The sequence below is a fragment of the Nelumbo nucifera genome, chromosome 2 (genome assembly GCF_055504915.1).
Source record: "Nelumbo nucifera cultivar China Antique chromosome 2, China Antique-T2T, whole genome shotgun sequence".
Taxonomy (NCBI): Eukaryota; Viridiplantae; Streptophyta; class Magnoliopsida; order Proteales; family Nelumbonaceae; genus Nelumbo; species Nelumbo nucifera.
The window spans coordinates 92,495,446-92,567,534 of NC_142650.1; the positions used below are offsets into that span (position 1 = coordinate 92,495,446).

Sequence of the window (72,089 nt, forward strand, 5' to 3'; positions counted from 1 at the left end):
AAGACTAGGAGGAAGATAGAGGGAAGCGAGAGAGGTCAGAGGAGAAAGGTGATCTGGTGTTGATGGATACTATGGGAGGAAGATTGAGGGAAGAGAGAGAGAGGTCGGAGGAGGAAGGGTGTGCTGGGTCAAGAGGGAGGGGATAAGGGTAGCATTGGATTTTAAAAAAAAAATTAAACGTCACGTGGTGTCATGTGTTTATGGGTTTTGACGGAAAATTAATGGATGTTAATGGTAAGGGTAGAGTTAGTCAATTGTCAAAAACAGTAAGGGTAGCATTAGTCAATTTTCAAATAGTAAGGGTACACTTAGTCAATTAGCTAAACCATAAGGGTAGTTTAAGAAATTTACCCTATTTCTAATAATGTAAAAGCTATGTTCAAATGCAACATGGAAAATAATAAAGCAATCCACCTTTTTGTTTTGAGTGGCAAGTAAATAATTCAACCATCTACATCAAATGAGTTAATCAATGTTCTTATATTTAAATAATAAAAATTTAAATATATATAAATATAAATATTACAAAAATTATAAAAAATTAGGCACATCTCTAATATTATCTATTTATCATATCAAACAACAATAAGCATACTAAATAAAAGTGTTTTTTATTCTATGGAAATGAAATACAAGATTTAAAATTGACCCAAAAATGAAACCAATTTTCTATTCAAGTGGTTGGTCACTGGTTCAACCTATTAGGTCAAATGGATAGGCCCATGATATAATAAATAAATAATAAAAATTTAAAAAAGATTGAGACAAAAAAGTTGTTGAAAACATAATAATTTTGTAAAGAAACATTTGGGTGCATCTTTATTATTATGTATTTATCATATTAAACAAAAATAAGTGTGATAGGTAAGAGTTATTTTTATTAATGGTAGAAATAGAATTAAAAAGTAAACTAACATAAAAAGGAAACTATTTTTTGCATCTAATTGATGGTCAATGGTTCATAGGGAGGCAAATTAGGTGCACTGAACTCAAGCTCGAATTGACCCCCTTAGGTAGCTAAATTCATGCCTGATTATATACAATCATATATATATCCATAAATGCATGTACATACAATTATACATATATTTTATGTAAAATTTAGTCATGGGGCTAACTGACAGAACCAAATCCAAGACTAAGTCAGGTACAATAAATTTCAATGCAAGTTGGGCCCAAGTTTGACAAATCGGGCTTGACTTTGGTCTAAAGCCTTAGGTCCAATGCATAGGGTTGGGTTTAGGTTAAGATTAAATTCATCCCAACCTACTTGATTGACACCATAATGGTCCAATCACTTAAGTAAATTGGTTAACCAATTCTATCATAATTAAATAATAAAAATTTAAAAAATACATAAAAACAACATAAATTTTATAGAAAAATTTGACACATCTTAGATATTATAAACTTATTATATCAAACAAAAATAAGTATGATAAACAATAATTACTTTTTAAATTAAGTATGTAAATGGAATAAAAAATTTGAAGTTACCCAAAAATTCAAAAAATAAATAGAAATAAAATATAAAAAACACAAAAATTATTTATAAAATTTATGCACATCTCTAATATTGTATATTTCTCGTATTACAATAATAAATATGATAAATAAGAAGCATTTTTGTTAATAATGAAAATGAATATAAAATCTAAATCTACCAATACACCATGCTTTGATTATTTATCCTTTTTAAATGGTTCTAATAAGGATACTAAATTATTAATGTTATTTGAAATTGTCATGTGCAATGCATGTGCATATTTAGTAGTATTAATGCCAAAGCAAGTATTGCTATTATATATTGAGTAGCATGTGGAAAAGCACATGTTAGAAACCAGAGAAGAAGACAAAGAGGGAGAGGTGAATAGATTATAGAGAGATTTAGAGAGAGAGAGAGAGAGAGAGAAAGAGAGAGTGGAAAATAAATAGGGACTTAGTGAATATGGATGCATGGAGTCAAACCCTTTTCATGGTAAGGCCAGTGGACCTCATGTGCTTATTACTATCCACCAGCCCTTAATCCCTTATTTGTAATGTGTAATTGGGTTGATCCAATCATCATTGACAAACCCTACTACCAATACTATGTATTTGCCTTGCTAAATTGAACCCAAACTATATTACTTTGATGAGATCAAGGTTAATTGTGTTTGGTGTAATTGCTTTTTCTACCAAAAGTTTTAGTGCTTGGATCTATTATATACAAGAATGCTACCCACAAAATATTGTAATTGTGCATGGGGAACATCTTCCCATGAAGTATCAAGAATGTTTCCATATGTGTAGGAGATGCTCATGATATACAACTGCAATATTTTGTGTATAGATTAAGGTTGTGTCTTGCTAAATTGGATCCAAACTATACTACTTTGGTGAGGATCAAGGTTGTGTTAGGGGGTGTTTCGGGTCGGCAAGTGGTTCAAAGGGTAGATTGGCCTTAAACTAGCCCCTCTGAACCAGTTTCAAAAAAAAAAATAGAAAAAGATAACATAAAAAACAATATCGATACAGGCCAATACGCCCTACCGACGTATCGGCCTGTATCGATATTTTGAACCTTTGTTAGGTGTGTTTGCTTTTTCTACATGAAGTTTTTCATGACAGTGGCTTTTGTCGGGGCAAACCTGTGCCACATTGTTCCAACTGTCTTTTCTAACTTTGCATTGGGAATATCTCCCCATGAAATAAAGAATAAAAAGAGGGAGATATTCTAATGCAATGCTTTTAAAGGTTGCTTGAACGGGCTTTGCCCTGACTGAAGCCGAACTCATTTTTAGTGCTTAGATCTATTACATACAAGAATGCTACCCACTCCAACCCACAAAATATTGTAACTATGCATCCAAAACATCTTCCCATGAAGTATCGAAGATGTTTCCACCAAGTACAAGAGATGTTCATGATATGTGTTTGCAATATTTTGTGTATAGATTGATCAATACAAATGAGTTTCACAACTGGCCACACAACTATCACATTCAATTGCCAAATGTCCAGCTTCTTGCTTACCTTATCTATTACTTCATTACTTGCGGCTATTTTGTTTCTATCATCCGAGAGCCTGGCTCCTAGGTACCTTGAGTGGAAGGACATCGGTTTCATCCCTACCGGTCAGTTGAGAAGCTTTTGATGTACCTTGTGGGTATTTTTGCTAAATAGAATTCCAGATTTGCCTTTGTTGAAGTGCTGACCTGATAGCTTTTCAAATGTGATGAGAGTGCTCTTTATGTTTAGCAGGGCTTCTGAGTAGCTCTACTAAGAATCAGGTAGTCATCAGCAAACAAGAGATGGGAGATTGGAGTTGAGTCTTTGGCAATTTGGACTCCTTTGATGCTTCCATCTTACTCGCCTTTGTGGAGTAGACCTAATAGAACCTGCATTCCTTGGATGAACAAATAAAGTGAGGGTGGGACTCCTTGCCGGAGACCCCTTTTTGTTACAAAGTGTTCATGGGTGTTACCATTGAGTTTGATGGAATAGGAGGTTGTGGATATAAATTGTCATGTCATTTCACACCACTCCTCTAGGAATCCCATTTTCCTCATTACTTGGATCAGAAAATAACAACCCATTCTATCGAAGGCCTTGGCCATATCAATTTTGAGAACTACCCATTTCTTCTTTCCATTTTGGGTTTTCAATTTATGTATGGCCTCCTTGGCTAGGATAATGTTGTCTATTATACTTCGGCCCTCGACAAATGCTGCTTGATTATTGATGAAGAGTTTTTTGGTAGCACCCTGTTGTTTTGACTACTTCCTGGTGTCCAATGACTCAAAGGTTGAGCTGGAGTATTTCTGTTGGATAAAGGCTTGGATGCCAAACTAATTGGATTGAATTAAGAGGTTGCTTGGGTGCCGAGTTGGGTAGCTCTTCGAAGAGACCTACAAGGAAATAATGTCAAAGGACCTGGGGTGGCTAACCCAGTGAGGTTGCTTCGATGCTTAAGTTAGTACTCTTGTAGTAGATTGCAAGCTAAAAATAAAAAGTATGAGAGCTAGAATGTACTTAATTGTGTCCTCCATGTGTTATTGGGGTTGGTGCCTTTATATAGGCATTGTTTGTTGTGGGCTTCATGCACCACATCCGAGATTTCCGAGAGATTGCCTAACCGGTCCGAGATCCCCAGAGATAACCACCATGCACGTTGACCACCCTCCGGAACGTTCGGTACGTGGGCCAAATTCTGAGAAACATGGGAGTGTCGGGATATGCATGCCAAATTTGTCGGCAAGCACATCTCACAGGTCACCACCGGGACCTCAGTCAAGCCGTCACGCCCTCGAGGGTGGTCGCACCTAGCATTGAGATTACTTCGGCTAGTCACGAGGTGGTACAGCTTGGCCCTAGACGAGGTGCTTCTAGACGACCTGAGTTTTGGTCAAGGTCGCTAGGTTGGGGCAGGTTACTAGGTCGGGGCAAAGAGAAACCATGATCTGGGACTCCAAATCATCACTTAGGTGGTGTCTAGGTGTCATCTAGCTATTCTAAGATGCCATGTGTCACAATGTCATTGGAGGGCCAAATACGCCCTCACCAATTATTGTCAATTAGGTCATTTAGTATTGGTTTGAGCCTATTTGCCATTACTTTTGCAATGATTTTGTACATTGTGGTAAAAAGGCTTATAGGTCTATAGTGCTCTGTTGTTTCTGGGCTACTTTTTTAGGGGATAAAAGCAAGGAGGGTGTGATTGATTTGTTTTAGGAGTTTTCTGCTATGAAAGAAATTTTGAACCATAGCAAGGATGTCACTCCCTATAGTGCCCCAATAGTGTTGGAAGAATTAGGCAATGAAACCATCTGAGCCAGGGGCTTTGTGTGGGTTCATTTGAAATAGGGCTATTTTAACTTCTTCTAGGACTGGTGTGATGACGAGAGAAGCCTTTATATCCTCAGGGATCTAGTTTAGGGGAAGGTCTTCAAGCCAATCTTGGTTGAAGTCTTCATCAACTCCACTTACATTCAGGATTTGATGTTTGAGAGCTTCTGCAATCTGATTGGGATTCGAGACCCATTCTCCTTGTTTATTTCTTATCCATTCTAATCCATTCCACGTGCGCCTGTAATTTGTTCTTTGGTGGAAGAATTTAGTGTTTCTATCCCCTTCTTGCAACCACAGTTCCCTTGACTTTAGCCTTCAAAATTGCTCTTCATATTTCAACTAGTTGTTATATTGAGCCTCCAATTCTTTGAGCCTACTGCCTGAGTTTTTTCTTTCCTCCAGAAGCTCAACTTCTATCTTTTTTAGAGTGGTGATGATTTCCCCAAAGGTCACTTTGTTCTAGAGCCTTAACTCCTTTGTCCCCATTGTGTATTTAGTAGATAGGCTTTGGATGTGATTAAGGAGTTCTAGTAGTTCTCCTTGTCCCCTCTACTTGGGTGACTATAGAGAAGTAGGATAAACCAACTGTGGTTTTGGGGGTTTGACTCGACTCTCAGCTTTATATGTCTTTGGGAGGAGTCAATTATTTTGATGGCAATGTTATCTTTCCAACCACAAAGCAGTCCACCACTGAGACCCTAGCACCAATGCTACAGGAGTTGTAGTAGTGTAATTTTTTGCAAAGGGTTTCAGATTCTTGATCATTCATTTTGGTTTCGGATAAGAAGATAATGTTCGGACTCCAAACTGAAATCCAGTTCCTTAGAGTCCGGTGGGTTTCTTTTCCTTCCCCCCCCCCCCCCCGCCCTTATGTTCTAGGCCAAGAATCTCGTATTATTGATTATTGAAAGAAGATGCAAGTCAGAATAGTAAATCAGGATGTAATAGTAATATTTCAGTATAAGTGATGAGGGCAAATTTGGCCCTCCAGTGACATCATGAGACATGGCATATCAAAACAGCTTGACTACATCCCAACATCACCTAGGCAACAACTTGTCTTATCCAAAATGTGGTCCTAGCTGGCGACCTGCCTCTGCTGCCGACCTGGCGACCTATTTCTTCTACCGACCTGGCGACCTGCCTCTGCCGCCGACCGGGCGACCTACTTCTGCTGCCGACCTGGCGACTTGCCTCTGCCACCAACCTGGTGACCTAGCAACCTGCCTTTGTCGTCGACTTAACGACCTAGCAATCTGTCTCTATCGCCGACTTGGCGACCTGGCAATCTGGCTCTGTCACCAACCTGACGACCTACCTCTCTAGAAGCTTGCTAATTGTCTCCAAACCTTTCGGTATCACACCACATAACCATAGGCATTATCCTCATCCCACCCGAATCGGAGGGAAACAACAAGCCTTATTAACTGGCATGTTATCCTCCTTCCAAAGCGGAATGGACCCATACGTCGTGGGTCATGGATTCCGGGAGCGTTTCGCAATACCCACAATAACCCAACTATATAAGGGCGTCAGCCCCTGAGACCCAGGTAGATGCGCAATTTAGTTCTTGCACCTCACCAGCTCTCTCACATTTAGCTATCTTAAAATTTTTGCGCTAACTTAAGCATCAGAGTGCCCACCTCAGGTAAAACAACCCGACACTTTGACACTGTTTCCCTAGAGGTAACATTAGAGCCACCTCTCCAGCTCATCACCATCTAGCTAGGCATCAGAGCCACTTCTCTAGCTCATCACCACTCAACTAGACATCAGAACCACCTCTCCAGCTCATCAGCATTTAGCTAGGCATTAGAGCCACCTCTCCAGCTCGTCACCATTCAACTAGACATCAGAGCCACCACTCCATCTCATCACCATTTAGCTAAGCATCAGAGCCACCTCTCCAGCTCATCACCACTCAGCTAGACATCAAAACCACCTCTTCGGCTCGTCACCATTTAGCTAGGCATCAAAGCCACCTCTCTAGCTCGTCACCTGCTATCTAGACATCAGAGCCACTTCTCCAGCTCGTCACCACTCAGTTAGGGGTCAGAGCCACCTCTCAAGCACATCACCACTCAAATAGACAACATCAGAGCCACTTCTCCAGCTAGTCACCATTCAGCTTGGCATTAGAGCCATCTCTCCAGCTTGTCACCATTTAGTTAGGCATCAGAGCCACCTCTCCAACTCGTTACCACTTAGCTAGACATCCGAGCCACCTCTCCATCTCGTCACCATTTAGCAAGGCATCAAAGCCACCTCTCTAGTTCGTTACCATTCAGCTAGACATCAGAGCCACTTCTCCGGCTCATCACCACCCAGTTAGGCATCAAAGCCACCTCTCCAGCTCGTCACCACTCAATTAGGCATTAGAGCCACCTCACCAGCTCGTCACCATTCAGCTAGGCATCAGAGCCACCTCTCCATCTCGTCACCATTCAGTTAGGCATCAAAGGCACCTCTCTAGCTTGTCACCATGAAGCTAGGCATCCAAGCCACCTTCCAAGTAGGAACCGTTCAGCTAGGCATCCAAGCCACATTCCATGTAGGGATAATTCGGCTCAACATCTAAGTCACCTACCAATCGGGAGCTACCAAAATGCGCATCATCAATTGGCGTCATTTATGGGATACGCTACAAAGGCTATGTTCTCACCCAATTCTCTGAGTCTCAAGTAATAACATCTTCTAGCAACAACAACAACGCTTGATCGAAAGAACCCCCTAGGGGGGCAAAAGCAAAATGATTAGCCCAAACAAGTTCTCGCAGTCTTGCCCAGACAGAATCTCCCTAACAGTGAGGCCACCCCCATATGTCGAGCTCTACGCGCTCTCTGCAAGAGTTGATGGCCAACTGAATATGAGGCCACCCCACAGGTCAAGCCCTTCGTGCTTCCCATGGGAGTTGATGGTTAACAAACTGTAAGGTCGCGTTGCAGATCAAGCCTTCCATGCTTTACATGGGAGTTGATGGCCAGCAGATTGTGGAGCCGCCCTCGCAAGTCAGTCCTGTCAAGGTGACGAGGTGTCTATAGGTCGAGGTGCTGAGAGCAAAACTAGACTGTCAAAATTTCAACGACCTGGAGACCTAGAGACCTGCCTCGGAACTGGCGACCTACTACCACCGACCTAGTGCTTTGCCTCTACCACCGAGATGGCGACCTATCTCTCCCAACCTGGGAACACACGTAATCAGCTTGGATGAGACTTGTCAACCCTGTTCGCGAGGTTCCCCTACAGGTTGAGCCCTTTGTGGCTTTTGCGGAGTCGGCGGCCAACGGACTATAGTCACCCTTGCGGGTTGAGCCTTTCAATCTTCCCATGCAAGCTAGCATCCTGCAATTAGTAAAGCTGCCCCTGCTGGTTGAGCTCCTTATGGCTTATTGTAGGAGTAGATTACTAGCACATTAGAGGACTGACACAATGCAGCCATGACACTGACTCGCTATTTAAATTCCAACATTGAAGCACATATTGCAAGGGGAAGCCAAATCGCTTTCAGCATCAAGGACCCCTAAACCAACCTCGAAATATGTTGGTAACAGGCTAAAGGACCAATGACGAAGCACAAATCTACTCCCTTCGCTGAACTGATGTCAGCTTGGGAGTTGGAGGTAATTGACGAGGACAGATTTGGCCCTCCACTGACAACATGACACATGGCATATCAAAACATTTGGACTATATCCCATCATCACTTAGGCGACAACTTGCCTTAGCCAAAATGGGGTCCCAGCTGGCGACCTGCCTCTATTGCTGACCTGGAGACCTACTTCTATTGTTGACTTGGCGGCCTTCCTCTTTCATCGACCGAACGAACTACTTCTATTGCCAACCTAGCGACCAGCCTCTGGGGCCAACCTGGCAACCTACCTCTGTCGCCGACTTGGCGATCTGCCTCTGTCACCGACCTGGTGACCTACTTCTCTAAATGCTTGCTAGTTGTCTCCGAACCTTTCGGGATCATGACGCGTAACTGTAGGCCTTATCCTCATCCTGCCCAAATCGGTGGGAAACGATAAGCCTTATTAACTGGCACGTTATCCTCCTTCCAAAGCGGAACAGACCCCTAATTCGTGGGCTGAGGATTCCGGGAGCATTTTGCAATACCCACGGCAGCCCAACTATATAAGGGCATCAACCCCTGAGACCCAGGTAGATGCGTAATTTAGTTCTCGCACCTCTCTACCTCTCTCACATTTAGCTATCTTAAAGTCTATGATTCGCTAACTTAAGCATCGGAGTGCCCACCCAGGGTAAAGCTACCCAGGCACTCTGAAACTGTTTCCTTGCAGGTCGCATCAGAGCCACCTCTCTAACTCGTCACCATTTAGCTAAGCATCAGAGCCACCTCTCTAGCTCGTCACCACTTAGCTAGACATTAGAACCACCTCTCCAGCTCGTCACCACTCAGCTAGACATCAGAACCACCTCTCTAGCTCGTCACCATTTAGCTAGGCATCAGAGCCACCACTCCAGCTCATCACCACTTAGTTAGACATCAGAGCCACCTCTCCAGCTCATCATTATTTAGCTAGGCATCAGAGCCACCTCTCCAGCTCATCACCATCCAGCTAGACATCAGAGCCACTTCTCTAGCTCGTCCCCACTCAGTTTGGTGTCAAAGCCACATCTCTAGCTCGTCACCACTCGGTTAGACATTAGAGCCACTTCTCCAGCTCGTCACTATTCAGTAGGCATCAGAGCCACCTCTCCATCTCATCACTATTTAGCTAGGCATCAGAGCCAGCTCTCCAGCTCGTCACCACTCATCTAGACATCAGAGTCACATCTTCATCTTATCACCATTTATCTAGGCATCAGAGCCACCTCTCTAGCTCGTCACCATTCAGCTAGACATTAGAGCCACTTCTCCATCTCATCACCACTCAAGTAGGCGTCAGAGCCACCTCTCCAGCTCATCTCCACTCAATTAGGCATCAGAGCCACCTCTCCATCTTGTCACCATTCAGCTAGGCATCAGAGTCACCTCTTTAGCTCGTCACCATTTAGCTTGGCGTCCAAGCCACCTTCCAACTAGGAACCATTCAGCTAGGCATCTAAGCCGCATTCCAAGTAGGGATTTCAGCTTGGCATCCGAGTCACCTACCAACCGGGAGCTGCCGAAATGTGCATCATCAATAAGAAAAATGGACAAAATTATTGCATAGAAGGTGTCAAGTACCTTGACAAGTATAGATGTTATGGGAGCGGCTTCCTGTTGTTGCTTGCTTGAGGCTAGGTCTCAATTCTCTATCCACGTGACATCATCTAGCATGTGGAGTGGTTCAAGCTGTGGTGGGTTTTGCTCGCTTTGGGGTTGTTGTGGTTGGGTCGTGATAGCAAGGATGGAGTTTTCTTTTCTAACAGTGGCTATCCAGCTTTGGATGTAGGCCCCACATGTCGTCAATTATTCTTCATTCTTCCTAAAGTTGCTTGGGTCATGATTAACAAAAGTCAGGATAGAATTCATCATTGCAACTTTGTGACATAGAAGTCTTCCTCCTCCGTTTTTCTTATTTTGGGCATTAATAATTACTTTTGAGTCCGAACTAGATTCGGTACCCTGGATTTTGCCAGTAATCGCCACCATGTTGGCAGGTGGCTCGGATACCTAGCTGAATAATCCCTACTTGGAATGTGGGTTGGATGCCTAGCTAAATGGTTCCTACCTGAAAGGTGGCCTGGACACCTAGCTGAATGGTGACGAGCTTGAGAGGAAGCTCTAATGCCTTGATGAATGGTAACGAGCTGGAGAGGTGGCTCTGATGTCTAGTTGAGTGGTGACGAGCTGGAGAGGTGGCTCTGATGCCTAACTGAGTGGTCACGAGCAGGAGAAGTGGCTCTGATGTCTAGCTGAATGGTGATGAGCTAGAGAGGTGGCTCTGATGCCTAGCTAAATGGTGACAAGCTGGAGAGGTGGCTCTAATGTCTAGTTGAGTTGTGGCGAACTAGAGAGGTGGATCTGATGCCTAACTAAATGGTAACATGCTAGAGAAGTGACTCTGATGTTGAACTGAGTGGTGACGAGAGCAGGAGAGGTGGCTCTAACGCCTGCCTAGCTGAGTGGTGACAAGCAGTTGCACTGCCATGGGTATTATGAAACGCTCCTGGAATCCTCGGCCCACAACGTAGGGGTCTGTTCCGCTTTGGAAGGAGGATAACGTGCCAGTTAATAAGGCTTACTGTTTCCCTCCGATTCGGGCGGAATGAGGATAAGGCCTACGGTTACACGACGTGATCCCAAATGGTTCGGAGACAATTGGCAAGCTTCTAGAGAGGTAGGTCGCTAGGTCGGCAACAGAGGCAGGTCGCCAAGTCACCAGGTTGGAAACAGAGGCTGGTCCCATGTCGGCAGCATAAGTAGGCCGCCCGGTTGACAGTAGAGGAAGGTCGCCAGGTCAGTAGCAGAAGTAGGTTGGCAGGTCGGCGACAGAGGTAGGTCGCCAGCTAGGACCCTATTTTGGCTAAGGCAAGTTGTCGCCTAAGTGATGCTAGAATGTAGTCCAGCTGTTTTGATATGCCATGTGTCATGATGTCAGTGGAGGGCCAAATCTGCCCTCATCAATTGCCCCCCACTCCCGAGCTAGATTCATCTTCGTGGTAGAGGTAGGTTGCCAGGTCAGCAGCAGAAGTAGGTCGCCAGGTCAGCGGCAGAGGCAGGTCGCTAGGTAGGACCCTATTTTGGCTAAGGCAAGTTGTCGCCTAAGTGATGCTGGAATGTAGTCCAACTATTTGATATGCCATGTGTCATGATGTCAGTGGAGGGCCAAATCTGCCCTCATCAATTGCCCCCCACTCCCGAGCTGAGATCAACTCAACAAAGGGAGTAGATTCATCTTCGTGGTTGGTCCTTTGGCCTGTTACCAATATATTTCGAGGTCGGCTTAGGGGTCCTTGATACTGAAAGCGATTTGGCTTCCCCTTGCGATATGTGCGTTGTTGTTGGAATTTAAAAAGCAAGTCGGTGTCATGGCTGCATTGTGTCTGTCCTCTAAGGTGCTGGTCATCTACTCCTACGATAAGCCACAAGGAGCTCAACCAGCGGGGGCAGCTTTACTAACTATTGGTTGCAGCTCGCATGGGAACCTTGAAAGGCTCAACCCGCAAGGGCGACTACAGTTCGTTTGCCGCTGACTCCACGAGAGCCCCGGAGGGCTCAACCTATAGGGGGACCTTGCGAACAGGGTTGACAAGGCTCATCCGAGCTGATTTCATGTGTTGCCAGGTTGGCAGAGATAGGTTGCCATCTTGGTGGTAGAGGCAAATTGCTAGGTCAATGGAAGTAGGTCGCCAGGCTGGCGGAGGCAGGTCTCTAGGTCTCCAAGTCGTCGGAATTTTGACAGTCTAGTTTTGCTCTCAACACCTTGGCCTACAGACACCCCATCACCTCAACAGGACTGACTTGTGAGGGTGGCTCCACAATCTACTAGCCATCAACTCCCATGTAAAGTATAGAGGGCTCGATCTGTAGTGCGACCTCATAGTTTGTTGGCTATCTACTCCCACGGGAACCATGGAGGGCTTAACCTATGGGGTGGCATCACATTCTATTGGCCATCAACTCTTGCAAAGAGCACATCGAGCTCGACATATGGGGGTGGCCTCACAGTTAGGGAGATTTTGTCTTGGCAAGACTGCGAGAATTTGTTTGGGCTAATCATTTTGCTTCTGCCCCCTAGGGGGTTCTTTCGATCAAGCGTTGTTGTTGTTGCTTGAAGATGTTATTACTTGAGGCTCAGAGAATCGGGTGAGAACATAGCCTTTTGTAGTGTATCCCACAGACGACACCATTTGATGATGTGCATTTTGGCAGCTCTCGGCTAACAGGTGACTCGGATGCCTGGATGAATAATCCCTACCTGGAATGTGGCTTGGATGCCTAGCTGAATGGTTCCTACCTAGAAAGTGGCTTGGATGCCTAGCTGAATGGTGATGAGTTGGAGAGGTGGCTCTATGCCTAACTGAATGGTGACAAGCTGGAGAGGTGGCTCTGATGCCTAGCTGAATGGTGACGAGCTGGAGAGGTGGATCCGATGCCTAACTGAGTGGTGATGAGCTAGAGAGGTGGCTCTGACCCTTAACTGAGTGGCGACGAGCTGGAGAGGTGGCTCTGATGCCTAGCTTAATGGTGACGAGCTGGAGAAGTGGCTCTGATGTCTAACTGAGTGGTGACGAGCTGGAGAGGTGGCTCTAATGTCTAGCTGAGTGGTGATGAGTTGGAGAGGTGGCTCTGATGCCTAGCTAAATGGTGACGAATTGGAGAGGTGGCTCTGATGCCTAACTGAATGGTGACGAGCTGGAGAAGTGGCTCTGATAACTAACTGAGTGGCAACGAGCTAGAGAGGTGGCTCTGACGCTTAATTGAGTGGTGACAAGCTGGAAAAGTGGTTCTGATGTCTAGCTTAATGGTGACAAGATGGAGAGGTGCGAGAACTAAATTGCGCTTCTACCTGGGTCTCAAGGGCTGACGCCCTTATATAGTTGGTCTACCGTGGGTATTGCGAAACGCCCTTGGAATCCTCAGCCCACAATGTAAGGGTCCGTTCCATTTTGAAAGGAGGATAATGTGCCAATTAATAAGGGCTACCATTTCCCTCCGATTTGGGCGGGATGAGGATAAAGCGTATGGTTACGCGGTGTGATCCCGAAAGGTTCGGAGACAACTGGCAAGCTTCTAGAGAGGTAGGTCGCCAGGTCGACGAAAGAGGTAGATCGCTAGGTTGCCAAGTCGGCAATAGATGCAGGTTGCCAGGTCGCCAGGTTGGCGGCAAAGCTAGGTCGGCAACAAAAGTAGGTCACCCAATCAACAGTTGAGGCAGGTCACCAGGTCGGCAGCAAAGGCAAGTCATCTGTTGGGACCCTACTTTGGCTAAGGCAAGTTGTCACCTAGGTGATGCTGGGATGTAGTCCAACTGTTTTGATATGCCATGTGTCATGATGTCAGTGGAGGGCCAAATCTGCCCTCATCAGGGGATACCTTGTGGGATTTGCCTACGTTTCTTCCTTTGGTGACCTATTAGGCCGTAGAAAGAGCAAAGTTTAAGACCTTCATATGCGAAACGAATCCATGTTGGACTTCCTATGTGTTTGAGGAAGAATCCTTAGAAGAGAGGTTTCCTCAGGTCAACCTATACCCACATACGGATCATGCGTCCTTGAGAGGGTTTTCGTGGGGTTATGGGACATGGGTTATCTAACATTCTTCCAGCCATACTAGCGATCAACTTACAGTTCTTCTCTAAGATGTGGCTGCGAGGAATGTTGAAGAGTTGCACCCAAAGATTCTAGTGCCATATTTTCATTTTCTCACCTGAGGATCCGTCTCTCCATTTATCTTGGAGCATCCAGTTTGAACAAATAAACCATTGTCCTCCTTCTAGTATGCGTTGTAATTTGTCTTCATTGCGAAGATAAAGACCCATCCTCCACTATCATTTTCGTCGATTTCTATTCTTGTGCTTAGATTCTATGTGTTCTTTACAAAAGATTTAATATTTTCCTCACTTAGTTGTATTCTTAGGAAGATTCTTCCTCTAAGCATGCGTGCCACCACGTCGAGGGCTTTTGTAGCAGGTTTAATGTGGCACCCAATAGGGTTGCATGCTGCGCCAGTTCCTCACCCAATTCTTTAATTTGCCTATCCATTGAGGTTGATGGAGCTTCCATTTTCTTCATGTTTGCAGGGCTTTGTGTTTCCTCCATTAATGAACCATAAGGTGTTTAAACGAAAATGAAGAGCTTTGGTTGAGGTAGGTTAAGTAGTGATGGGGGTGTTTTGAGTAGTGGAGAAGAAGTGGTTGTTTGCCTTTCTGAGCCGGTGGTTTTGGGACCTTGTGCCTCTTCGTCGCAATAGCACCAGCACACCAGCTAGGATGATGGGACCTAGTGCCTCATCTTACTGAAAACTAGCAGCAAGGTGCGAGATTGGATCAGTAGTGGAGTGTGAAGGATTAGATCAATAGCAAGGTGTGAAGATACTTGAAAATGTTGGTTGCTCACTTGTTTGGATGGATGATTGATTCCCAAGAAGATAATCCAAGACAAGCTACTGGTAGCCAAACTCCTCTCCCAGGCAGGAAGGTTAACCCTCCTAAAAGCAGTCTCTCAAAGCATACCCATGTACACCATGCTACACACTCTCCTACCCTTAACAGTCTACAAAAAGTTGGACCGAATGCAATGAAATTTCTGGTGGCATAGCAATACAGAAAAAACTGGAGGCCACAACATAAAATGGAGCCAGATCTACAAACCCAAGAAGGAGGGGGGGCTCGGCCTAAAGCTCATGGAGCCCTTCAATAAAGCTTTATTCTCCAAACAAATCTGGAAGCTAATAAATTCAGAAGATTCACTATGGGCCAACCAACTCAAGCAAAAATACTAGGAAGGAACCCGCCTACTCAACAGCAAAGCCCGACCAACTGATTCATGGTGGTGGAAATGCTCACTCAAAGTACTAAAAAATCTTAAGACACATGTATGCTGGAAAATCAGTTATGACAGTGTAGTTGATGCCTTAAGGGACCCTTGGATTCCTGGAATCCCAGGCAACATCCCAAGGCCAAGGGTAGATTCTCCTCAAACTAGCCTAAAGGTCAAAGATCTAATGTAGGAAAACTCAGAATGGGACACTAACAAACTACAAGAATGGTTTGAACCAGAGACAATTGAAGCTATCCAAAGCATTCACATCAGTGGCTTGACATCTAAGGATCATCTTCTCTAGCTGGCATCAAACAATGGTACCTTCACAGTCAAATCGGCCTACTCTATCCTCTTGCAAAACATCAGGAGAGAGGAAGTGGCGGAAATCACATGGTCAAAAGTGTGGGCCAACAAAGCCCCACACAAATGCCAACTATTTATCTGGAAATTTCTCCATGAAGCTATAAAAACAAAAACCAAGACATGGGGAGCTCTCAGAAGTAATGATACAAGTTGCACTTTCTATGGTGATGAACCAGAAACACAAAATCATCTCTTCCTCCAATGCCCGTTTGCAAGGGCTGTCTAGTTGCAAGCTCAAGTGTGCCTAAACCCAGAAGCCTTCTTGCAATCAAATTCAAGAGACATCCTAACATGGTGGTCATCCTACAATAAAGATGCCATCAGGAAAGAGGACTACAAACACTATCTGGCTTGTCTCATTTCTATCATCCGAGCCATCTGGGATACTAGAAATGTTGCAATCTACACAAATGACAAACTGGTTCCATCGGCCGTTCTCAGAAGAATTAACCAATACTACCAGCTGCAATGTGCTGATCCATTAGAACAACAAACTCCAGGCTAGGAGCTAAACTTAATTAATCTATTTGATATGCATGAAGATATTATATTGGTTGATGGATCTTGGGATCCAAATACCATGGATGCCTCCACAGGACTTTATTTCATTTCTCATACTCTGAATCACTCTTTTGCAGAAGGACAGCCATGCCTGGCCATTTCCCCAACAATAGTGGAAATGTGGACAATTGCAAGAGGACTCTGATATCTACTGAAGTAGAACATTACAATGGCGACTCTTCTCTCTGATGCCAAAGTTAGTCTTTTATCTCTAAAAGGAACTGAAGCAAACATTAATGGGAATGTCCAGGCTCTTCAGGAACACATCAAACATTTGCTTTCTCTTTTTGTTAATAGACCTGCAGTTACGGAAGCTCACCATATAGCTAGACTAGCTAGAACCCACAGAACTTATGTATGTGCTCACTAGACCTGTTCATGGGTCGGGTGGCCCGATGGGTTTGAACGTGGTTATAGGCCCGCAGGCTTAAATTCGGGCCAAAAAGCCCGGCCCGCAATAAATTCGAGTCGGGTTCGGGTTTTGTCAAAATAGCCCAGCCCGAGCCCGGTCCGACCCGACCTAATATTAGACTTAAAGTGAGTAATGTGATTATGTTCGTTTGAATAAATTTTTTGATTTAAGAATGTAAAACTGTGTTTTAAAATATAAAAGAAAGGGGAAAAAAACCATCTTGTAGGCCCATTGTTCATTTAAATAGAAAAAAAAAACTATCTGAATTTTTAATTCTAATTTGAATAGGGAAAATTGTTTTTTTTTTATTAGTTCGGGCTTCGGGCTCGGGCTCGGGCTTCGGGCTTTTTATTAGGGTCGGGCTTGGGCCCAAGTTATAGGCCCGTTGGTCGGGTCGGGCTCGGGCCTAGCATATTTCCCTTAATGACAAGTGAAAGCCCGGCCCGACCCGGCCCATGAACAGGTCTAGTCCTCACTATCGCCTCTAAACTTGCAACAATCCTTTTGCCAGTTGTAAACAAGGGATAGTTATGTATCCTTAGTGTTTTTGTCGGTTCCTTTTAATAGATTTTCATTTACCAAAAAAAAAACGCTATCACGTTCAATTGATTTGAATTCCGACAAGACATATTTTTGACCAATTTGTATTGATAAACACAAGATCTTTTGGTTTGAACAACAATACTACCAAATACAACCTAAATCATTCTGAAGATGGCATCTTGTCCATATGCAATGTATTACTTCAGTCGTACTATATTCATTCCCAAATTGATTCAAGTTTTTCAAAGGTTCCTAGGCTGAAAAAGTCTTTTTTCATTTGACAATGAAAGATAGGAAACCAAGAAGATTAGAACCCTAGAAAGCTTGTACAATGAAATGCCCGAGAATAAAAAAACTTCAAATGAAGCTTCATCTTTTTTGGTGCATAAAATCTTTCTTTTAGGAACACCCCAAAAGTGAGATTGGATATGTGCCTCACACATGGCGCCTCACATCGACCTCATAGGTATATCCCACTGTGCATTAGGAACATCTCTCCGTACTTATGTGTTATTATTTAACATTATGTTCCAAATGCATGGTGAAATGTGCCTATGAGGTCATTGTGAGGCGCCTTGTATGAGGATCAAATCCCAACCTAGGGAATGGGATCTACTCCTCACACTTGGGTGCCTCACATGCACATCCACTGTGCATAAGGAACATCTCCCGTGAATAATAACTTAAAAGTATGAGAGATGTTCCCAATGCATGATAGGATGTGAGTGTGAGGCGCGTGTGAGACACCCTATGTGAGGAGGAGATCCGGTCTCCCAACCTAGTACTCTAGACTGTTGGAAGATGACTTGGCAAACGGTGGCCTCAATACGGCAAGACAAAATTGTCTTGCCGTTATACAGCGCTCCTCACAACGATCTCACAGGCACATCTCATCATATATTGAGAATATTTTCCGTATTTATGTATTATTATTGATGGGAGATATTCTCACTCCACGGTGGGATGTATCTGTAAGGTCGGTGTGAGGTGCCCTCTGTGAGATTAGATCCCAATTCAGCAAAAGTATGGTTTGTCCTAAAAACGTGGCGAGTTTGAGCCACGTGCAACCTATATACGTGTCTGTAATTGGATGATTTCACTCCATTTCTGTTGTCGAGCAAAGCTTTTCAGACAGTCAGGCTTGTCTGTTCATACAGTAAAGAATCGCATAAACGTATCAAGCGTTAAGTTCAAGCCCGCGACCGGCGGCAAAAGTAATGGCAGCTTCAGCACTTATGCATCTCTTCCTTCTGGTTTGAATCAACAACAGTTATCAGTAAGTTGATTTGCTTTTTCTTCTCTTCCTTAGTTTCTGCTCTTCTCTTCTACGGCATTCCTATGAAATGCACAGAAAATTTTAAGGGTTTCACCCTAGATGTCATATTCCATTCTTTTTTGTTTTTTTTTGTTTTATAAATCTGCTTGATTCTACTGTTTTCTGTCTGTTCATGGGTGGTGGTAATAAAAAATTTTCAGTTTAATCTTTTTCTTTTCCTTGTTGGGTGTCTGTCACTGTTAGAATGGTTGGCATTTGAACTTGGGCTGAAGAACAGGGAATCTCTAATAAATAGATCAGGGGTTTTACGGATTTATCTCAATAGAAATGGCATGGTTCAGAGCTGCTTCAAGTTTGGCAAGGTTAGCTATTAGGAGAAATTTGGTTCAAGCAGGATCTTATGCGAAGAGGTCACGGGTGCTTCCGTCACAGAACCGATATTTTCAATCTACGGTCTGTAAACCGAAGGCGCAAGCTGCACCTGTTCCTCGTCCGGTGCCCCTCTCGAGGTTGACTGATAGCTTTCTTGATGGCACTAGCAGTGTCTACTTGGAAGAGTTGCAGAGGGCTTGGGAAGATGATCCTAACAGTGTGGATGAATCATGGGACAATTTCTTCAGAAACTTTGTCGGCCAGGCTGCTACATCACCTGGAATCTCAGGCCAAACGATCCAAGAGAGCATGCGCTTGTTGTTGCTAGTGAGAGCTTACCAGGTTAATGGCCACATGAAAGCCAAGTTGGATCCTTTGGGGATGGAGGAACGCGAGATCCCTGAGGATTTAGATCCTGCTTTTTATGGGTTCACAGAAGCTGATCTTGACAGGGAATTCTTCCTTGGGGTGTGGAGCATGGCTGGTTTCCTGTCTGAGAACCGTCCAGTGCAAACCCTTCGAGCCATACTGACTCGGCTTGAACAGGCTTACTGTGGGAGCGTTGGTTATGAGTACATGCATATTGCCGATCGTGAAAAGTGTAACTGGTTAAGAGACAAGATTGAGACACCCGCCCCCAATCAATACAACCGGCAGCGCAGAGAGGTAATTCTTGATAGACTTATATGGAGCACTCAGTTTGAGAACTTTTTGGCCACAAAGTGGACAGCTGCAAAAAGGTTTGGTCTTGAAGGTGGAGAAACACTAATTCCTGGTATGAAGGAGATGTTTGACCGAGCAGCAGATCTTGGGGTTGAGAACATTGTTATAGGAATGTCTCATAGAGGAAGATTGAATGTACTGGGTAATGTGGTTCGGAAACCACTTGCTCAGATTTTCAGTGAGTTCAGTGGTGGTACAAAGCCTGTTGATGAGGTTGGTCTATATACAGGAACCGGTGATGTCAAGTATCACTTAGGTACTTCTTATGATCGGCCAACAAGGGGTGGAAAGAGAATCCATCTATCTTTGGTTGCTAATCCTAGTCATTTGGAAGCTGTTGATCCAGTTGTGATGGGAAAAACTCGAGCGAAACAGTTTTACTCTAATGATGTTGAGAGGACAAAGAATCTTGGGGTGTTAATTCATGGGGATGGGAGCTTTGCGGGGCAGGGTGTTGTTTATGAAATCCTGCATCTTAGTGCTCTTCCAAACTACACAACTGGTGGCACCATCCACATTGTGGTGAACAATCAAGTGGCTTTCACAACTGATCCTAGATCTGGTAGATCTTCACAGTATTGTACTGATGTTGCTAAAGCCTTGAATGCTCCTATTTTTCATGTAAATGGTGATGACATGGAAGCAGTGGTTCATGTTTTTGAGCTTGCAGCAGAGTGGCGCCAGACATTCCACTCTGATGTAGTGGTGGATATAGTGTGTTATCGTCGGTTTGGGCACAATGAGATTGATGAGCCATCTTTCACACAACCTAAAATGTATCAAGTAAGATCTTCCATCTTTTCTATATATTTTGTCACCTTTTGTTGTTTGAAGATACAAGGCTTACATCTTTTAACCTGAACACCTTATGACAGTTTTCTTCTCATTTCTTTTCAAACTTATGTGTGTGTACAATGATGCCATCCTTATGTCAGCAGTGAAACCTATCCTTAAGCAGTGAAGCTAAAAGCATTGGATTAAGACTTTGATTGCAAGAGATTGATTGTATATGTTGAGGAATCATTGATGGGATGGTAGCCCCTACAAATTGAGGCAGAAGATTCCTATTGTTTATATGTCTATCTACAATGATAACACGAGGCAAAATATATTCTATCATTCACCTTGCTAACATGTTCGATCAAACTGCTTTATCCTTTGAACAATGGCATCCACCACCCCTCCAAAGGATGATGCTGTCATAACTCTTAGGGGAGTGTTGGGAGGGGGTTTAATCATTCCTGGTGTCTGTATAATTCAGTTCATTTATTATATACATATGTCACTGTAAGGTATTTCTATAAACAATCTAATGCTTCTGGTGCATTTGGGCACTGACAGATCATTCGAAACCACCCGTCTGCCTTAGAAATTTACCAGAAGAAACTTTTAGAGTCTGGGCAAGTCACACAAGAAGAGATTGATAAGGTAAACAACAAGGTTAGCTCCATTCTCAATGAAGAATATCTAAACAGCAAAGACTATGTTCCAAAAAGAAGGGATTGGCTTTCAGCTTACTGGTCTGGATTTAAATCTCCTGAACAGCTTTCTCGTATCCGAAACACAGGGTATGTTTGTTTTATTTGCTGTCTTTCTCTTTATTTTGTACTTGAGTATAACTTCTGAATTTATTTCTACTGAAAATTTTGTCTGGTTGTACAGGGTTAAACCTGAGATATTGAAGAATGTTGGCAAGGCAATAACTACATTTCCTGAAAATTTCAAGCCTCACAGAGCAGTAAAGAAGATTTTTGAGCAACGTGCTCAGATGATTGAAACAGGGGAAGGTATTGACTGGGCAGTTGGGGAAGCACTTGCTTTTGCTACATTGCTAGTCGAAGGTAACCATGTTAGGCTGAGTGGTCAGGATGTTGAAAGAGGTACATTTAGTCATCGACATGCAGTAGTCCATGACCAGGAAACAGGGGAGAAGTACTGTCCTTTGGACCATGTTCTTATAAATCAAAATGAGGAGCTATTCACTGTTAGCAACAGGTGCAGCCTGCTTTCTGTTTCTCACTTTTTATCTGTTGGCATATCTGCAATTCATCACTTACTACTTTCCTTTCTTTTGTGGTTCAATACTATATTTTTAACTACTCCGTTGGAGAATATGATGAGCTATTTCTCAATAGTATGCTAATATATATGAATAGCAGCTCTTGTTTGGGAGAACCATATATGAAAAATGTCTTTTGGTGTGATGTTTCTGTGATAAATGTTTCAAATTCTTCTTGAAAATTTAGACTGTTTATTCTCTATTTTTGTGCATAATTGAGTTCAAGTAGACTTACTATGGGTGCTCATCCAACGTACTTGGATCTCTATTCTCTTTCAACCTAAGAATCCCATCAAAGCTTATAATTTTGTGGAAATCTGCTCTTGTAGACATTATGTTCTACGCTGTTTCATGCCTTATTGATTTGTTTGCCAACTTCATACACCATAATCATGTCTACAAGGTCGTAATCATCAATGTGCTGCACATGTTTTGGCCAGAACTACTTTTTGTGATGATCCATCTGGACTCCCATGCCTAAAATCACTGCTACCATAATATGAAGTGGTTGATTTGATTGTCAATCCTTATTTTGATCTATGAAATCATTTTTCCAACAAAACCCACTAATGGATTAGATGGTTATCTCCGATCTGCATGCATAGAGCATTTTATATATGTATGTTTCTGAATTTTTTGCAGCCAACCGGAAACAACCCCCCTGCCCCCTAAAAAGGGAAAAAGAAAAGAAAGTGCAAGTCTATGAAAGGAGAGCCAAGAGGACCTAGCATTTCTCTTGGAGGATCTCATCATCTCAAAAGCTGATTAGCTGATTATACTTATATTTGGTTGGAGGTTTAAAATATTTCATAGACTCATCCTGGAGTTCATTCATGAATTTTCTTCATCTAGTATTTTATTTTAAATTTTCTTTTTATTAATAGCAAGGAGAAACTTCATTAATAAGGAGAGTACAAATAACCTGGCCACTAAACATGTGAAGAGCTTGTCAATCTTTCAGTTTGTGAGAGAACACCAAAGGTTTCAGGGGTGTCTAATCTGATAATCGACCCCCACACCCAATGAGTCATATATATATTAATTAATTATGTACAATTACAAAGGATCCCTTAGAGGGCTGAAAGATAAAAGGAAGAAAATAAGACTACAATACAATAGGGACCATAGTATTATAGTACATCAAGTGTCTCTACACTCCCTCTCAAACTGATGCTGAGACATAAGCATCAATTTGCCCACAAGATATAGATTTCTAGATCTCGTTATATGCTTAGTAAGTATATCAACAATTTGCAAATCGGAGGCTATATGTGAAAGAGAGATGGAGCTTGCAAGAAATAGATCCTTAATAAAGTGACAGTCCACCTCAATGTGCTTAGTTCTCTCATGGAACACTGGATTATATGCAATCTTGATGGCACTAGTGTTATCAGCATAGAGAGGAATAGGTGTAGGGAGGTGAACACCAAGATCATCATGGAGAGATTGAAGCCAAACAATCCCATTGCACACAGATGACATAGCCATATATTTAGCTTCTGTAAATAACTTAGAAACTGTTTGTTGTTTCTTGCATTTCCAAGAGATGAGGGAGTGGCCCAAAAAGACACACCACCTCGTAGTAGACCTTTTGGTGTCGGGGCAGCCTACCCAATCTGCATCAGCATAAGCCCTCAACTGAATTTGAGAGGAGGAAAAAAATAGTCCTTGAGATAAAGTGCCATGAACATAGCGAATAATCCGATGGACAACAGTCATGTGGGGTTGACGAGGGGCTGAAACAAACTGACTAACTACATAAACTGCATGAGAGATGTTCGGACCAGTCATAGTGAGATAGATGAGGGACCCGACAAATTGTTGATGTAGAGTAGCATTAGGAAGCAAGGTCCCATCAGATTTAGACAATTTAACATTGAGCTGTAGGGATGTATCATCCTGTTTGGTGTTCGTAAGACCAGCAAGCTTAACAAGGTCAGAGGCATATTTGTGCTGACAAACAAAGTAACCTCGATCACTATGTTGTTCTTCTAATCCCAAGAAATAAGAGAACTCCCAAGTCTTTCATATGAAAGGACTTGTGGAGAAGAGACTTGAGTTCCTTCTGTGTTGCTGATAAAAAAAAGGGTAAATTACAAAGACCCCCTCGTACTATGGGGTCAGTGGAAAAGAGCCCCCTGTACTTTAATTTGCAACAAAGACGCCCCTATACTTTTACTTTGTGACAAATACCCCCTTAGCCGTTAAGTTAGATGATGGAAGGTGTTAAATTACCAAACTACCCCACTAAACTTTTTCTATTTTCTTTTTTTACCATTTTTTCTTAAAACCTAATTACCCAAAACACATTTGATCGTCACCAGAAAAGGAAAAAAAGAATCTAACTTTAAGACCGTTGATAGGAACAAAAGAGAATCCATGATGTATCTTTAATCTTTCCATATTCTCTAGCACAGGAAGCAATACTCCCTCTCTTCCTCTCTCTCTCTCTCTATAGTATTGTTCTTTTTGTATCAGAACACATCTCCAAATTCTCATTTTCTTCATTTGGGTGCTTTCTGTAATGAGAGATAGCTTCTTGTGTTAGCAAATATGCCATACAAGTGAACGACTCTTCTTGCGGAGGTAGTTCAATGCAGGGTTGTCGTTCTCTAGTATCATTGATCCCTTTGATCCAAAATGCAGATATAGTCACTTGTATTGACAAGAAGTTCAAATCGGGTATCTTGCCAGCTGTCCAGTTCTCTCTAGTATCACGAATAGAACATTTCTCAGGCAACCCACTGTATTCGACAAAGAGCAATTCTACAACAGTGAGATGTCTCACGACATTTCGATTGGATGTAGCGGAGAAGAGGGGTTGAAGCATCTGGTGCTATTGGCTTGTATCGGTAAGAAGAAGGTCATTCGAGTGAAGAGGTTGCAATGGAATTTCAGGGGAAACCAGACCATTCTTAAGCATAATTCTTAAGCATGTGCATGTGTGTTTCTTAAGCATAATTCTTTGTTGAGATTATGCGTGTGGCTTTTGTATTACTAGTTTAGATTAAGCGTGTGGCTTCTATGTTTTGGTTGATTTCTAGTCATTTGCATCTCAAATTTAATTAGTGTTTTTCAAAACTATTGAAGGGCGGAAAGAGCATAACTGGACGTCAATTCATGATAAGTTTAAGCCCAGAAGTCCAATATCAGTAGTAGGGAATACTGACTTCTAACTTTTTTTGTTGCAGAATTTGGAGCGCATGATTATTTTTGATGTCGTCAAAGGCATCAATGCAGAGTCACTTCTTGGATCCTACGTGTTGTCCTCTTTAGATTCTCAATACGTTTATGAACCGGGTTCCTAATGGTTCTTGCTTTACGTTTTACGGTTTTAGTGTGATGATGGGTATTTATGGCGGTTTGTCGAAGATATCTTTCTCACCATTCAAATAAATAAGAAAAGGGTAATTTGGGGATTTAAAAAAATAAAATAGTTAAATAAAAATATTTTTTAAAGATAACTGACGGAACACTAACGGAGGGGGTCTTTGTCTAACAGCTAAAGTTTAAGGGGGTCTTTGTTGCAAATTAAAGTACAGGGGAGTCTTTGTCACTAACCCCATAGTATAGGGGGTGTCTTTGTAATTTACCCTAAAAAAAAGAGACTTGAGTTCCTGAATTCCATTCTCATCATCCCCAATCAACAACATATCTACATACAACAAAAGGATTGTAATGACTTGAGATCTTTGACAAACAAATAGTGAGTGATCAGATAAAGATCCCAAAACTTCTCAAACCAGGCCCAAGGAGGGATCACTATTGTGTCTAGGAGGAGGCTTTAGCCGGGAAACAAAGGAGGGATCACTATTGTATCTAGGAGGAGGCTTCATCTATACCGTCTCCTTTATGTCACCATGAAGAAAGGCATTCTTCACATCTAGCTGATAAATGGCCCATGAATGCACATCAAATAGTGCAAGGAGGATATAGATTGTAGTAATCTTTGGCAACTGGAGCAAATGTCTCCTCATAGTTGATGCAATATTCTTGGGTGTAACCCTAAGCAACAAGACGACTTCCAATGAACCATAAGACTTCAACTTGACAGTGTAAACCCAATGTCTAAAGCATTTGATGGAGGAACCACCAAATCCCAAGTGTCATTCTCATGCAAGGCATGAATTCCTATATCCATGGCTTCTCTCCAATGAGGATTGGTAATGGCATGCTAATATGAGTGGGGAATATCTGTGATAGATAACACAACGGACAAGGAACTATGGTTTGAAGGAAAACCATAGCGATCAGGAGGTCTGGAAATATGAGAGGAATGACGAAGAGTTGTGGTAGGCATAGAAACAGAATCTGAAGGAACATCACTTACAAGAGCATCAGTTGAGGGATGATCTAGGCCGGGAGGAAGTAGAGTTGTAGGTGTAGGATCTGGGGCATGTAACCTTTTGTGATAGAAGACAAGAAAATCTTTCACACTAGCTGGAGGAGAGACATCCTGTGAGTCAAAATTCTACAAAATAGAGATAGATGGAGTAGATAGTCTAGCAACAACAACAAAATAGGAGATGGCCTTTAGAATATTACTTTTAAGAATGTAGCTCTTCTAGGTAAGTGGTTGTGGAGATGGCCTTTAGAGAGGGAGAGGTTATGGCATAAAGTGGTGGCAAGTATCCATGGCTATTCCGGAAATGGTTGGGATGCAGGGGTATCCAGACGAGCAACTCTTGCAACACCTTGGAAGGCAATTCATTGCATCCTTCCACAGTTCCTACGCTTTGTAAAGTATGATGCTTGCTCTGGAACTCGTGCTCTTTTCTGGGAAGACACTTGGGTGGGAAATTTGCCCCTTAAGGATATGTTCCCTTCTCTCTTCTCTCTTCTCTATTTCCCTTTATAAAAAAGAACCTGTGTCTTCCTTTCTTTTGTTCCCGTATATGCCTTTGTCGACAAATTGGGACCTTGGATTTCGTAGAGGGTTGCGGGATGAAGAATCCTTATCAGTTTTTGAGCTCTTATTGTTACTTGATTCTGTTTGCCTGGACCCACTAATTTCTGATGAGAGGATTTGGACTTTGACTCCGAAAGGGTCGTTTACTTGTGCATCTTTCTTTAATTCCCTTTTCTCCAGTTCTTTTCCTCGGGCTTTCCCAGTTAAGGAAGTTTGGTCTAGGCCTATTCCCCCAAAAATTGTTGTGTTTTGTTGGGAAGTTTACTATGGTAAAATCAATACGGTGAATAACCTGCAGAAGAAAAGACCTTTCTTGTGTTTATCCCCTAACTGGTGTATTTTGTGCAAAGCGTAGTATGAGGACTGTTACCACTTATTGATTTCTTGTCCTTTTGTTGTAGCCATTTGGAATTGGGTATTTGATTTGTTTGAGTGCAGGTGGAACTTGCCAACTGAGATAAATTTGCTGTTTTCCCCTTCTACCTTTGTGTGGACCACAAGAAGGAGAGTCATGTTAAAGTGTATAAGAGCAGCTCTCCTTTGGACTATTTGGGAAGAGAGAAATTTCAGAATTTTTCAGGAGAAGGAAAGAAGCATTCTTGAGGTCAAAGAGTGTATTGTTACAAGGACTATTTTGTGGCTGAAATCCTTAAAGCTCTTTGAAGATTATTCATTTGAGGATTTAATGAGGAATTGGTTTGTAGTTGCCCTCACTTCCTATAAGAAGCCTAGAGTTCAAGTAACTTGGACTCCACCGATGGAAGGTTTTGTTAAGCTGAACTTTGACGGAAGTAGTCAGGGTAACCCAGGACCGTCTGGGATTGGTGGTGTACTGAGAGATGAGAACAGCAACATCGTTGCCTTTTTTTCGGGACTGGTGGGAATAGGAGACTATGAGGGCTGAACTCCTAGCTATGGCACAGGGGGTACGGGTTGCTTATCAACTTGGAGTGCGAAACTTAATAATTGAAGGAGACTCCAAGGTGGTAGTAGGATGGTTGGCTGACCCGGGCATTGTCACTTGGGACTTTTAAGGATATTTTAAAAAAGGTCAAATGGCTATTGAGGGCATGATATTTAGAGTTTAGTGGTTGGGTAGATCGGCTAATGCCTTGGTTGATTATCTTGCTAAACAAGGGGCTACTCGGGTTTCATTGTATTGGGCTTCTTTGTAATTTTCCTTTTCCTTTGTTATGTTCTTTGACTAAAGGATTGATGGTTTCTTCCATCTGCCCTCCTTAAAGGGGAGGTATCATCTCGTGCCTCTCCTTAAATTGTACTATCTTTGGCTTTGATTTAATAAATCCGACAATTCACTGATAAAAAAAACAACAAAAAAGGAGATATGCTTAAGAAAAACAATATTTCGAGAAACACGAATGCGGTGAGAAGAGGGATCATAGAAAAGAAATACTTTGTGATTTGGGCTATATTCTACAAAGGCACACATTATAGATTGTGCAAATAACTTGGAACATTCACGAGACGAAAGATGAACAAAGCAAAGACACCCAAAAACATGAAGGTTAGATAGTTTGATAAAAAAAACATGGAGACTAGATAATTTTGGAGGATGATTGGACAACTTCTAAAAAGGAGGTATTAGCAAGAATAGAAGAGGGAACACAATTAATCAAGAAAACAGTAGTACTAGCAGCCCTACCCAAAATGAAGAAGGGGCATGAGATTCTCACAATAGGGTTCTTATAACACTGAGTAAATGCCCATTTTTACTTTCAACCAAGGATTTAAATATTGATACGATACGTCCGATATGGGGTGTATCGTATCAGTATCGGTAAGTAACGACATGGGATACGCTACGAATACAAGCGTATCCCATTAATCGTTTGTATCGAACGGATACAGATGTGTATCGGCCTGTATCGTATTGTATTGGCCGATACGCATCAATATTGGCCGATACACACCGATACTGGCAGATACGCACCGATACACGGTGTCCATTCAGTAATCTCCATAAAAAATGCGAATGAGGTGATTCGTACTCAGATCACCTTACATGCATTTAGATTTCGCTGCGTTTCCAAACTAGTAAGCCATGCTACATTTTGTGATATAAAGTAAAATAAAATAAATTTTATAAACTTTTTCTATTTACATGCAATTTAACTAAAAAACACATTGTTGAGTTGGTCCGAGTTATTTTTTATTTAGTTAGGAAGTTGTTGGGTTTTAGGCCCATTAGTTTATGTTTTTTAAGTTGTGACTGTTCAAATATATTAGTAGCCGCCCTACTAAGGGCATCCTTGTAATATCTTATCCCTTAAGTTAAGTATAAATATAATGAGAGGTAGGCGGCTAGGGTTAATTTTACAATCCTGGTTGACTTCCTACTCTTTTCTTCTTCTTCTTCTTTGTTCTCTATTGCTGAAATCTTCATCTTCCCCCTCTTTCCTTTCACAAGAAACTCGACTAAATTTGCAATTAGTGATTTTTACTTGGTATCAGAGCGGGCTGAAGGTTCTTTGAAGTTGTTCTCTCATGCAGCCCTAGATTGGCTGACTGCATGGTGATTTAAGAGGTTGATCGAACCTCTCAGATAAGCCCAGTTTTTGGATTTTTTTGGTGGATCTGTGTGCCTTGTAGCTGGTCTAGGGTTTCTCATCAAAATCAGGAAAAACTGGAGAAAGGGGAAGAGTCCTATTTCTGTTGGACTCTTCAATTTTGACCTAGGAAGTGGTGCCCTAATTTTTTAGGGTTCTTGTTAAGGGCCCGCGAATAGGATCTCGTCACAGGTCGGTTAACGGGGAAAACAAGAATTTTCCCTTGTTTCTCCCTTTTCTCGAGGAACCTATCTTTAGCGCCTTTATGGTGATTTGTTAAAGAGATCACCAACTTTCCTCTGCTCTTTCTTGACTGAAATTATTGATAGTTTTATTGAATAACACCTTTTCTCGAGGAACCTATCTTTAGCACCTTTATGGTGATTTGTTAAAGAGATCACCAACTTTCCTCTGCTCTTTCTTGACTGAAATTATTGATAGTTTTATTGAATAACATCTGCTCCTTTAAATAGGAATTACAAGAGTCCTTCTTAAGGAAACTTTCTAAAAAAGAACTTTCTAAAAAACACTAAGAAACTTTCCAAAAAGAGACTTTCTAAAAAACACAAGGAAACTTTCTAAAAGGAAACTTTCTAAAAAAACATTAAGAAACTTTCTAAAAGACATAGGAAATAATAATGCTATTGCCTAATTAATAGGAACACTGAATTTAGCTAAGTGATAAGATAGGAACACTGAATCTAGCCAAGAGATACGATATGAACACTGAATCTAGCTAAGAGATAAGATAAGATAGGAACGCTGAATCTAACGCCCATTACTGCTGCTGTCTGCGGCTGTATTCCTTTCCAACAAAAACATCCACAATAGTTCCTTGGAGTTTTTTGTAAGGGGCGATTCAAGTCCTGCCTAATTTGGAGGCTTCTAGAGAGAGCGACTGCCTCTTCTCTCTCTTCTCCCGTCCCACAGAAAAGGAATCTTTTGTTGGAAGAAAGTTTAGGACACCAGAAAGGTGGTGTTGGTTCCAAAAAGTGTTTTGTTTGATCTTGTTGCAAGTTTCAGTTATTTTCTTTACATTTTTTGAGAAGCATGGAGGGCCACGAAGTTGAAAATAAGCTCGGGAGTGAAATGAGACCAGTGGGAGGAGGTTCTAGAGACCCTTTCGGGGTTGGGACCATTACTACAGTTAGGTTGGATGGTGCAAATTACCTAGAATGGTCACAATCTGCAAAGATGGCCATTGATGCTCGTGGGAAATTAGGGTGTATCACTGGTGAAGAGGTGAAACCCGAAACTAGCAACTCCCGGTGGGTACAGGAGAATTATATGGTGATGACTTGGTTGTATAATTCCATGTTGCCCCATGTAAGTAAAAATTTTTTATGGGCAAATACAACTAAGGAAATATGGGATGGGGTTGCAGAAACCTATTCACAGAGGCAGAATATTGCTAGGGCTTATCAGTTGAGAAATCAGATTATTTCTACAAGGTAGGGAGATAGACCTGTTGTAGCCTATTTTTCAGCCCTTAAAACCCTGTGGCAGGAGATTGACTATTTAGAGACATTTGCTTGGGAAACCACTAAGGATGCAACTACTTATCAGAAACATCTAGAGAAGTATAGGGTGTTTGAATTTCTTGCTGGCCTTAATGCTGAGTATGATATTGCACGATGGCGCCTTCTTTCCAGGGACAATGCTACTCTCTCTCAGGCATATGCCTTTGTGTCAGGGGAGGAGTGCAGGAGAGATGTGATGATGAAAAATCTTATTCCTGATCAGTCTGCCATGGTAAGTGCTGTGAAACCTAAACAAAGTGGAGATCGGGGTGGCAGTGAAATCAAGAAGGAAGATAAAAGAGATTTGATCTGTGACTATTATAAGAAGCCTAAACACACAAGAGATACTTGCTGGAAGCTTCACCCATATCTTGTGCCGATTAGATTGAAAAATAAGAAGGGAAATGCATACATGGCAGTTACTGGTGACATTCCGACCCCTCCTACTATAGCCTCTCTGGAGTCTGTTGTAGCTGCTGCAGTAAGGGCCGAACTTGAGAGGTATGGGCTACTTCTGAACCAGCGGGATACAGCCAGTTCCAGTTCAGCCGCAAGCGGACAACAAGGTACAGGTGGCACTGGTGGAGTCCACTCTACTTCCTTTGCTCACACAGGTAGTTCACACGTCATTGCAAATTATGTTTCTACTTTAGGTAAGGAGGGACCTCATTGGATTATAGATTCTGGTGCCTCAATGCACATGACCCAAAGCTCTACTATTTTTTGAACTTACTAGCTCTGTTCTGGCAGAGATAGGGTCTCCACAGTTGATGGATCCCATGTTCCAATTGCTGGGAAGGGATCTGTCAAGATTAGTAATTCTATTTCTCTACCCTCTGTCCTTCATGTTCCCAGATTGAGCACTAATTTGTTATCTGTTAGTAGTTTGATTAAGAATCTGAACTGCTCAGTAATTTTTTCTCCTAGTCATTGTATTTTGCAGGATCTGGATTCAAAGAGGACAATTGGGAGTGGTCGTGAAGTGAATGGAATCTACCTCCTGGATGTACTTTCTCCTCATCAGAGTCATCATGTCAGTAGGGATGGTGAGTCAGGGTCTGTGGGTCAAATTATGCTTTGGCATAATTGTTTGGGCCATTTACCTTTTTCTTCTCTTTGAGTTTTTTGTTTCTAAAACTTTTTGAGTCTGTTAGTTTGTCAAGTCTAGAGTGTGAAGGTTGTCAACTTGGAAAGCATTGTAGACATTCATTTAAACCTAGTAATAAAAGATGTTATTCTTCTTTTGATGTTATTCATTCGGATGTGTGGGGCCCTTACCATGTTCCTTCTATGGGAGGCTATCGATATTTTCTCTTATTTGTGGATGATTTCTCACGATACTCTTGGATTTACCTGATGAGATCCCGCGATGAAGTACCATCCTTGGTGATGCCATTTCATCATATGGTACTAACACAGTTTGGAACAAGAATAAAGGTGTTCAGATCCAACAATGCCAGGGAATATTTTGAAAGACACCTTGCCTCATATCTGTTAGAATATGGTATTGTCCATCAGAGCAGTTATCCCTACAATCCACAACAAAATGGTGTTGCAGAAAGGAAGAATAGAAACATTGTTGAGATTGCAAGAAGCATGATGATCACATATATAGTTCTAGTTCGGTTTTGGGGTGATGCAGTTCTCACAACAGTATATCTGATTAACAGGGTGCCCTCTCGTATACTTGGATTCAACACCCCGTTCAGTCTCCTTTTTCCTCAGGGGGGGATGTTTCATATTCCTCTCAGGGTGTTTGGGTGTGTCTGCTTTGCACATATCCTTGGTCCTCACTGCTCGAAGCTTGATCCCAAGGCAAAGAAGTGTGTCTTCCTTGGATATGCAGAGAATCAGAAAGGGTATTGCTGTTATGATCCAGTCTCTGGGAGTCGGTATGTTACCATGGATGTCACCTTTTTTGAATCCACGTACTTATTCTCAAAGAATCCTTCTTAGTGGGAGTGTTTTGGGGAAGTGAGTCAGCAGTCTATTCCTCTCCCAGTTCTAGTCCCTGTGTCTACTCTTGTGCTTGACTACCACCCTATGTCACCTACCTTGCCACCTCCTTTGCATTCTGCTTCTTAGCATTACTTACGACAGAGACTTCACAAGGAGGTTGATTCCACTATAGCAGAACTCACATTACTTCCTGTCGATTCCTTGGAGACTCCAGATTCGGCTGACATGGATTCAGGTATTCCTCTTGGTCTTGCTACTGTTTCAGTTCCCATTGATTCTATTAACACTGTTACAGATAATCTTGATCTCCCTATTGCTCTCAGAAAAGGGAAGAGAAAGTGTACTGCTCATTGTATTTCACAGTACTTATCCTACAGTGGACTTTCTCCTTCCTACCGTGCTTTTCTTTCCTCTTTTGATTCAGTGTCTATACCCAAGGGTGTTAGTGGGGCTCTCTCCAAACCTGAGTGGAAGACAACTATGTAGGAAGAGATGGCAGCTTTGATTAAGAATCAGACATGGGACATTGTGGATCTACCAGAAGGCAAGGAGACAGTTGGATGCAGATGGGTTTACATAGTAAAATATAAGGTAGATGGAAGCATAGAAAGGTATAAGACAAGATTTGTTGCCAAAGGGTACACACAGACCTATGGCATTGATTACTTAGAGACCTTTGCACCAGTTGCAAAGATGACTTCTGTTCGGATACTTTTTTCTCTTGCTGCCTCATATTCTTGGCCTTTGTTTCAACTTGATGTGAATAATGCTTTCCTAAATGGGGATCTGCAAGAAGAAGTGTATATGGATCTTCCTGCTGGCTTTTACAATGATACTGAAAAGGGAAAAGTATGCAGGCTTAAGAAGTCACTTTATGGCTTGAAACAATCTTCCAGAGCATGGTTTGACAGATTCAGAAAGGCCTTGATTTCTTTTGGCTACACTCAGACTCAATCCGATCACACATTGTTTGTGAAGTGAAGGGGATCTTTGGTGTCAGTCCTAATTGTTTATGTGGATGATATTGTTGTCACCGGGAATGATCTGAGTGAGATTGATGGTCTGAAAAGGAACCTACAAAAAGAATTTGAAATTAAGGATCTTAGAGAACTAAGATACTTCTTAGGCATTGAAGTTGCAAGATCAAAACATGGAATTTTTATCTCTCAAAGGAAGTATGCCTTGGATCTTCTTCAAGAGACAGGGAAGCTTGGAATAAAGGCAATCAACACCCTTATTGATCAAAACCATAAAATCAATGCATTAGAAGGTGAACCAGTAAAGGACATTGGGAGATATCAGAGACTTGTGGGTCGGTTGCTATACTTGTGTATGACAAGACCAGACATTTACTATGCAGTAAGTGTAGTAAGTCAATACATGCATGCTCCACGAGTCCAGCATTGGGAGGCAGTTGACAAGATTCTTGCTTATCTGAAGGGACACCCGAGCAGAGGCATATTGTTTACTGATCATGGACAGTTGAAACTGGAGGCTTATACAGATGCAGATCGAGCAGGATGCCTTGATGACAAGAGATGAACTTCAAGAGCGTGCACCCTTGTTGGGGGCCACCTTGTCTCATGGAAGAGTGAGAAACAGACAGTGGTGGCAAGATCAAGTGCTGAAGCCGAATACAGGGCCATGGCACATGGAGTTTCAAAATTTCTTTGGATCCGTTCCCTGTTAGAAGAAATTGGTGTACATGTAGAAGAACCAATGATGCTATACTGTGATAATCAGGCAGCAATTAACATTGCCCATAACCCAGTCCAGCATGACCGAACTAAGCACATTGAAGTGGATAGACATTTTATCAAAGAAAGGGTAACTTATAGAGAAGTTTGTCTTCCATACATTGCTTCTGATCTGCAGCTCGCTGATGCTCTCACAAAAGGTGTTGCAAAGAATAAGCTGGAGCATGATTTACGCAAGTTGGGAATGTGTGACATTTACTCCCAACTTGAGGGGGAGTGTTGAGTTGGTCCGAGTTGTTTTTTATTTAGTTAGGAAGTTGTTGGGCTTTAAGCCCATTAGTTTATGTTTTTTTAAGTTGTGACTGTTCAGCTATATTAGTAGCCGCCCTCCTAAGGGCATCCTTGTAATATCTCATCCTTTAAGTTAAGTATAAATATAATGAGAGGTATGTGGCTAGGGTTAATTTTACAATCCTGGTTGACTTCCTACTCTTTTCTTCTTTTTTCTCTACTGCTGAAATTTTCATCTTCCCCCTCTTTCCTTTCACAAGAAACTCAACTAAATTTGCAATTAGTGATTTCTACTCGCATTTATATTTAACAATTCTAACTAAAAATTAAAAAAATAATATTTAAAAATAGTATTTTATAAACTAATAGAAATTAATGTATCAAATCCACATTTATATAAAAATGATGGTTTTTAATATGAAGAAATTTATACAAATAGAATATTAATAATAGAATAATTATTTTAATACTTAAAATTTATAAATTTGCACATTATATAAATCTTAAAATTTTTATATACTTTTATTAGTTATTACAAATATTTTAATTTACATTAATAAGTAACAACAACATATTTATTATTTACAAAAAAAATAAAAGTATTATATACGAAATATTGAAGAATATAATATTAAATTGAACCTATCAAATCCACTAATCTACATTTATTTCAAAAAATGATTTTTATTTTATAAAATTTATATAAGTAAAATATTAATAATGGAATAATTATTTTAGTTATTAAAAATTGTGAATTTGTATATGATATGTATCTTAGAAATGTTAACAAATTTGATATACTTTAAGTTGAGATTAATTTTTAAATTATTAATTAATATTTTAATTTGTACTTGAAAATTTAATATTTAGTTGACTTTTCTTAATGTTAAAAAATTAAAATAGTAAAATAAAAAATAATTGATATAATAGATGCATATGTTTTGTGTCTTGGACTCTTTATTGATGCACTATAAATAAATTTATGCATCCCGGTTTATTAATCGTAATATATTTCTTCATATGTATCCTTAATATTGATTGTAGAGAACACTGATGTGGGCCCCACTGTGTTCGTATGACAGCATGTGTAACCTTTGTTAGTTATGTCGGTGTTAGTTGGTAGTTGTCTTAGACAACTTGTTATTTCAGTTTATTATTTGTTTCAGACTATTATTTGTTTTATTTACCATGCAAGCATTAAGGGCAGTTCTGTCCTTTCCTACATTTAGTGAACATAACCTATAAATATTAAGAGAGTGGCGGCGACCGATTCATTCGATTTGTCCCTCCTTTCAAAACCCTTGTGTACTGCTTTTGCTTCTTCTCCTTTCTTCTTTCTCTTTCTTCTATTTTTTCTCAATCCGAAATTTGTTGGAATTCAAGACTGATTGTAGTCTTGATCGACTACTTGGTATCAGAGCCTATCTAGGGTTTTTCATGTGAGTCTAGTTCAGCCGGCCACATGAGAACTATCTAGGGCTGGAAGCTTACAAAGGGCTGTTCGTTGGTTGATTCTTGGAGGTTACTAGAAAAGTTTAGCAGCTGTTCAAAGACTTGTCAAGGCTTGTAGAGTGTTTTGGTAATTAGGAAGAATCAGAGGAGGTTAGGGTTCAGGCCACGATTGAAGGTAGCGATCAGAGTTCTCTGGGTAAGTCTTTATTTTTCGCTTGAGATTGCTGTCAGTCAAGATAGGTTGGACCTATCTAGGAGGAGCGGCCGAACTCTCCTATTTTCTCTCAGAGGTGATCGGTTTTTTAGGGTTTGTCATTAACCCTATGGCTAGACTTGACTGTGAATTCTTTTGGAAAGTGCGGCTGAGCACTGTTTATGTTCTCACAAAGGTCTTCCTAACCCTACGATTAAAACCCTAATTCTGCTTCAGCATTGCAGAATGCTTTCTAAGTGAGTTTCAGACCTGGTTTTAGCTTCCGAGCCTGTTTTGAGAGTGAGAACTGTTATCAGACTGCATGTATTCTGATTGCCGATTGGTTTCAGATCAGATCTGAACTGATTTTATACATTTTTCTGATTGTGATTGATTGTTTCAGTGCTGTTTTTCTAGTGTGGTAACCCTAATAGTTCTTAACTACTGATTCTTGACCAAGAATGGAGTTCAAAAATCAGGGAGAAGGTGTGTTTGGGAACAACAGTTCTGGTAGTTATGTCTGAGACTGCGTTTCAGATTACAACTGTGAGATTTGACGGATCCAATTACTTGGAATGGGCCCAATCAGCCTTGATGGCTATTGGGAGAAGGGGAAAACTTAGCTATCTATTGGGAGATGTGAAAGAACCTTCCAAGGAGGACCCAATGTATACCAAGTGGGTTCAGGAGAACTACTTGGTTATGACATGGTTGTGCAACTCTATGCAGCCACATATTAGCCGAAATTACTTGTGGGCAAAGACAACCAAGGAGATATGGGATGTCATGAAAGAAACCTACTCCCAACCCCTTAATGTTGCTAAGACCTATGAACTGAAGTGTGAGGTGAATAACCTTAAACAAGGAGAGAAACCAGTCTCTGTTTATTTTTCTACCTTGAAATCCCCGTGGCATGAAATTGACCATCTGGAGACTCTTGAGTGGGAAAGTCCAAAAGATGCACAGACCCATAGAAAGCAAGTCGAGACTAATAGGGTGTTTGAATTTCTGGCTGGCTTGAATTCAAATTATGACATTGTGAGACAACAGATACTGACAAGAGATAGTGTGACCCTCTCTCAAGCATACTCCCTGGTGCATAGTGAAGAGACCAGGAAGAAGGTTATGATGCAACATTAGCCCTTTCCCCCAGCCCTGGTAGTAGTTAAACCTAAGTCTGGGGGTGATACAGAAAGAGACATGAAGAAGGAAGATAAACGGGATCTGGTATGTGAACATTGCAAGAAATCCAAGCATACGAAAGATACATGTTGGAAGCTCCACCCTCATTTAGTCCCAACAAAACTGAGGAATAAAATGGGTAATGCTCATATGGTTGTGAATAATGATTCTGCATCCTCGTCAGGCATAAAAGGCACACCCTAATACAATTGGAAAAGGAGGTTGAGAATTCGACTCAGTCATCTCAGTCACCATCAGCCTCTGCCACATCTGCATTTGCTCATTCAGGTATTCGGGCCTCAGCCTACCATGCTTCAGCTCCATGTAATACTGAACACTGTTGGGTAATAGACTCAGGTGCATCTGACCATATGACTAGCTTGCCATCATTGTTCACTACTTATCTCTTGTCTTCTGGTAGAGATAAAGTATCCATTGCTGATGGCTCTCTTGTTCCCATTTCTAGCAAGGGTGACATCAAGTTATCTGATACTATCTCTTTATCCTCAGTCTTGCATGTTCTTAAACTTGATACTAATTTGCTTTCAGTCAGTAGTATTACCAAACATCGGAACTGTTCAGTAACCTTTTTCCCAGACCGATGTGTTTTTCAGGACTTGGAGATGAGGAAGGTGATTGCGATTGGCCATGAGACGAATGTGATCTACCTGTTTAGAGAGAGTTCTCATTGGAAAGAGCCAGTGGATAAGAAGTCTTTTGTTTCTCGGTGTGTGAGTCTAGTTGGCATAATCGGTTAGGTTATTTATCTTTTCGGTCTTTGAAGAGTTGTTGTGGATGCTTTTACAGCCGCTAACAGCAGTAGTGATTGACAGCAACAGTAATGGGCGATTAATTCAGAGTTTAATGGACAGTAGTAGTAATGGGCGATTAACTCAGTGTTCTCATCTTATCTAATTCAGTGTACTCATCTTATCTAGCTAGATACAGTTCTATCTTGACTGATGTGTTTTTCAGGACTTGGAGACGAGGAAGGTGATTGCGATTGGCCATGAGACGAATGTGATCTACCTGTTTAGAGAGAGTTCTCATTGGAAAGAGCCAGTGGATAAGAAGTCTTTTGTTTTTCGGTGTGTGAGTCCAGTTGGCATAATCGATTAGGTTATTTATCTTTTCGGTCTTTGAAGAGTTGTTGTGGATGCTTTTACAGCCGTTAACAGCAGTAATGATTGACAGCAACAGTAATGGGCGATTAATTCAGAGTTTAATGGACAGTAGTAGTAATGGGCGATTAACTCAGTGTTCTCATCTTATCTAATTCAGTGTACTCATCTTATCTAGCTAGATACAGTTCTATCTTATCTAGTAGGGAGTCTTATCTATTCAGTGTTCTTATCTAAATTCAGTAGTATAGATCAGTAGGGAGTCCTCCTAAAAGTGGGATTCTTATCTTCTTGTAATCTCCTATTTAAAGGAGCTAATGATATTCAATAGAGGCATCGAAATTCTCAATCAAGACAGAGTAGAGGAGAGATGGTGATCTCTTGAACAAATCACCATTAAGGCGCCAAGATAGGTTCCTCAAGAAAAGGGAGGAACAAGGAAAAACAGGAGGTTTTCCCCGTGGACCGACTCGAGACGAGATTCTATTCGCGGGCCTGTAACAAGAGTCTGTTTCTTACTTTATTTGAGTCTGTTGAGATGTCAAATTTGAGATGTGAAAGTTGTGAGCTTGCCAAACATTGTAGAACATCTTATTCCTTGAGTAATAAAAGAAGTAATAATACTTTTGATATTGTGCATACCGATGTTTGGGGGCCATATCACATCCCTTCTATGGGTGGGTACAAATATTTTCTATTGTTTGTTGATGACCATACTCGTTTTTTTTGGGTCTACCTTATGCGTTCTCGAGATGAGGTTCCCGCTCTGACCCAAAACTTTCATCAGATGATTTTAACCCAGTTTGGGGTCAAAATCAAAGTCCTCAGTTCTGATAATGCAAAAGAATACTTTACTTTGCTAAGCCACTGGCTTCGTATCTACTTGATCATGGGGTTATTCACTAGAGCACTTGTCCTCATACACCACAGCAGAATGGGGTTTCCGAGAGGAAGAATAGGCACATTTTGGAGGTGGCTAGAAGCATTATGTTTACCTCCAATGTGCCTATCTGTTTCTGGGGCGATGCTATCCTCACGGCAATGTATCTCATTAATCGGGTTCCCTCACGGGTTCTTGATATGAAGCCTCCGTTTACCCTTCTATACCTAGACGAGGAGTTGTTTATTGTTCCTCTTAAAACCTTTGGTTGCACCTGTTTTGTTTAGTTTCTTGGACCTCATCATTCCAAATTTGACCCTAAGGCCTCCAAATGCATTTGTCTCGGTTATGCACAAACTCAAAAGGGTTATTGCTGCTATGATCCTGTTTCAAGGAGGAGATTTGTCTCGATGGATGTTACTTTCTTTGAGGAGGCACCCTATTATCCTAGGGTTTCTCCTTAAGGGGAGAGTAGTGAGAATGAGAATTTGGGTCCTTTTCCTTAGGGGGAGCGCAATGAGAGTGGGGTTAACTCATCTGAGGTTGTTCCTTTACCCATCCCATTGAGTGATGAAGGCTGTAATGGTGAGGGTTGTCAGAGGGATCAGGAGTTGAAAGTCTATCACAGGCGATGCAGGCAGGTTGATCTCGGTCATCAGCAGTCCAGGCCAGCTCAAATTCCTTATGCGGATCCAGATCCAAGTACTACAGTCCCAGGGCCCACTGAGATACCTTCCATTGTTGCTACTTCCCCTCCTTTTTCAGATGACCTTGACCTCCCTATTGCGGTCCGTAAAGGGAAACGACGCTGCACCACATCCACAGCTCGCTGCATTTCCCAGTTTCTATCCTATGATCACATGTCTCCTTCTTACAGGTCTTATCTCACTTCCATTGTTGATATCCTTATCCCTAGAACAGTGCAGGAAGCCTTATCAGTTCTAGAGTGGAAAGATGCAATGAAAGTTGAAATGGATGCCCTTTTGAAAAATAATACTTGGGAGCTAGTTGACCTACCCAAAGGAAAGAAACCAGTTGGATGTAGATGGATATTTATTGTGAAACATAATGCTGATGGCTCCATTGAAAGGTACAAAGCCCGGTTGGTTGCAAAAGGGTTCACTCAGACTTATGGTATAGACTACTTGGAGACCTTTGCCTCAGTAGCCAAGATGACCACTATTCGAGTTTTATTAGCTCTTGCAACAAGTTATTCTTGGCCCTTGTTCCAGATGGATGTTAAAAATGCTTTTCTGAATGGAGGCTTACAGGAAGAGGTCTACATGCAGTTGCCCCCTGGATTCTATGATACAGAGACAGGTAAGAAGGTTTGCCGACTGAATAAGGCAAACCGACTGAAGAAGATTGTATGGATTAAAGCAGTCCTCTAGAGCTTGGTTTGATAGATTCAGACTAGCCCTTGGAAAATTCGGTTATGTACAGGCTCAGTCAGATCATACATTGTTCATTAAAAGGGTGGACTCTTCTTTGACCTTGCTTGCTGTATATGTGGTTGATATTGTAGTGACAGGGAATAATAGTAGTGAGATTGAGTCCCTCAAACAGCTCCTTCATCAAGAGTTTGAGGTGAAAGATCTTGGTGCACTGCGATATTTTTTGGGTATTGAGGTTGCTAGATCTAAGCAGGGGATCTTTATCTCTCAGAGTAAATATGTTCTAGATCTGTTGGCGGAAACTGGAAAGTTAGGTGTCAAGCCTGCCAATACACCCATTGAACAGAATCACAAGATCAGTGCAGAGGGTGGGGAGCCTCTTGAAGACAAAGTTATGTTCCAACGGTTGGTTGGAAAGCTCCTATATCTCTGCCTCACACGGCCAGATATTAGTTATGCAGTCAGTGTTGTCAGCCAGTACATGCATTCCTCTAGAACTACTCATCTTCTTGCAACAGAGAGAATATTAACATACTTGAAGAGATGCCCAGGTAGAGGTATACTGTTCAAGAACAATAATCACATGAAGGTTGAGGTCTATACAGATGCTGATTGGGCTGGGAGTGTTGATGACAGGAGGTCTACCTCTGGATATTGTGCCCTTGTAGGAGGTAACCTTGTCTCTTGGAGGAGTAAGAAACAAAGTGTTGTTTCCCGCTCTAGTGCCGAAGCTGAATACAGGTCAATGGCTAATGGAGTGGCTGAAATCACTACTTGAAGAGTTGGGTATTGATTATGAGAAGCCCTTGATGGTGTATTGTGATAATCAGGCGGCTATTAATATAGCTCACAATCTGGTGCAGCATGACAGAACTAAGCATATCGAAGTTGATCGACATTTTGTCAGAGAAAGGGTCTCATAACAGGAAGTGTCTCCCGTATATCACCTCCAACATGTAGTTCGCAGATCTCACCAAGGCTGTACCAAGGAAGAAGTTAGAGGCAGACTTATTCAAGTTGGGAATGACAAATATCTATTCCCAACTTGTGGGGGAGTGTAGAGAACACTAATGTGGGGCCCACGGCTGTGGTCCCCACTGTGTTCGTATGACAGCATGTGTAACCTTTGTTAGTTATGTCAGTGTTAGTTGATAGTTGTCTTAGACAACTTGTTTTTTCAGTTTATTATTTGTTTCAATCTATTATTTGTTTTATTTTCCATGTAAGCATTAAGGGCAGTTCTGTCATTTCCTACATTTAGTGAACATAACCTACAAATATTAAGAGAGTGGCGGCGGCAGATTCATTCTATCTGTCCCTCCTTTCAAAAACCTTGTGTACTTCTGCTTCTTCTCCTTTCTTCTTTCTCTTTCTTCTATTTTTTCTCAATCCGAAATCTGTTGGAGTTCAAGACTGACTGTAGTCTTGATCGACTACTTTGGTAAAAAAAATATGTATCCTTAATATTTTACATTTTTATGTATTTATATACTATTTTGTGATTATTTTGATCTTAAATTTAGTGTTATTAATGTATTTATGAAATTCGTATGTATTTCCCTAGCGTATCCATGCGTTTCCAAAGCGTATCCATATCCGTATCTGTATTCGTATCCATATTCATATCCGAGTTGTCCGATATGATACCCGATACCGATACTTTATCCTTGCTTTCAACCATTCCATTTTGTTGAGGTGTGCCTAGACAGCTTCGTTGAACTTGTATTCCATGACTTCTTAGATAAGTAGTGTATTCTCCTCTTGAATTTGAGCGGAGTATACGTATATGAGACTGAAATTGAACTTGTATCATAGCATAAAAAAGCCGAAATGTAGAATATACTTTTGATTTTTCTTAGAATGTAAATCCACATGTACTTAGTGCAATCATCAATGAACAAGAAAAAGTACTTGTATCTAAGCCAAGAAATAACAGGTGTGGTCCAAACATCACTATGTATAATTTCAAGTGGTGAGGTGGCATGTTCATATGTGTGAGGAAAGGGTAGAATGTGGCTTTTACTCAAAAACAAGAAACACATGAGGTTTCAAATATATGTAAAGATGGAATTTTATTTTTAATAGAATCAGAGTTAAAACAAAAATTTTAATTTTTCAAAATATGGATGTCCCAAACGTTTATGCCATAATTTTCAAGGTGCCAAGGTGAGGCTAGGCAATAGGGGGGCGCCTTGTCGCCTAGGCGATGGATTTTTTTATGTTGAAAACATAGATCCTAGAATAGTTCCCTAGTACCATAACCGTATTTCCTTAATAATTATTCATATTTTTCATAAGAAAAGTATAAAGTTCATATTAAAGTATAGAAAATCAACATTTTCATGAGAAGAAAAACAAGAAGGAAAATAAAATTCAAAAAATATAGTTGATAAACCCTTATTTTTGTTATAGAAGAAGAAGAAGAAGAAGAAGAAGAAGAAGAAGAAGAAGGGTATATGGAAGAATAAAATGTGCTGACTAGATAAAATTTTAAGTTCTTTCTTATTTACTGATTGAGGTTTTGAAGTCTTTGAGGGTCCACTACAACATTTAGTAATGTTTGTGTTGATTAAACCCTAATAAATAAGAAAACAATAAAAAGAAATTAGTATATAAACACACAAAATGATTATTTTAGTTTAATAATGTCTATTTTATAATTATAAGAGAAAATTTAAGTAGCTGACTAAGGATATTGAAATTCAGTACAAATGGGTAAAGAGAAGTGCAAACTCACTTGCAGATGGTCTAACTAGGCAAGGGGTGAACAAAAGCTCTATATTTTGGGCTGTATTGTAATTGTATTTTGGTGTTCAATGGTTGTACTCGGGAGCTGAGATTGTTTAGCCCCCTTGCTTTGTAATTTTCAGAATCTTAATTCAATACAATTTACAATTATTGATAAAAAAGGTATTTTATAGTAGGAAGTAAAAAAATTGCTTGGCGATTAGGCGAGTCGAACCTTAAAGGGCACCTTGTTGCCTAGGTGTCGCCTTGACAACTATGGTTTATGCCATAAATCCCAGGCATTATTTCTTTGCCCAACAAAAGATTCAAAAGTTGTTGAACTAAAATATGCTGATGATACTGATGCTTAAGAATTCTCAAACTCTGATGCAAATAAACCGCCCAACCTATGCCCCTTCCCTTTCACCTTTCTAGTGTATTGGTCTTGGATCAGAGAAAATATAAGTGTATATCCTTTATCAACAAGTTGGCCAACAGAAATTCAATTAGTAGTAAGGTTAGGAACAAAAAGGGTTTTGGTAAGAGGAAAGAGGGCAGTGGATGACAGCTGAAGGGATAGGTCATTACTACCAATGGTATTCAGTTTTTCACCATTGGTAGTAATGTATGTCTATGGTGGGTTTTAGAAGTGCTATTTGGGGGTTCAGGGTAAGCCCTTGTCATATGATTAGTTGCTCTGGAGTCAATGATTCAAATGTGAGATTGAGAAGAACAATAACTAGAAAACTCAGCAGACAGGCTGATAGCAGAAAAGGCAGAGGAAATGATAGAGGATACCGGTTGCTGAATTTTCTCTTCATCGTTGGATGTAGAAGGCCCACTCATAGTAGAAGAATCACCCTTGGTAGGAGAGATATCAATGGTTTGTCCCTCAAGTCACTTGATATGCACACGGCTGGTTCTTCTTTTGAACACCCTTAGATGGCCTAATTGAACAGTCTGGAATGATGTGTCCATGCTGCTTACAATAAGTGTAAACATTATTCTTCTTGCAATGAGAAGCAATGTGATCAAATCCCTTGCACTCGTAACATTGTGTTTTGGAGAAGTTCTTGGCACCAGATTTCTTGCTTCCTTTTTTTTTGATGAATGAAAGTAGTTTTATTAAATCAAATATCAAAAATACAATCAGTCTAGGAGGAGGCACGAGATGTTACCCCCCCCCCCCCCTTGGACTGAACCATATACACCAAAACTGCCTAGGCCTGAGATACAAATACAAAGTAGCCCAAAATAGATCTCCCCTTGACACCCCTTGCTTGGCCAAAGAATCAGCCATTGCATTTGTTGATCTTCTGACCCACTGAAACCTGATAGTCATATTCCTTGTCAACCATTTAACTTTCTTTAACAGATATCTGTAGTCCCAACAGGCTGTTTTTGGGCTAATTAGCCAGCCTACTACTACTACCTTGGAATCCCCTTATACTAGCAGATTGGTCACTCCAATTTGACTAGCCATCTGTATACCTTGTACCGTTGCTAGTAGCTCTGCCCTTACTAAATCACCTTCACCCACTGGTCCTGAAAATAGAGACAACATATTGCTGCCTTTGTCTCTCAGAATCCCACCTATTCCCGATGGCCTTAGGTTACCTTGGCAGCTACCATCAAAATTCAATTTTACCACACCATCCGGTGGGGGAATCCATTCAGCTTGTGATTTGATCTTGGTGGAGACTTTAGTAGCCACTGCAGCCCAATTTCTCCTTAAGTCATCAAAGGAGTAATTTGCCAACAAGTGTGAAGATTTTAACCATGAGATAGTCCTTGTCAATATGCATTCCTTGATTTCAGCAAGACTTCTTTCCTGTTCATGAAATATTCTAGCATTTCTCTCCTCCCATATACTCCACAACGTAGCGGCTCTAATACATTTCCACATTAGCTTCCCTCTTTTTGTCAATCTCCCAAAGGCAGTCGGAGTGAACAACAACTTTACTTCAGAGGGCAAATTGCACCTGCACCCAAATAAAGAAACAACCCAATTCCAAATATTGGTAGCGAAGGAGCGTGATATCAGCAAATGGTTACAGTCTCACCCCTCACTTTACACAGAGAGCACTAATTAGGGGACAAGCACATAAAAGGTTTCTTTTTTGTAAGTTTTCCACAGTATTGATCTTACCATAATAGGCTTCCCAACAGAACACAACTATTTTGGGGGGAATTGGTCTTGACCATACCTCTTTAATGGGGAAGACCTGAGAGGAGGGGTTGGAGCAAAGGGCTTTAAAGAAAGAAGCACAAGTGAATGAGCCAATCGGGGTTAGGGACCAAACTCTTTTATTCGGGTTAGGGAGGTCCAAACACACCGAATCTAGAATCAACAACAACTCTGAAACGAAAGAGATTTTTCATCCCTCTTCGAAACCCAAAATCCCAATTTAAGGCCAAAGGGCAAATTGGGGGGGAAAGGAACCAAGAAATGGGTTTCTTTTTAAAGAGGGAGATGGAATAGAGAGAAGGGAAATGATCTTTTAGGGGTTGAGAGCTCACCCAAGTATCTTCTCAAAAAAGAATGGAGTTTCCAAAGCAAGCATCATACCTTACAAAACCGAGGAACTTAGGAAGAATGCCAGAGATAGCCTTCCAAGGTGTTGTGAGCAAAGCCCTTCAGGATACTCCCACATCCCAACCTGATTCGGAGTAGCCATGCATACTTTTCACTACTTCATGCCACAACCTCTCCCTCTCCAGGGGCCACCTCCAAAGCCACTTACCTAAAACAGCCTCATTCTTGCTCACCACATTCCCTAATCCTAGACCTCCTTCTTCCTTACTTTGACACACTACCTCCCACCTAATCAAGTGATCTTTTTTCTCTTCCCCAAGTTCCCATAAGAAATCTCTCATTAGTTTTTCCAACCTCTTTGCCTCCCTTTTAGGAATTCTAAAGACTGACAGGAAGTATAAAAGCAAGTTGAATAAAGTTGCTTTAATCAAAGTAACTCTACCCCCCTTGGAAATATAGTTTCTCTTCCAAGCTGCCAATCTTTTTTCAAATCTTTCCACCATTGGGTTCCAGAACCTACTTTCCTTTGGATTTGCACCTAAAGGAAGTCCTAGGTAGGATAGAGGCCACTAAGAGTAGGTGCATTCTAGCAAGGCTGCTATAGACTCCAACTCCTCTCTGTTCAAGTGAACTCCTACAACACAACTCTTCTCAAAATTTACCTTTAAATTTGAGGCCCTCTCAAAGTGAATTATTAAATCCTTCAGATTCCTTAGCTCCATCAAATCACAACCTTCACAAAAGATTATTATGTCATCTGCAAACTGGAGATGGGTTACTGAAACTTTGTCTCTACCTATTCTTCACAAAAGATTATTATTACTCTGTCTCTACTTCTGAGAGTAACCTAATCTCAGATCTGCCCCTTTAAGTGATTGATCAAATCAACCCATATCGAAATGGGCTTTAGGCCCAATATGTATTAAGTGCTCAATAGTCTTCCAACCTGCTGCCCAATTGGGCTTCTTTGTATGGCGTGGGACCCAAGCATTGATCTATACATCAACCACATGGGTTCGGCCCAGCCTCTGTTACAAGGCTTAGCCGAATTCACTTGAAATCCCAGTGAACCCCTTGAGCCCATCACATGGACCCTATGGGTCCAACACTTACACTAAGTGGTCCTTGGGCCAAGCTATCTTATAAAAACCCAGGGATTGTGGACAGATGCAAGATTAGCCCATCAGGTATTATCCTAAATGACCTTACACTTAACCTCTCAGCCCATAATGATCAAGCATTGCTCGACAAGAGAGGACCTCTCCCTTGGCTGCAAGGAACAGTGCTGCACTCTCTACTCACATGGATCCCGCGAATTAAAACCATTTGCAAACATTTTGAAACCGTATATAAGTATATATTATCATATATATAAATTTTGCAAAACAAAATTCCAACGATTGAAATCAACTGCCGGCAGTTTGGTTTCCATCAGAGAGAGTGCATCCCCGATCATTACCTTTGTTCGACAAAGGGGCTGATCCCATCACTATGATCACCCACTCAGATGAATTCTCAGACTGTCCCAACATACCCAGGTTTTGACCCCCGCTAAGGATCTCACTGATTGGCATATCAAAGACAGCCCAATCCGACACCTAGTGCAGTACCATAATCGGGTATAGGGGTTAGGTGTAATTTTTCAGTTTTGCCCATCAATCTCCAAGGTCCAGGGCAATACTGGAAATCTGGTCCGGTTCAAGGGTTCAAGTAATCCTACACTGCGTGTGCCTTGGGTCTCACCCTGGCGGCTGAGACAAGCCACCCCAACATTTGGCAACACACTCTCCCCAGACTTATCCAACGACTGTGAACATTTAAAACTAACACGAGTCTCAATAAGTGTCCAGTTTTAGGGTCTTACACAAAAACATACCACAACATGAATTAAACATGTACTTTATTTATTTACACTAAATATCAAAAGTACATCAAAACTGATTGAAGCTAAGGGCATACAAAACTGTCTAACAACATGACCCGCTCTGATACCATGTCAATCTTCCAGTTCATGAGAACACCAAAGGTTTCAGGGGTGTCTAATCTGATAATCAACTGCCACCCCCAATATATATATTACAAAAGAGCCCTTAGAGGGCTGAAAGATAAAAGGAAGAAAATAAGGCTACAGTACCACAAGGATCATAGTACTATAGTACATCAAGTGTATCCATAGAGCCACCACATAGACCTCATAGATGATCATCAAAAGATGCAAAAATTAGTGAAGGAAAAAAAGAGACAGCTATTTTAGAAGAATAGAAGCCCTAAACATATTCTCCTAGTCCCAGCCTTAGACTCATTTTTAAATGGCTGAGCTTAGAATAGATCTAGATAAGATTTTCACTTTGAAATCCAAGGCTCTAGCTTTCTAAATTCTAATTAGAATAATCATGGGAACAATCTGAACTATCATGCATCCATCTGATAATATGACCTGAGAACTTTCCATGGCTTCACCTTAAATTGCTCAGCATATAGACAGGGTGCTGACATGGAATTTACACTAAAATTTGAAGCTTCCGAAGTGAATAAGTCAGTCATTTTGAAATTTTCATATAACATAGAACAAGAGACTAATATATTCACCTTTTCTTATTAGACCATAGAAAACCAAGATACTCTCAGCCATTGATGATGTCTAAAGACAAATCCAATTCCTAAGTGAACATAGATCAACTGACTAGGAGTTTATTTTCAGAAATCAGAAAGCAAGGACAGAAATGGAATGTAACCTTATTTGTTTATTTTATATGGCTGTACATTGTCTGGTGTGATTTTTGGTAAACAGAGAACAGAGGAATGATTTCTCTGTGTTGAATCAGATTTATCCTGCATGCTTGCTGGCTTTTCTACCATCTAATACTGCTTTTATGGTCGGTGATCTCATTCAATTTGCAACCCTTTAAATCTAGTTCAGAAAACTGTGAGAATTGTCTGGGTTATAGCAGTCTCCTTCAAACCTAAAAATTAAAAACTATATTATAATCTCTTCTTGTTACCATTAAATCCTCTAGATCACAAGTCTAAGTAATCCATAATATAACTCAGAAGTTTTGAACTCTATTTTATTATCTCCAGTCTTTTTAAATCCAGTACTGAAAATGGTCAACATGAATTTGCAATGTGTGCTGATAAAAGAAATGCATTTGCAATGTGGAATATGGAACTCTATTGCTTTTCAAAATGGTGTGTCATGATTATTACTTCTTCTGTGTTACTTTTACTCCTTTTTTTCTTTTTATTTTTTCCTTCTCTTATCTGCTCTTCTGTCTTTAGCTCTCTTTCAGAGTTCGCTGTCCTTGGATTTGAGTTGGGTTATTCAATGGAAAATCCAAATTCCTTGGTAATCTGGGAAGCTCAGTTTGGTGATTTTGCAAATGGGGCTCAGGTGATGTTCGACCAGTTCTTAAGTAGTGGGGAATCAAAGTGGCTACGGCAAACTGGGCTTGTTGTGCTACTTCCTCATGGATATGATGGTCAAGGCCCTGAACATTCAAGTGCACGATTAGAGCGATATCTTCAGGTACTGTCTAAACCAGTTTTTAAAAAGCATATGAAGTTTTTGCATTGGGCTTTCTTTGATGCAAGTCTCAAGGAAAATGTCTCGAGGTTCAACCTTGAGGCTCCTGCTTAGAAGTATAAGATACATTTCTCACATCTTGAGATGTCTTTATGCACATGTAAATCAGTGTTGCACAGACTTTCCTAGTGGATGAATTGTTTGTGTTGGAAATATGCCAGATTGCAGTCCCGATGCCTATGTCCATGCACTATTGGTAATATGTGTGTATATATGATGTTGTGATAATATCCGTTCTTGGAAATACTTAAAGAGGCATTATTTTACATTTAAAGCTTTACAATTGTTATTAAATGATTTGAAAGATTCTTGTAGTTCTTGTCTATGTGATCAGCTATTCATTAATGTGCTCTTCCCATATAAATCCTCTTGTGCATGTTTCTGAACTCCTCATCTAGTTTCTTATTTTTCATAAAAAAATGGCAACTTATGAGGGTGGCATTCAAGCGCACTGAATCGACCTCCGAACCTCGGGGGGAGAATCACCTTAATTAGGTCTGTCTTAGCCAACTTGCCTGTGTATTTTTTGTTGGTGTTTAAGATTCCGGCAAGGGTGACTAGTAAGCTAGAAAAACTAATGAGGGGCTTTCTTTGGGAACCAGGGGAGGAGAAAAAGGACCATAGGGTGGGCTGGGAGGTGGTGTGTAGAAGTAAGAAGGAAGGAGGTCTAGGTGTAGGGAATATAAGGACGAGGAGTTTAGCCTTATTAGGGAAATGGCTGTGGAGATTCTATCTGGAAAAAGAAAAGTTGTGGGCTAAGATAGTGAATAGTATTCATGAACTTGCAGAAAATGGATGGGACTCTGGTATTCTGGCAAGGACCACAAGGGTGTCTCCTAGGAAAACAATCCAAGCTATTATGCCTCTCTTTCTTCCTTGTACCAGTTTCTACTTTAAAGGATCAGTTATGATTTGCACTCTGGCCACCTTATTAAATTTTGGGGACAAGTTTGGGTTGGGGATTCTCCTTTAAAGGATCAGTTCCCAACTTTATTTTCCATCTCTACTTTCAAGGATGAACCAGTTTCTACTTTCCTTGTACTTTCTGAGACCTCTTCGTGGTTCGGTTGGAATTTGGGACTAAGAAGAGAAATTAGAGACACAGAATTGGATAGTACCTTATCACTCCTTTCCATCCTTGAAGGAGTGTTCCTGGAACCAACAAAGGTAGACAGCAGAATCTAGACCCTCTCTCCTTCTGGTACCTTCTCTTGTGCTTCCTTTTTTCAAGCCTTGATACAACCAGCTGTTCCCTTTGGTCTATCCTTTCCTGTTAAGGAGGTGTGGTCTCAACCTATTCCTTTGAAGGTGGGAAGTTTCTGTTGGGAAGCCTTACTGGAAAGAATTAACACAGGAGATCTTCTTCAAAGAAAAAGGCCCAATAGATGTCTGTCTCCTCATTGGTGTGTCCTCTGTAAAGCCGCTGGTGAGTCTGGGTTTCACTTACTAATTTCTTGTCAATTTGCAAATTATATTTGGGAATGGTTTACTTCTTTATTTGGGTGTAGATGGAACTCACCAAGGGATGTGCAAAGCTTGTTTACTTCCTCTCCTTCTAGCTGGCCAACTAAAAGAGCAAAGATTATGTGAAGATGTGTTAGGGCCACAGTGTGTTTGTCTATTTGGGAAGAAAGAAACTTGAGAATCTTCTTAGAAAAGGAAAGAAGTACAGAATCAGTGATAGAAGTGATTCATGCAAGGGTAGTTCATTGGCTGAAAACATTGGACTTATTTATGGACTTCTCAGTTGATGATTTGTCTAGAAATTGGAAGGGAATTGCAGATTCAGCCCTAGCCAAGAGGGTCTCAAATTCTGTTTGGACTCTGGCTTTACCAAACTGACCTTTGATGGCAGCAGCATGGGCAATCCTGGGCCCTCCGGAATAGGGGGAGCCTCGAGGGACGAAAGAGGGATTGTGATGGCTATGTTTTCCACTGAATAGTTTCTGAGCTTTTCTGGAGAGTTTTTTTGCTTTCCAGACTTCAGATTTCGGATATACTGATACCGACCACCACCTTAAGCCTTAAATCCTGAAACCACTGTGTTTGTGTGTTCTGTTTTATTCAACCCTAACCAAGCTCAAGTTAGGCCAGAGTTAGACTGTTAGATCTAATCCTTTTTTCTTTTTCCAGGAGGGTTAAAATCAATAAAGAGATTTACAGACAGTCTCAGACTGTCTCCCTATGCACAAAATAATATATGTATCAAATTTAAAATCAATTCAAGGTTTGGCAGTGCTTTGAGTTTTTTTATTTATTGTATCCGTTGACGGTTTTGAGTTTTTTGTTTAGGGAGATGTTCTGTGATGGTCATTTTTTTTTGTAGTGTTTATTGAGGGTTGCATGCTTTGGAAGCAAGGTGTGGGTTAATTTTCGAAGGATTGAAAGTTAGTTTTTTTCTTTTGCTTGGGCTTGGGAGTTGGTTCTCTCTTGGGTGTTTTGTCATTCTTACTGGGTGATATCTTATCACCACTATTGTACCTTTTTCTTTTCTTAATAAAATTACTTTTTATTTATTACCAAAAAAAGGTTTGGCAGTGTTTTGTCTTATGATACCTGGGATACATGTACAAGGATGCTTTATCATATTGGATACTCTGATTTTAGTGTGAAACTGTAAATTTTATATCCGAAACCATGTCCAGAAGTATCTCCATATCTGGGTAACAGAGGATTTGTCAGCCCATGCCCAACTATAAATCTGAAAAATGCTGGCCCATCACAACCCAGTGGTTGGCTTTGTTCCTGCTCAAACCCATGTTCTCATGCTTGCCAGCCTGAGATTTTGTTATGGGCCCGGGAATAGGATCTCGTCACGGGTCGGTCCACGGAGAAAACCTCCTGTTTTCCCTTGTTCCTCCCTGCTCTTGATGAACCTATCTTGGCACCCTAATGGTGATTTGTCCAAGAGATCACCTAACTCTCCTTGCTCTCTTTCTTGATTGAAATTTTCAATGCCTTTATTGAATAATATCAGCTCCTTAAATAGGAGATTACAAGAGGTAGAATCCTACTTTTAGGAGGACTCCTTGCTAATCTACTACTCTATCCTATTAACTGATAAGATAAGACTGAACTGATAGGATAAGATAAGACTCCCTTAATCTATCCTACTGATAAGATAAGATAAGATAAGACTCCCTTAATCTATCCTACTGAACTGATAAGATAAGATAAGACTCCCTACTAATCCATACTACTGAACTGATAAGATAAGAACACTGAATAGATAAGACTCCTACTAATCCCTGCTACTGAAAGCAGATAAGGTAAGAATACTGAATAGATAAGATAGGATGAGAACACTAAATTGCTGCTGCTGAGAACACTAAATTGCTGCTGCTGCTGCCGGCGCCCACATCAGATTTTACCGTTACTTTTTATCATGTTTGTATGATCTATCTTATCTAAAAAGTGTTTAACTTCATTGAACTTTGAACCATGTCTTAAAGTAATTTTTTTATCAATCATGTAATTTCCCTGCAACATTTTTAAGTATTTAATTTGTTTTGATGGTAGACATTATTGTTAGTTATTTTATCTGTTTGTTTTTTTCTCGATAAGTAATGGTATAATTTTTGTATTAAAAGGATGGAAAGACTTCCTCAACAGAATGTTTAAAAGTATGTAAAGTCTGTACAAGAAAGAATACGGAAGATACAAGGCTAATTCATATCCAGAACATCAAAACTATCATAAAAAGTAATCTCCTCCCGGTGGGAACAAAAGTGTTGATATCTAAGTGGTGAAATCTCTTGTGGCAGTCTGTTATTTTACCTTTTAAGTGGATCAAGCTTTATATAAACACCTTTTCTACAGAAACTATTAACCAACAATTAAATGGGATATGCTCCATGATCCCCATTAAGTACAAACATTGCTCTAGGTTTATCATTTATCCTGATTCTTTTGCCCAGGAAAGGGCATCTCTTCTTCCCAGCTTGGTGCCTCCTTTTGATAATTCATTTGAAGTTCAATATCTCTGAAATCCTTGGACTACTGGTATCCTTTTATTTATAAGAATCAGGTTGAACCATATTTGTCTTCTTTTTTCTTTTGATCAGCAACAGAAAGATGGTTTTATTGCTTTGTGCAAGATATTGAGTAATGGCTAGCACCCCTTTTGGTTGTTAGCCTCAGCCCACAGCTAGTCTTAGCTGCATACTAATACTTAGGAAAATGCAGATGAGCGATGATAATCCCTATGTTATACCTGAGATGGATCCAACACTTAGGAGGCAGATCCAGGAATGCAATTGGCAGATTGTGAATGTTACAACCCCTGCTAATTATTTCCATGTTCTGCGGCGCCAGGTATTACTACCAATCAATGCTAATTTTCCTTTTGATATTCTAAGTCATTTCTTTATTCTCTTATGGTGAATGCTTTCATCTCTCAGATACACAGGGAATTCCGAAAGCCACTCATTGTGATAGCTCCTAAGAACCTGCTACGCCACAAGGATTGCAAGTCAAATCTATCTGAGTTTGATGATGTCCAGGGTCACCCAGGTTTTGACAAGCAAGGGACCCGTTTCAAGCGCCTTATAAAGGACCAAAACAACCATTCTGATCTTGAGGAGGGCATTAGACGCTTAGTTCTTTGCTCTGGCAAAGTATGACAATTGTTTTCTTATTGCTTTTCCATTTGCAGTTTGTTACGATCCATTTGTCCCATGTTGGTAGTATGTGATGCTAATGTGAGGTATCCCACTTCGGTAGTATGGGATGCTGTTATGGGGTCATATATGTGCTTGGGTTCCCTCCCTCTAACAGCTAGCTTTTAGGGGTGAGTTCTCCTAAGGAACATATCAAATGGTATCAGAGCCTACACTATGCCTCCCAGTTGCAATCGTGCGGCGCAGGTGGTGACATTGGTATTGCGGTGTTCGGCTGGGACTAGGTGGACTAGTGCAAAGCCAGCATGCGTGGGCGCCGGGACTGCGGAGCATGGTGGAATGTTACGATCCATTTGTCCCATGATGGTAGTATGGGATGCTAATGTGAGGTATCCCACACCGGTAGTATGAGATGCTGTTGTGGGGTATATATGTGCTTGGGTTCCCTCCCTCTAACAGCTAGCTTTTAGGGGTGAGTTCTCCTAAGGCACATATCACAGTTACAAGAAAATCTAAGATACACCCATATGACAATTGGTTTTACGTACACTCAAAAGTCAAAATTTATTGTCTGCAGGTTTATTATGAGCTTAACGAAGAGCGAAAGAAAGTTAATGGCAACGACATTGCAATCTGCAGGGTAGAACAGCTTTGCCCCTTCCCGTATGATCTGATCCAGCGAGAGCTGAAGAGATATCCAAGTAAGCTCATCTAGCTTCGACAAATAGAAGTGATATCACAAGTTGTTATATCAGAGAGGAAGAAGTGTAAAAAGGAATGTTATGGCAATACTGCTAAGAGTTAAGATCCTTAAACGGCTATTGTCTATTAAAACTGATACTACTAGTTTTGTGAATACCATCCGTGAGACTTCATATGAATCTAGAATAGAACCTTTAAGTACTGATGATCATTCCATCTTTTGTTTAGTAAAATAGACATAAAAAATTATGACTCAGCTGCTAGATCCTGTTTCATTTTCCCCTTTTCTTAATCTTTATTTTGGTGGATAATCTGGGGGGGTAGCCTGACAGTTAAAAGCGTGATATTGTGGTTGTTTGGAAAATGGTTTAGTCTTCTCATGTATGTCTTTTATTTGTTTAGATCTAGGATTGGGTTCTACACTACTTTGAATAAGGTAAGTCTCTTAATGCTGACTTTACATGGTTTATTTGTGGTTGTGACCTTTCAGATGCAGAGATTGTATGGTGTCAGGAAGAGCCAATGAATATGGGTGCATATACTTACGTTGCACCTCGGCTTTGTACTGCCATGAGGGCACTGGGCAGAGGTACTATGGAGGACATCAAGTATGTCGGACGTGCTCCATCTGCAGCCACAGCTACCGGTTTCTATCAAGTTCATGTGAAGGAACAGACGGAGCTTGTACAAAAAGCAATGCAGCAAGAACCACTCAAGTATCCATACTGAAGGGAACTTCCAGTTCCAGGAGTTGCTAAGTAGCAACATCAATGAAATAGTTTTTCATGGAAGAACATGATATTGTGCAAACTTGGGCTTTTGGGTATCAAAGGGAAAACCAATGACTCTTGGTACTTTAGACCTACTTTTGCATCAAATTTTATCTTTTCTTGTAGTTTTACAATTTGTACCCTTTTCAGGTACTCGAGACCATGATACTTATGGCACTATTTCTAGGTTTTTGAGAACTAGGAAGCTTGCGATGCTGAACTGCAGTTTGCATTTCAGTTCCACAGAGCTACAAAAAATAGACATGCAATAAATTAAATTGAACTAACCCAAGAGTGAAGAGATTTTACATCATTTTGCAATGTCATCTTGTGCTCTTTCTTCCTCAAGTGATTTTCTCCTCGGTCTTTTGCTTGCATGAATCATGGATGGTATGTTGATTTCTTGCACCCCACAAGTATAGGTTCAGGCTCTATTCATCTATTGGCCATATTGCATTATAAACATGATTACTTTTCTGTGGTTGGAGAAAATGTGAAAGATGTGTGATGCTCTGTTGTCAGACTGACCAATAAAATGTGTGGTACTCTGTTTATTCATAGTATAGACCTCACTTCAAAGTGCTGAACTTACCAGCAAGACAATTGAGTCCGACTCCGCGAAATCCCAAAGTCAGAAGTATCGTCAAATTAAGGGTAAAAAAGCCCAATAATTAATGGCTAATGTGGTTTAGCCAAGACTTGACAAAAGTGGGATGATGTACTTGGTGGTATCAATTTCAACTGCATAATTTCTTACACGAAAGAACTGGATTTTATTAGGCAGGTTTTGTTAAGAGTTCAGATCTGCGCCTCACAATATCCCACAGCACATTCCCGCCGTGTATTGGGAATATTTCCCAATGATGATATCATCAGTTTTAGTATTATCATCGGGAGATGCTCCTAATACACAGCCGGGATGTGCTTTAGGACGTTGTGGGGCACAGATGTGAACTGTTTTGTTTAGGGTCAAGAATACCACTAACTTCTAGTTTTTCCGTTGTGTTGGATTGCATTCAAGGTTCAAAATATCGATGTCTGATACGCCAGTATATCAGGCGAATTGATATAGCTTTTTAATGTTTTTTTTTTTTTTTAATTTTTTTTCGCAACTGGTTCAGGGGAGCCGGTTTAGGCCTCTTTCACACCCTGAATCGGTCAGACCTTTGATACACCCACTGTAGGGGCGTATCGGAGAGGTCCCAGAACGATATGTATCGGCTGATACAGACCAATACTTTAAACCTTATTTGTGTGTGATTGACTTGGGAACTATGCAAATTCATAAATTTGTTAAGAATAAGCAGAAGGTGAATCATCTATATGTAAAGATATAAAAGATTGAAGTAGGGTGGTAGTGTTGTTTCCTCCTGTAGATCCTAGTTGGGTTAAACAAAGTGTCGTTTACAAACACTCCCTGTACTTTTATGGATTTACTAAAGCTTATCGTGTTTTTTTTGGACAAAATAAGAAGCCTCCATTACTTTAAAGTTTAAACTGATAAGAAAGCTGCTAATGAACTTAGTGGGCACTGGGATGGTGCAGAGCGAGAGTGATCCCGAATAAAGTCAAGAAACTGCCTAAGCGAGTGGGGAAGGGAAATGTATGGTGTAGAAAAGATAGCCTGAGCCCTGACTATGAGAGAAATGGGTTAAGGATACTGTGGGAGCGGAGGGGTGTTAAGAGAAGTATAGACTATAGAGGGTTCAGGTTAATCTGTAATGGATTTTGGGTAAGTCTTATGGGAGGAGAGGAGAGAACGTGAAAGATTGAAGGAAATGACCAGGTTAGCGAGGAGGTTTACTAACTTTACTAAGTTAGCATGATTGTAAGGAACGAAGATTAAGTTCTCATATTAGGAAAGAGGTGAATGAGGTAGCTACAGACTCAAGGTCGCAACTTACTTTGCATTTACTAAAACACCTGTAATTCGTTACCAATTTACTTCTGATCGACCTTCTTAGACAAGTGGAGAACGATAGTTTTGACCCTACCCTAACATTATTTTGGACAAATTTAAAGAAGAGACAAATAAAAATAAAAACGTTGTTTTACTCTGACAGTACATATTTTCTTTAATAAGGGGGTCTGTTTGGTTCATAGCTGTAATTGGAATTGAAATGGTCTATTCCCATAGTTTGTTTGGTTTAAAATTCAAATAGGAATGAGAATGAGAATTAGAATAAACAGAAATTAGATTTCATTCCCAAAGGAGGGGCAGGGAATGACCAATTCAAATGATCTTATCTTTTCAAAACATCTAAAAATCAGAAAATAATTTCTACTTTTAAATTTTAGACCTGAATAATATATTTTTAACTTTTCAGATTTCAGATCTCAGATTTATCAAATGTAACCTAAGTTGTAAGGGCCAAATTATTTTTTAAGTGGCACCCACTTGTTATTTTCCCTTTAAAATTAAGTTAAAAGAACCAAAAATTTTGTTCTTACTTTCGGTTCAGCTAATCTTCAGAAACTGGTACATGTAGAAAGGGAAGTGTTCAATGCTCTTTTATCCCAAACAATTACTTCTACTTCTGAAGTTATCTTAGGCGGTGTTTGGCATCGATGCCATTTTCTGAGAAAACGGTGCCACATAGGTGCCATATCAGAAAAGTGGTGCTTTAAAAAATGGCTCTTATTTGGTACCATTTTTTCGAAAAAAAATGTTGCTCCAGACCATACCTTGAAAATTGGGAAAATGTGGTATGAAGAAACATCAAATTCAGTATGTGTTTGATTCCGCTTACATTTACTGAATAAACGCCGTCACATAGGCACTCCATCAGCAAAGGCCTCGTTATGCGCATCTATACATACCGATGTTTGCAAATTTCTATGTGCCACTCCCGTTTTCAGGAATCTTCATTTTGGAGCTTCCCCCAACGGGTAGGCATTTATTGGCACCTTTATTGATGTGGTGCCTAATGGCACCTATGTGTCATAAACACCTTCATGAATTGTTTTTCTTAATTTTGCAGTCACACAAGTACAAAACGATTATTCAATAAACATAAATGGAACCAAACACATATTCAATGTTTACTTAGAAAACATTGCTGCCATTGATGCAATGATGTGGCATCAACATGGATCATCTTGGAAGTTGGATGATAATAGACCAATTTCAATTGTATAAAAAAAAACCAGTTCTGTTTTCCTAGAAAACAGCACTGGTACCTGTTTTTCCATGGACGTTGGATAATATAGACCAATGTTGAAAGCGGTTCCACAGCACTGGTACCTGTTTTTCCAAAAAAACAGCCTATCTGACAGCACCTTTTTCAAACAAAAAATAAGCACTCTTCTCTCCTACACAAGCGAAGCTATGGAGACAGAAAAGAATAATATGTGATGAAACTATTTATGAACAAATTTTCAGAATTTTAACAAAAGAAATCTGAACCTTAATTCTTCACCATTAACATAGTTATTACTTAAAAAACAGGGAAAAAACAAACAATAAAAAAAATTCAATTACTAATTGCCCCTACTAAGAGTATGAGAAGGAAGGAATGAAAAAAGGTCAGATTCTCTCATCGAGTTTGTCGGCCTTGATTGTTGGACTAGTCTCAGATATGGCGATTCGCCCAGTGGTCTTGAAGTCGAATCCACACTGATGCTTCTCTGGGTATCTGTGAATCGAGCAGAATGTGCTCCCGCACCGGCACGTAAAACCCAATAAGCCGACACGCTTCCTGCAGCTAACGCATCTGTTCACCGTCGCTTTCGAACCCACCGAGGATGCCGGAGGAGGAGAAGAAGATGTCGTCGGTGAAGGTGACAACGACGGCAAAGATAAAGAGGGAACCACCGTGGAAGAAGAAGAGGAAGAGCTCTTCTCTAACTTGCGGAGGACGTGGTCGCGGTAGCACTTGGAACAGCGGTTCTGGTTTGCCGCTGTCCCAAAGAACCCGCACCCATTGATGCACAGCTTCGGCTGGTCTGGTCCTTTCAACCTGTCTTCGGAAGCCATCTCCTGCTCTTGTTTTCTGTTGTTTGATTTGATTCGTCTCTGGTTTGGTGTGAGTGACAGAGTGAAGTACGTTGTGTCCTCGTGTCTCTGATTGATGTCTGTAGTTCACCAATCCTTCTACCCCGTTCCATACTATTTATCTTGAAAGGGGGAGAGATCCAATTCGATACGCACAGAAGAATCCAATTTGTACAAATACAGAAGCTTCTAAATTCTAATAATAAAACAACACAAAAACTACTTTCCTATTTTATGAAAAACCAGTTACTTCAACTCACATTATAAATCTTTTTTTTTTTTTTCTTTTTGTTTTTTTTGCTAGATCGGTTGGGCCTAAGTCTTTAGGCCTAGGCCCTGGTTGAGCCGTAAGGCCTATGAAGAATGTATGTAACAAAATGCTATGTAAAAGTCGAAGAAAAATGTTATATAAAATAATACATTCATACATACATTAAGGGTGTCAATGGACCAGTTTTGGTTTGGACCCCGTCCAGTAAAAAATCAAATTGAATAGATTGTGCAGAACAACAAAATATGTTGGACTGGACCAATCTGGTCCAAAATATTGATTAGATTGGATTGGACCTGGTCCATTCATAACAAATTTATATTGGATTGAGTGGGATTAAGCCAATATCTGGTCCATTGATATAAGATAGGAATATAGGTGTCAATGGATTGGATTTGGGTTGAAACCAATCTAAATTAAAATAGAATTTGAACGGTCTATTTATTGAATTAGACTGGTCCAAAATGGTCCAAAATATTTATTTGATTTGGACCTGATCCATTTATGATGGATTCACATTGGACCAAATCCAATCCAATTGATGCATAATCCAGTACAAAAATTTTCCTAGCACTCACCAAGGTGATGTGTGGTGTAATGATGTTGTAGGGTGTTGGAATGTATTTTGCTGGGAGGAGATCCGGACTCCCCACAGGGGCACTCTTGCATATGGGAGAATGTGCATACAAAATGGCAGTTATAATGGTTCACTTTTGTAAGGGACATGGGATGATGGGAGAGAACGAAAATGGGAGAAGATGCAAATTTTGTATTTCAACTTTTGGAATGCAATGCAAAATTTGCACCCCAACCATTTCTCTACGTTCGTTATTGGTTTTTTTCTTTTTGTAAATTGGTGGGCTGGGCTTGTTTGGGGGTTCTCAGTTTTAGTATTGGGTTTTGGAATGTTCGAGGTGCTTTGGGCCCTCCTGTATTTTGAGCCCAGATCTTCTACAAGAAAAAAAACTTTGCTCATACAACATTCAATCACACATTGGGAATATCTCCTGTGTATATGTCAAGATTCGAAGTATCATCACAATATGCCTTATTGTGCACGTTGTATTGTGGGAGTTCTGATACTTTAAAGTTGTTTCCAATGTGCGGATGGATTCCTATGTGTGGAGTTTTTACTTCCAAGGAATCCTATGTATACTTTCTTTTTGAAGATTTCCATGGATAGGATGTCTGTCGAGCTCCCTCAGTTTACCAGAATTCACTTTACCTCGAAGTCATTAAAGCTCATTTTGACGACGAAGGCATCACCGTGCGGATACTGGATCCTCCGAGCGTCATCTTTGTGAAATAGATGACTTCTTGCACCTAAGGGCGCTTCGGCGGATTCTCGTCCTCTTGCTTTAGCTCCTGAACTGAATTCTTCTTCGTCGTCGTGCTGCATCCTACTACAATTGATCATCCGGTTATCATGTTGATCACCCCGATTGTGTGGATCTCGAGGTAGCTGATCTTGATCGTGTTGCCTGCTCGATTTTGGTGCTTCCCTGGGCTGGTCGGCAGGCCGAGCATCTCTCTCATCGTGTTTGATAAACTGTCAAAGGTAGCCGTGACGGATCAGTTCCTCGATCAAATCCTTCAGATTCCGGCAACTCTCCGTGACATTGCTGATGTCACGGTTGGTGGGGTCGTCCCTCATCCTAGGCGGCCATCTCATGTACTCAACTGTTTTTATCTACATCAAGATCTCACCCCTCTTTGCATTCAGGGTAGTGTAATTCCAAGTTTGGACTGGTGGGGTTCTGGATCGCTGACCTGATCTAGAACTCCGGTGTTGCGACTTGTTTCGCCTTCTGCGGGATGACCAACTTCTCTTTGTCAACTTGCTTCCTCACCGTTGCTTGCTACTCCACGCTTCTTCCTTTGGTTGCTTTCTCTTCCCGGACATCTGTAGCTCTAACCAGGTTCCCAACGCCTCTTCTGCTTTTGTAAACTTGTCTGCTTCGATGAGGAACACTTCCATAGAGGTTGGAGGGTTCAACGGAATTTGCCAGTGTAAGTCAGGATGGCGGATGTTGTTCACCGCTGCAGTGAGCTGTACTGCTGTCTAGCGAGTCAAGGTTAGGGATCTGGAGTCGCTTGAGGTTAAACCTTTTGATGTATTCTCGGAGAGGCTCGTTTGGTCTCTGGACCACGTTTAGTAGATAGGTTGCGGACATGGGGCACCTCTTACTGGTGGCGAAGTGCGTAGTGAATAGATCAACAAACTGGTTCCAATTCTTGATCAATCCCGAGTACCACATCCGAGTTGTACCTTGGAACATCACGAGGAATGCCATACAGAGGCTTGTGTCATTCACCCCATGAAGCTGCATCAAGGCATGGAAACTATCACTGTGATCTACCAGGTCGGTCGGTCGTCTCGTTGTACAATTCCATGCTCGGGGATTTGAATTCCTTAGACCGTGGGGCCTTAAGGATCTCTGGTGCTAGCAATGAGGCTCGGGTCACACGTGGTGTTACTGGCTACGCGATGACCTGGCTACCCTATCCCTTCTTCTCAGCCTCCTCGTTGTTGGTGGGAGCGAGGTGACTCTTTCTAGTGCTGTGACATGAGCGTCTACGGTGTCTCCTAGTGTTAGACAGTTATGCCTTTAGCTCAGTGGTGTTGTTCCCTTTTGTCCCTATTGGTGTTGTGGCTCTACTATTCTCCACTATTGGGGCCTGGTTCTGATTGTCAAGGCAACGAGGTGGGTCTAGGACTTGGTCCTGGTTTCCAACTCTAGGCTAATAATCACCTAGTGTTAGACAGTTATGCCTTTAGCTCCAATTAGATTGATGTACTTATTGACATTTATTGTAAATAAATAAGGTGCATAATTGATTCATGTTATTTTAGTGTGTTTCTGTGTAATACCCTTAAACTGGACACTTATGAGACTCGTGTTAGTTTAGAATCTTCACAGCCGATGGGTAAACCAAGGGAGCTATATCCTGCCAGGGCTGATATTAATGTGCTGCCAAGAAGGTTGGGGTGGCTGGTACCAATCTACTAGGGTATGACCCAAAGCACATGTAGTGTGGGTTTGCTTGAAACTCTGAAACCGGACCAAATTCCTTTATTGCCCTGGACATTCGATTATGGTACTGCACTAGGTGTCGGATTGGGCTATTTTTGATATGCCAATCAGTGAGATTCTTAACCGGGTTAAAACCTGGGTATATTGGAACAGTTTGAGAATTCACCTAAGTGGGTGATCATAGTGATAGGATCAGCCCCTTTGTCAGACAAGTGAATGATCGGGGAATGCACTCTCTCTGATGGAAACCTAAACTGTCGACAGTTGATTTCAAAGTGTAAGATTTGTTTTGCAAAATATATTTATATAGAGATATGCATATATATTATGGTTTCACAAAATGTTTACAAAAGGTTTTAATTTCCGGTATCCATGTGAGTAAAGAGTGCAAGACTGTACCTTATAGCCAAGGGAGAGGTCTTCTCTTGTTGGGTAGTGTTTGATCATTATGGGCCGAGTGGTTAAGTATAAGACCATTGAGGGTTATACCTGACGAGCTAATTTTGCATCTACCCACAGTCCTTGGGCCTTCATAAGGTGGTTGGACCCAAGGACCATTTAGTGTAAATGTTGGGCCTATTAAGAGGCCATATTGATAGACTTAGGGGTTCATTGTGTTCTATAATGAATTTGGCCAGGCCTTGTAACAAAGGCTGGGCTGAACCCACGTGGTTGATGTGTAGATCAATGCTAGGGTCTAACACCATATAAAGAGAGCTATCTGACTAAATGGGCCTAAAGCCCATTACGAATTGGGCTTAAGTGAGTTAATTTAAAAGGGGAAAATTCTGGTTTATAATTAATTAAGATTAGCTAAAGGATAAGAAAAGTCTTATCCATTTAAGAGTCTAGATCCAAATCATCAAGAAACTCTTTCCTAATTGGATTAGGAAGCTGATCCAAAGAAAGCTATAAATAGGGGGCGAATTCACTAGTTTCATTCACTCAACAATCTACAAAATTCTCCTCCAGTTCTTGTCGCCCCTACCTAGTTCAATTTCCACCTTTGGATATGATCAAGAATAGTTCTTGATATTTTTTCTTGCTAGAAAAAACAATCTAAAGTCGTGTTCACCAGCCCCTTGCATGATTATTGCTAAAGAATTAGGATTTTACTGAAGAACCACTTTGCTGATCCTACCTCACCATAAGATGTGTCATCTTTAGTGGAGGCGGGTTTTGGTCACCTCTTTGTGCGTGAACACCTACGTCGGGAATTACTATTATTCCGTATCAGGTATATCCCTACTTGCTTCCTTTTGGTTTTAGATTTGGTCCGATTTGTTTCAAGAACGAACCTTAAAAATGCAGATTTCTAAATTAGGGAATAGGATTCCTGGAAGGGAGAAAGAAAACTTTTAAAATTTTGCCCAACCTCCCTATAAGGTTTGGCCATCCATATGATGGATCTCCTTTCCCTTCAGTGGTCTCAGAGCTAGGTTCAAGTCTTGAACCAAATTAGACCAAATCTGGATTTGCGCAAATGGGTAGAAGGTGTTCTACCCGATTTGCGTAATTTACAGTTTTATTGGGAATTGGTTCCCAATTTTTGGGCATATGGTCTAAAAATTATTTCTTTATTTATCTGCAATAATTATAGAAATGTTCTATATTTATTTCTTGATTTATGGGCTGTTCGTTTGGTGGAGTTCGAAATATTTATTGGCGCCAAGAATCCGCGCACCTTGTTGTATTATTCTATTCAATTCGGTTTGTAAATATTTTTATTTTTTAGACGAAATGTATATGATTTATTCTAATGTAAATTAATAGAGAAAATAGGTTTTTCTATTTTTTCATTGGAAGAGATGTTGGTACGCATGGAGGAGAAGAAGACCCATTCGCAGATACAAGATCTGCAATCTATGATTTGCAGAAAATGAACCTACAAATTGCGACTAACTTTTCTCTTGCAGGATTGCAACACCACGAAGAACCTTGATTATTGTTTTTCTGATTTTGAATGTCTTTTTTGGCTATAATTAATTTTCAGATCATAACCTTCAATTGGATCTTGCAATTGACACCAAACCCTAGGCCGATTTGACCCAGATTGGACCAAACTAGTTGGACCGAATATGTGGTTCAATGGGGACTGTTCTCAGCCCTAAATTTTGATTATGGGCCAGGGGTTTGATGGCCCATTGCAAGATGCAATTCGGCCCACCCTGTAAAAATCCAGCCTTATTAAGTTAAAACCGCATCAGCCCTAATTTAGCATAAATGCTATATGGGTCGATCTGCTTTTTGCAGTTCAGCCCATAAACCTAGATAATGTTATATGATAATGTTATAGGCTTTAATGGGTTGATACTGATTTAACCTAATTAATTTAGGATTTTATAGATGATTTAATTCATTGGATCAATTATGTGATTGTTTCATGCATGCGATGTATGATGTGTGGTGTGCTACGTACATGGTTGATAAGTAGTTGGCCATGTTAATTCGATAGTGGCTCTTTCGCACACTATGAATGAATGCACATCATTTCTGTGGTGTCTTTAAGATCATTAGATGATCTCCCTTCTTGATAAGCCCCACATCAGCTTCCTTCCCAAGAGGAACTGTGCGGAACCCTAGCCCGTTTAGGGCCCATCTAAATCTGACTTTGAGAAAATCAGTGGAAGCCACTTTGGTTTAACCTAAATAAGAACTAGGGCATAATTACTCTTTCCCTCCAGTAAAATATAAGTGCATGTAATAGAGAGATTCATACGATGAACTATCTATAGGACTTCCATCATTAGCATGAAGATGGGTTTATCAGTAATGGAAATGCATCATAAAATTGGGATATCCATTTGCTAGTGAGTCTGTTGGATTGTTTCATAAGATGATAGGGGCATCATAGATCGATGTAGGAGGGGCTTATTCTAAAATGGAAGACTTGGGGTTCACAAATTTGATGGGTAAACACTTATTGGACAGAAAGGTTTAACCTAAAATGATAGCGAACCTTTGTTTGACTGAGGCCAAAGGGAAAGCTCATTAGATGAGTGGATATGATCCTTTACAGAAGGTGGTGGAGTTATGTAGCTGAAACAATTGTCTCTATGCATTATATGTGGTTTCCCACATTTCTAGAGACATAACTGCAGTCTCTGTCACAGAGATGGGAGGGAAATCTCAGAGATGAATAAATGGAAATGGAACATAGATTAAAAGCCATTTCTATGTAGTTAGCATGAATCAATTTAGGTTGTGGACTAATAATCTGCTTTGCCTTTATTAGAAATGACAAACAGACAGTTCGCCAAATTGTTGGAGAACAACAAGCTTAAGGGTCCAAACTATGCTGACTGGTTCCGCAACCTTATGTTGGTATTAACATCTGAGAAATTGGACAAGGTTGCTAAAAACCCTGCTCCGGATCGTCTGGGTGATTGGGCTTCTGAGGCCCGTAGGAAGGAATATCAAGAATAGAAAGAGAAGAATTCTCTTGCCTGGTGCTACATCATAGCCTCCATTGACAATCCGATACAGAGATAGTTCGATTAGGTCGAAGTGTCCAAGGATTCCTAGATAGTTTGAGGACTATTTATGAAGAGCAGAATTGTTCTACTCGACAGAAGGTCCTAAAGCTATTTATGACCGCTAAAATGACTGAGAGCCAAATGGTTCATGACCATTGTCTAAAGATGATGAGCTACACCAATGAATTGGAGTAAGGGCTTAATCATGTCACCAAAGTTGATGCCATCCTAAATTTCTTGCCTCCCTCATTTAATCAGTTTATCATGAACTATAACATGAATAAACTAAATGTTAGCCTTCAGGAACTCAACAATATGTTGCAGAGGGTTAAAGAACTGATTAAGAAGGACAAACCGATAGCCATGCTTGTTGAAGGTGGCAATTCGGATAAGAAAAAGAAGTGGGCAAAGAAGAAGCCTAAAAAAAAGGTTAGAAAGCCTAAAAGGCAAAAGAAAGACAAGACATTGGATGCCTGTCACTTTTGCAAGCAGACCGACCACTGGAAGAGGAATTGTCCTCAGTATCTAAAGACTAAGAAGCAAGGTAATTTCGAATATTTTGAAATAGAGACCAATTTGTTGGTCACTTCTACTTCCTAGTGACTCCGAGGCTTCTACTCATGCATGTAACACATTGTAGGGGTTCAAGACAAGCAGAAGACTAAGTGACGGAGAAGTTACACTCTACTTGGGGATTTTTGCAACAGTTGTAGCTACAGCCATAAGAACTGTAGAATTAGTTTTTAGAGAAGGAATTATTGTACTTAAAGATTGTCTTTATGTACCTACACTTAGAAGAAATTTGATTTCAGTTTCAAAATTGTGCATGGATGGTTATTCTGTTTTGTTTAGTAACGTGATTACTATTAAACGGAATAACAAATTCCTCACATATGGAGAACTTGAGAATGGTCTCCATGTTCTCCGTCCTTCTCTAAAAACGAACTTAAGCGAAACTACATCGGAAATAAACCCCAAGAAGAGAACTCATGATACAGTTAATCCCACATGCCTATGGCATTACTGACTTGGCCACATTAATTTAAATCGTATCACAATGTCGGTAAAGGATGGTCCTTTGGATTTTCTAACTATAGAAGATCTTCCAACCTATGTGCCTTGCCTCTAGGGTAAGATGACAAAACGACCATTTATAGGTATGCCTGAATGATCTATAGGCACACTTGACCTTATACATATTGATGTATGTGGTCTAATGAATGTTAGGACACAGAACCAGCACGTTTATTTTATAACATTCACCAATGAGTTCTCATGGTATGGTTACGTGTACCTAATGAGACACAAGTCTAAATCCTTTGAAAAGTTCAAAGAGTTCAGACAAGAGGTCGAGAAACAATTGGGGAGACAAATTACGACCCTTCGGTTAGATCGATGAGGCGAATATCTCTCTGATGAATTCGGGGACTACTTGAAGGATAATGAGATTGTACCACAACTAGCTCCTCCTACAACACCACAATTAAACGGTGTATCGGAGCGGAGAAATCGGACTCTATTGGATATGGTCCATTCACTTCTCATCCACTCAAAGTTGCTTATATCCTTTTGGGGTTTTGCATTAGAGACTGCGACTTACGTGCTGAACCAGGTTCCAACCAAATCCGTTCCTAAGACTGCATATGAGCTATGGACTGGTAAGAAACTAAGTGTAGAACACTTGAAGATTTGGGGGTGTCCGACACATGTTAAAAGAACAAGTGCTGTTGACAAATTAGAATCCAAAATTAGCTGTTGGGTATTTGTAGGTTACCCAAAAGCTCTATAGGTTACTTATTCTATGATCTAAAAGAACAAAATGTGTTTTGTTGCCGAAATGCCTACTTCCTAGAGGAAGATTACATCTTGGACAATCTTCATCAGGAAATTGTTCTTGATGATGAGAGCCCAAGGGTAATGGGAGATGTTCCACAAGCTCTATATAATAACCAACCTAGAAGGTCTACCCAGGTATCCATGCCTCTAATTTGTTACGGCTATGACCCAGAAAGTTACTTGGTGGAAGCCACGAATAGTGAGGAAGATCCCGTAACTTATACAAAAACTATGTTGGACCTAGATTCCTTGAAGTGGGTAGATGCTATGAAAGCCGAGATGGACTCGATGGAGACCAACAAGGTTTGGACTCTTGTAGACCCGCCCCCTAGGGTTAAAACAATTGGTTGCAAGTGGATTTACAAGAGGAAGAAGGGCCTAGATGGTAACGTTGAGACCTATAAAGCTCGTCTTGTGGTGAAAGGGTAAAATAAAAAAGAGGGAATCGATTATGAGGAAACCTTTTTGCCAGTGGCCATGCTTAAGTCTATTAGGATCCTGGTAGCTGTAGCAGCATACCATGATTATGAGATTTGGTAAATGGATGTGAAAACTGTGTTCTTAAATGGATATCTTATTGAAGATATTTATATGCAGCAACTACAAGGTTTCATTGTTGCGAGTCAAGAGCACATGGTGTGTAAGCTTAACTGACCCATATATGGACTTAAGCAAGCTTCTAGGAGTTAGAACATCCAGTTTGACTCAATTGTCAAATAGTTTGACTTTGAACAGAATCCAGATGAGCCCTGTGTTTATTGAAAGACAGTGGGAGATAAGGTTATATTCCTAGTTCTGTATGTAAATGACATTCTACTCATTGGGAATGACGTAGAAATGTTAACTACGGTGAAAGTATGGCTTTCACAACAATTCTCCATGAAAGATCTTGGAGAAGCCTCTTACATCTTTGGGACTTCGACTCTCTAGAGATAGATCGAAGATGATAATAGGATTATCGCAGTCTACTTACATTGACAAGATTGTCAAAAGATATAGTATGGAGAACTCCAAGAAAGGAAATGTTCCTTTTAGGCACAGAGTCATTCTCTCCAAGGGCATCTCTTCCAAGACTCTAGAGGAGATTGAAGGCATGAGAGAGACTCCCTATGCTTCAGCCATAGGGAGCATTATATTTGCCATGCTGTGCACTCAGCCTAACATTACTCAGGCAGTGAGTACGGTAAGTATGTTTCAATCTAACCCAGGTCAGGAGCATTGGATAGCTGTGAAACACATACTAAAATACCTTCAAAGAACAAAAGAGTTTTGTCTGGTATTCGATGGTAGTTCACTACAGATCCAGGGGTCTTGTGTAGTCAGCTTGAAGAACATCAAACAAGGGTCCACCGCAGATTCCACAACCGAGTTCAAATACATTGCCACAAGTGAAGCTTCCATAGAAGCCGTTTGGATGAAGAAGTTCATTCAAGAATTAAGAATAGTTCCATCCAGCACATCACCCATTCCACTATTGTGTAACAACACTAGAGCCATTGCTCAGGCTAAGGAGCCACGAGTCCACTCGAAGTCGAAGCACATCGAGAGAAGTACCATCTACTGTGGGAGATTGTTGGTAGAGGGGACATTCGGATTCAAAAGGTAGCATCAGTAGAGAATTAATAGACCCATTAACTAAGCCACTGACACAGAAAGTGTTTGAGAAACACGTGGAAAGTATGAGACTTTGGCTTGTACCCGATTGAACCTAAGTGCAAGTGGGAGTTGTTAGATAATTATGCCCTTAGCTCCAATCAGATTGATGTACTTATTAACATTTATTGTAAATGAATAAAGTGCATAATTGATTCATGTTATTTTGGTGTGTTTCTGTGCAATGCCCTTAAACTGGACACTTATGAGACTCGTGTTAGTTTAGAATCTTTACAGCCGATGGATAAACCTAGGGAGGTATATCCTGCCAAGGCTGATACTAATATGTTGCCAAGAAGGTTGGGGTGGGTGGTCTCAATCTACCAGGGTATGACCCAAAGCACATGTAGTGTGGGTTTGCTTGAAACTTTAAAACCGAACCAAATTCCATTATTAACTTGGACCTTGGAGACAGATGGGCAAAACTAGAATGTTACACCTGACCCCTAGACTCGATTATGGTACTGCACTACGTGTCGGATTTGGCTGTCTTTGATATGCCAATCAGTGAGATCCTTAATCGGGTCAAAACCTGGGTATATTGGGATAGTCCGAGAATTCACCTGAGTGGGTGATCATAGTGATAGGATCAGCCCCTTTGTCGGACAAAGTGAATGATCGGGGAATGCACTATCCCTGATGGAAACCTAAACTGTCGGCAGTTGATTTCAAAGTGTTGAGATTTGTTTTGCAAAATATATTTATATAGAGATATGCATATATATTATGGTTTCACAAAATGTTTGCAAAATGTTTTAATTTCTGGGATCCATGTGAGTAGAGAATGCAACACTGTACCTTGCAGCCGAGGGAGATGTCCTCTTTTGTCGGGCAGTGTTTGATCATTATGGGCTGAGTGGTTAAGTGTAAGACCATTGAGGGTTATACCTGATGGGCTAATATTGCATCTGCCCATAGTCCTTGGGCCTTCAAAAAGGTGGTTGGACCCAAGGACCATTTAGTGTAAATGTTGGGCCCATTAAGAGCCCATACTAATGGACTTAGGGGTTCACTGTGTTCTACAGTGAATTTAGCCAGGCCTTGTAACAAATGCTAGGTTGAACCAATGTGACTGATGTATAGATCAATGCTAGGGTCCCATGCCATAAAGCCAACCAGCATTTAAAGGGAAAGTGAGCTATGTGACTAAATGGGCCTAAAGCCCATTTCGAACTGGGCTTAAGTGAGTTAATTTAAGAGAGGTGAATTCTGGTTTATAATCTAATTAGTATTAGCTAAATGATAAGATAAGTCTTATCCATTTAAGAGTTTAGATCCAAATATCAGATTTGAGTCAAGGAACTCTTTCCTAATTGGATTAGGAAATTGATCCAAAGAAGGCTATAAATAGGGGGCGAATTCACCAGTTTCATGCACTCAACAATCTGCAGAACTCTCCTCTTATTTTACCGCCCCTACCCAGTTCGATTTCCACCTTTTGATTTGATCAAGAATAGTTCTTGATATTTTTTTTTGCTAGAAGAAACAATCTAAAGTCATTCTCACCAGTCCTTGCATGATTCTTGTTGAAGAATTAGGGTTCTTGCTGAAGAACCACTTTGTTGATCCTTCCTCACCATAAGAATTAGGGTTCTTGCTGAAGAACCACTTTGGTCACCTCTTTGGGCGTGAACACCTATGTTGGGAGTTACTGGTATTCCATATCAGGTATATCCCTAGTTGCTTCCTTTTAGTTTCAGATCTGGTCCAGTTTGTTTGAAGAACGAGCCTTGAAAATGTAGTTTTTTAAATTAGGGAATTGGATTCCCGGAAGGGAAAAAGAAAATTTTTGAAATTTTCTTTGCTGGTTGTTCTGATTGGCATTTTGTTGCTAGTTCTGGTTCACATTCTGTAGTGGTGGTTGTGACTGCTACGACTATTGTGACATAATGAAAGCGGCAAACCTTTCCTCCCAAGCCCATTTCGGAAGATTCATACCACGATCGTACTATACCAGTTCGTTGAATTGCCGCACGTCGATCCCTATGGGAACCATTGATGACTCAACCGCGGTGAGGAGTGAAAGCACCGGTGAGCTGCTGTGCTTGAGTTCGAAATGAGGAGCGGATAGGGAGGGGGAGTTTGAAATGTGTGAAATGAAAATCTGGTTTTTGTATTTCTGTGTCCGGTTTAACCGGATTCCATTAGT

The 72,089-nt window shown here is 40.8% G+C and overlaps 2 protein-coding genes across 3 annotated transcripts; one reads left to right on the forward strand and one right to left on the reverse strand.

Annotated features, from left to right (window-relative positions):
• The first annotated feature begins 18,243 nt into the window (after positions 1-18,243).
• LOC104611994 (uncharacterized) lies at positions 18,244-56,023 on the forward strand. Of its 2 annotated transcripts, XM_010279298.3 has the most exons (9): positions 18,244-18,419; positions 18,663-20,297; positions 20,856-21,082; positions 21,177-21,509; positions 49,281-49,527; positions 53,770-53,898; positions 53,985-54,200; positions 54,781-54,904; positions 55,396-56,023. In XM_010279298.3, the coding sequence occupies exons 2-9, from the start codon at positions 18,747-18,749 to the stop codon at positions 55,632-55,634; spliced, it is 3,066 nt and encodes a 1,021-aa protein (XP_010277600.1). In that variant the 5' UTR covers positions 18,244-18,419; positions 18,663-18,746; the 3' UTR covers positions 55,635-56,023. The 2 variants fall into 2 exon arrangements, with proteins under 2 accessions (XP_010277600.1, XP_088754789.1); XM_088898663.1 differs by lacking the exon at positions 18,244-18,419 and having other exon boundaries at positions 18,646-20,297.
• A 3,178-nt stretch (positions 56,024-59,201) lies between these two features.
• Positions 59,202-59,651, reverse strand: LOC104611995 (zinc finger A20 and AN1 domain-containing stress-associated protein 1-like). Its single transcript, XM_010279299.3, has one exon. The coding sequence runs from the start codon at positions 59,649-59,651 to the stop codon at positions 59,202-59,204; it is 450 nt and encodes a 149-aa protein (XP_010277601.1).
• Positions 59,652-72,089: the final 12,438 nt, after the last annotated feature.

Excerpts from the sequence above, each read along its gene's own strand:
- LOC104611994 (XM_010279298.3), top strand. The coding sequence starts at position 18,747 with ATGGCATGGTTCAGAGCTGCTTCAAGTTTGGCAAGGTTAGCTATTAGG. Across the intron at positions 21,083-21,176 it reads TCTCGTATCCGAAACACAGG|GGTTAAACCTGAGATATTGA; the intron begins GTATGTTTGTTT and ends CTGGTTGTACAG. Across the intron at positions 21,510-49,280 it reads CTATTCACTGTTAGCAACAG|CTCTCTTTCAGAGTTCGCTG; the intron begins GTGCAGCCTGCT and ends TTCTGTCTTTAG.
- LOC104611995 (XM_010279299.3), bottom strand. The coding sequence starts at position 59,651 with ATGGCTTCCGAAGACAGGTTGAAAGGACCAGACCAGCCGAAGCTGTGC.